Source organism: Chamaea fasciata, unplaced genomic scaffold (genome assembly GCF_029207755.1).
Source record: "Chamaea fasciata isolate MVZ Bird 193981 ecotype frontalis unplaced genomic scaffold, bChaFas1.0.hap1 SCAF_27, whole genome shotgun sequence".
In the NCBI taxonomy this organism is placed as follows: domain Eukaryota; kingdom Metazoa; phylum Chordata; class Aves; order Passeriformes; family Sylviidae; genus Chamaea; species Chamaea fasciata.
This window is the reverse complement of record NW_027094112.1, coordinates 3,671,127-3,726,604: the sequence shown is the minus strand read 5'-3', so window position 1 is coordinate 3,726,604 and position 55,478 is coordinate 3,671,127. Positions and strand designations below refer to the sequence as shown.

Genomic DNA, 55,478 nt, shown 5'->3' with positions numbered 1-55,478 from the left:
TTCCAGCTGGAGCCCCGGAGGAGGGGCAGGAGCAGGGACAGGCACCGGGCTCCGTGCGGATCTACCTGGTTGTCACTAGAGGCCACCACCGGCCTTCGGAACGGAGCTGCTTACACCCTCCCCGTGCTGAGCACCGCGGGAGAATCCGTGCGGAACTTGAACGACGGAATAAAACTTACGGCTTACATAACAAAATTTCTCATATTATCCACTTTCCTGGCCCTATATCCACAGGAAATTTAGTTGCATCGCTCTTGTGGCCAAACGTTTAGAGAAATATTTCTCTTCAGAGCCACCAGCCATAATTGAGGAGTTCAGTGCTGTGTATGGAGTGGGTTTGGAAGCAATGGCAAGAATAGGCTATCTTTCTAAATTCTGACATCTGAGTCTTTCAGGACAGGGAGTGTTAATTATCTTTTTGAATTACACCCTTTTATATGACTGATGCTTTGAGTATCTCAATTTTTAGGCAGCGATAGCTGTAGACATTAAAGAAAAGGTTTCTTTGGTTGTGTTTTTAGTTTTTGCTCTGTACAGTAGCAGAGGATACATTCTCAGAATGTCTTGAGACTGTCTCTTGTGAGATTAACGTGGAAGCAGAGCCTAGGTGCTGGAACGACTTTAAAAATTAGTCATTTTTCTCACTAATGAGACATAAGAATGTGTTTTCTTTACTGCTCAGGTAACTTTATGATCACAATTTCTGTCTGCTTGCAGCAACGTTACAGATTTTCTGCTTTGAAATTGTTCTGGCAAGAGTCACTCCCAGTTTTTTGTTTGATGCATTTGATGTTTTATTTTCTCATGTGTTGGTTCGGGGGTGCAGAGCAGCGCCAAAGCTGATAATTCTCTAAAGGCAGCTCGCCTTTAAATTCTGTTCTAAGGAAGAGCTGCACTTTGTAGCTACTTCAGCCTGTTTGTTCCTCCATTTCCCTGCCTGCTCCAGCTAATTATGCCTCTTAATTGAAACACATTTTTCCAAATTATATTCCTCATTTTTGTTGCTTTCTATAGAGCCTAATTACAACCCGTCACATCGACTCCTTTGGACTTGTCCTTAGGACATTGGAAAGCCAAAAAATTTACCCCCAAAGTCTATATAGTTATTGAAAGTGTCTTTACCACAGCCGGTGTTATGATTTTATGCCTTTAAGGTTCTGATGCATATTCAGACATTCATAAAGCAAATTAACATGTCCAGAAGAAGCAGCCCTGCACCTGTCTCACCATTAGGTCGTGTCTCGCACTGGGAGCTCCTGCCATAGGGACACTCCAAACTGTCTGACGTTGATGCTTCTGTTTCATGGAATACTTTTGCAGACAATTGGTTTGTGCCAGTCCTAGGCCAGGGACTCAAGTAGGTCATTTCACTATAGTCACACAATTAAAGATATCATAAAAGTACAGCTTGAAAAGAATCAAAAATTTTACAGAGGTAGGAATGATGAGGAAACAACACATGGTAAAACTTTAGTTGGTATTTCATCAAGCCAAATGTCCAGGTAGAGTCAATAATTAAGATGCTTTTGTGGTATAATGCAGGACATGAGGGGACAGAGGTTGCAGCCTCTCCAGCAATATTCTTCTCTTGCTTCCCTGTTTATAGATTCGTCCTTTTTCTAAATGATTCATACACAGGAACAGGCATCTCCTAGCAAAACTTTAGAAACCTTTATAGGTCAGGGTGTGGACATTGTGAAATGTTTTACCGGCTCTTCTAGCTATTCTCTCTGCTTCAATAATCCATAGAACCTGTGGATTTAGCAGTGCTATAAAGGCAAGATTTCTTTTCTTTTCTTTCTGAATTACTTTGTTAATTTTGCATCCGCATTAACCAGGAAGGCAGAAAGCAAAAATTTTCATTCTACAGATGTGGCTGTTGATAAATAAGGCTGAACCCCAGCAGTGTGGGGCCAGCTCCCCAGAAGAATGTGTGATTAATAGCACAAACCATGACTGCATTACCTCATCGCACACTTCTTCCAGGGGATCAACACTTCACTTACCAAAGCTGCCTATTGTAATACACCTTAATAAGTTTTAACATTTCTACAAGTGAAATGAGCTGTGACTCATGCCCAGGCTGGAGTGCAGTCAAGGCTCTTGGAAATCATGCTGAGGATTATTCCATGCAGGACTGCCTTAAATGGCAGGTGAAACTGCAAGGAGCCAGTTGTGAACGCTGATGGTTTCAGCCTCCTTTTATAGGCTGAGTTCCTGTATCTTGTTGGTTTGCAGAAGTATTGTTGCATCATTCACTTAGACTGAGAAATGCTGTGCTCTCCTGCTCGTGTTTCTTTGCTGTCCTTTTCCATTTATGGGAAATAGAATTTATTCACTTGGAGGGTGTTGTTTTTAATGATACTTCACATTTTTTAAATTGCACTTTCTTTGTGCCTGGGTCCATCACTTTCTTGGTGTCAAAATAGCACTTCTGTGTGTATGGAATACTGAAGGAGAACAAATACGAGCTGGCAGAGTTCAGTCAGTTTCAATACAATGAACTAACAGAGTCACTTTTCCAGCCATACATCATCACAGTCCTGAATATTTCCTTCCCTTCAAGCCACTGCTCTGCAATCAGAAGCAGCACCACCTGTGCTCTTAAAGTCTCCCAAATGCTACAAAGCTGCTGGAGCTGCCAGCACAGGGTTCTGTACATGGCTCATTTCAGTTGGGCTGTTGGCACAGGTACCTTGAAGAACATCAACAGAGTGGGTGCAGGGTCCTGACCAGTCATAAACACTTGGAATGAATCAAGGGCATTATCTCTTCCGAGCCATCAGACACTGACAGGATTGCTGTGAGTGGGGAATGGCTCTTCAGGAAGTTGTATTATCTAACAGCTGGGCTAAGTAGAAGCTGTGAAGTGATGGATTCTAATTTAGTGGCTCTCAGTGACTTTCTTTGCAGCCTTGAGCGAGTTGTGTCATCTCTTTTTCCAATTTCTCAGGCAATAAAATGGGAATGATAATATTGCCCCCATTCATTATCTCCCTGAATTCATCTCTCAGCGTGGTGTGAGAATGTGATGTTAACAGTGCATGCAAGTGGTAAGTATTAGCATCATTATTTATTATTTAGGGTGCAGACCCACCCTAAATACATTTAGGAATGCATAGCTTATCTACCAGAGCACAAATTCAGAGGTAATGAGTAACCACCAGATACAGGGCACACATGGCTGATGACACGGTGTCATGAGCTGTTCAAACACAAAGGAGATCTGCAATTGTTCAGAGCATTCTGAAGCTGTGAAAGATTCTCCAGAAATAAGCAATTTTTTCCAGAAACAAACAGAATGTGGTGTAACACCTATTAGTATGTTTAAGGACTAATTGGTTTACTCCACTTAGTAAAAGACACTTGAATGGCTCTGTTGGAGTCGTCAGTGCAAGATGGTGTCAATAACGGAGGGAGCTGTGAGGATGGTGGTGTGAGCTGTACTGTTCTGACCTGTACAGACTGCAGCAGCAGAGGTGTAAGAGAAGGTTAAAATCATCAGAGTGGTGGAGTGGAGTGGGAATTCTGCTGCCTCTTAGCAGGAGAGAACAGGAATTCTGCTGTCTCTTATCCAGCACCTTTTGGACCCCAGCTGACTGTGGCACAAGGCACGGGGAGCACATCTAACTCTGCATGAGGGGGCACCAGGGTAGAGTAAAGCCAGAGCATTGCTCAGGAACGTGAAATAAGGACAGGTGTGTTCCATAAGGCACTTCAACTATTTGCTTTTCATTCTTCTTTCTTTCTTTCTTGTAGTTCAGCACAGTAACCCAGCACAAAGCACATACTTTCCTTTGATGTAGAAATAAGGGGCCACCTAGAAGTTTTTATAATTATTTGTGTCACAGCGATGTTGCTCTGCCATGGAAATCTGATAAATGAACATATCTTTAAATAATACAGAAAATTGTTGAAGAAGACCTGGGCACATTTTGTCCAGATGCTGCAAACACCAGGTCTGCCTTGTTAAATCTGGTAAACCATAAGGAAGGACACTCTTAATTAGCCAGCAGTTACTAATCCTGTATTACAAGTTTTACCCAGTTTAAAGAAACCATTAGGTAATCCATCCAATGCTTTTGGGATCTCTTTGTGCAACAAGGGTGGAGAGTTGAAGTGCAGGGGGCAAAGGGGGATCAGGAACTGGTTGGTACATGCCAGTAGCAGAACACTGTATCACAGAAGTGGACTTTGTTCAGTTGAATCTGCATTTCCTTTGAGATTTCCCCTTTGTGAACCCCGTTTCAAAGCAAGGCAGGTAACAAGAGCCCTTTTGTGAGAGTCCATAGTGTGTGGGGATGACGGGACAGGATGACAATGTTGCTCATGAATGCGAGACTGCCCTGGACACGCAGACGCAGACGCAGACGGTGACTTTGGAATGCAAATCCCTGACACACTCATTATGTTCCATTTGGTCTCTCTTCCTTCTGCTTTACACTCTTCCTCATCTAAGCATCCTAATGGTATTTCTCTTTTCCTTGCCCAGATTTTATCTTTGCATAGCCCTATTGCTGTTGATCTGCTGCTGACTTGGGCATTGGGCTGAGCTGAGAAAGGAAGGAAGCCTGAGTTTGGCTAAGGCTGACAGCTCTCCCTGATGTTAGCATGCACTGTAAACACCAGTCTGGCCTGACTGCAGAACCCTTCAACAGAGACAGTAAACATTAATTTGAGACAAAGTAACTGAGATGGTTTTTTGAATTACCTGGGTCATCAAGAAAAAATGAGTGTCTGGAAAAGTACTTACAGGCTCTGAGGTAAAGTGTGTAAAGACAGTGCTAGAAAATATCTCTCAAACTGAAAAATAAAGAAATGTTTCCGGGGGACTATTTTTAGTAAAGTGACTTTGCAACTCTAGTACTCATAATGCTGTTTTAAATGGTGACATTGATAAGTTGTATATAGGGAAGCTGAACAGTTTTGCTCACATAAATGTCACCTGTAACTTGTGTCTCCGCTTATCTTTTTTGTGTTCTTCCAGTATTGTCCCTCCTGAAACAATGAGACTTTGGCTGTCCTGGGCCATGCCAGTGACACTGGGCATATGTAAGAGAAAGCAAAATCAGATATTCCAAAGACCAGAACAAATAATGGATAAAAATTTATTGGCTGCAGTGAGGTATATGATGAGAGGCATAAGACCAGGAAAAAAGTTCAGAGATTATTCCCCTTAAATTATAGCTAATCTGCAGAGCGATAACTGAATCCCAGATGGATATTCCTGCCCTGGGGAGATGTGCACAATACATTTGTCACTAGCTCAGCCAGTCACTTTAATTCAACAGCTTTTCTTCAGCATTTTGGTGAATAAAAGCTCTTTAAACTACCAATGTCAGCTATACCCAGCTCTGTGTGGCACTTTGCAGTGTTAGGCTGCAGATCATTTGAGAAGCGCGTTGGCTGCAGGATCCCTGTTTGACACACGGGGAGCCAGCCCACGGCACTGTTCCCAGAGGGGCCGTGGGAGCTGCTGCTGGGAAAGCTGCTGGTTGGCAGAGCTTTCCTTCAGGCTTGTTGGGGGAGCTCGTTGATGGTGGAGGACACCACCTCCCCGTTCACACTGTCATGTACAATCGCTTTGAGCTTTCGGTTGCTCAGCCCAGAGTGTTCTGAAAGAAAAGAAAGTTTAATTAGCCAAGGAGCAATGCTGAGACAAGGTGATGCACGGAAAGCCTCATTTACAGTCATTTGCCTGCTGCCTCCTCAACAAAGTTTTCTCTGCATGTTTTCCTTCAAGTCAATATTTGTTACTGCTCTCTGTGAAATGTGCTGCCAGAAAGTCACCCTGGGTCTGGTCCAGGTCAGGGCAAATGAATAACACAGGGACAGCCCAGCCAATGCAAATCCAGCAGATTATCCTGGATGTCTGCAGGTCATGCCCATGCCAGAATATGAGTTTCCAGACATGCAGATTTTCGGTTTGCTCTCAAGCCCTAATGCTGTTTCAGTCACCCAGTGGAGTCCCCTTGCCTCCTTATATCCCAGGAAAGCTTTAGTCTGGAGCCTGAGCTGTGGCCATGTGTGTGACTGACAGGGCTGGGGCTCAGGCAGCCCATGGGCAGCCACAGCCCACTGGGCTCTGCAGTGAGCCCTTCACAGCAGCCAGGAACTGCTGAAATGCTTCTCAAAGGCCTGAGTGAGCCTGCCATGCACACCTTCCACAGATCACTCAGGTGAAGTTAAAATTGCCCTGAGTAAAATTTGATTGGAAATGACAGTAATTAAGAGTCACTACAAAGAACAAAGTAAGGAACTCTTACCTTTAGTTTCAGATTTTCTTGCTGTCCTGTGAAGATAATGAAATAGAGAGAAAATAATGTTACACTAATTTCAAGAAGTTATTAATCCTTTTCTTCCTGTTTCTAAGGAGACCTCATCCCACTATGAGATAAAATTTTTTAAAAAGAAGGAGAAAGAATGATGCTTTTATATCACATGAGTTTTCCCTTTGGTAGATACTGTCACTGGAAATCATCCCTGGGCACATTCACTGCTGCTTCCAGGGACAGGTGCATTGGTTCTTATGTATTTGGAGTTGCTCGGGTTGATCCCAATTTGGCTTCTGACAAATACCCTCACACTTGGGGCCACTCTGTCCTGCCTGCCTGAGAGCTGCAGTTCTAAAGGCTGCTGATCTTCCTTTTTTGACTTCATATAAATCAGATGAGAGAATAAAAATGAGGTCAGCATTCTCCTATGCTGAGATGGCCATGGTGTGGGAGTGGAGAATTTTATTCTTTTTTTAATAAAAAGTTATATTAATTTAGGTAATCCAAATTACATGGATACCAGTGTCTCTGTACTCAAAGTGGCTCCGGCTTTTTATTATGATCCGTCACATTAAAATACCAACCCTTGATGTAGTATGGGACTCACAAGCTTTGATTAAGCATAAACAAACAAACAAATAAATAATCCAAATATGAGGACTCTCATCTGTTCCAGTCAGGGCAGCTCTGCCTTACCCGTCAGCATTCCCTTCCAGCAGCAGGCGGTATGTGGAAATTTCCTTTTCCAGGCGCGTTTTGATCCCAAGGAGAACCTTATATTGGTTATTTTGCTGCTTCATGTCGTGACGAACCTGACTTAGCTCTTCCTCACACCTGGAGATGATCTGCTGCATATTTTGAAGCGCAGCAGCATAGTAATTCCGAGTGTCAGCCAAGGTGTCTTCCAGCATGTGTTTCTGATGGGGCAGATAATACCAAGACCATGATTATTATTTATGTGGTAGATACAACACAGAAACACGAGCAAATTTGGTCTCTAGCTAGAAGATTGCAAAATTAAGGCTGTGGTAATTTAAACACTTAGGCATTTGCATAACCATTCTTGTGAAGGCAGCAGAACCACAAAGCAGTGCCGTGTGTGCATGAGAGGCAGAACTGAGTCATTTAATCCTGCCATATCCGTTCTGCTCAAAGCCCTGCTCCTGAAACTGATGGCTGTCCTGTCCATTCCACATGAACTGTCCAGAATTGCTCCAAAGTCTCCAGGTCTTTGGGATGTGAGCTTTAACCTGTGTAAGAGCTATGTAATATCTGTGAAAGTTCCCCACCAATATTTTTCACAGTCCATGTATTGCATGCCCGATAACAGGGCTTGTAAATATGAACTTGGCATTCTTTGTGTTACTGGTTGTCTTCTGGACACATTTTCTTTCTAGACCTGGAGTCAGCTATCCTTTCTCTCCTTCTTCTCATATTTTGTCATGAGACATAAATTTTTCACTTCCTGGTGATGGTTGCTGAATCTATTTTGCATATTTTGGCAAAGTCAAGCATGATCTGAATCCCACTTTCCCTCATACTTTAGCAACTGCAATAAAGTTATGCTAGGCTGTGGATTTAAATGGAGAATTGGTCCATGACAACTTCTGAGAATATATGGAGTGAGCGAGCAGCCCAAGATGTCTGCAGCAGATACCTTACTAATCTGTGCTTGCAGCTCAATGTCCAGGGACTGTAAAGTTCTCCTTAGCTCCTTGATCTCATTCTCGTTGTGCTGGATTTGCTCGGGATTAGGGGTTGCTGCCAGGGACATTGCTGCACTCTGTGGAACAGAAGCAAGAGAAAAGCTCACAGACTCTGATCAGACAGGTACAGCCACAGGGGGCTCAGAAAGGAGCAGGGAATTGCTGTTACCTGTTCTTTGTACCAGTTGTCCAGACTTTGACGATTCTTTTCAATTATGGCCTCATAATCTTCTCTTATTTCTGCCAGAATCTTGCCTAAGTCTGCAGGAGGGGCTGCGTTTACTTTTACATTGACTTTGAAGTCTTGTGAGGAGCGATTGGCTTCCATATCCTGTCCATGTGTTAGCAGAGGGAACAAGCAAACTTGTTAATGAATGTAGAAAGTTTTCAGAGAGCCACAGAATCTCAGAGAGGTTTGGGGGGGTAATTTTTATATACACATTAGGTTACCATTATTTGAAAAGTTTATATATAAATAATACTTTGATGTGACTTAAACCAGTGACATAGTTGCTTCTGTGGCACAACTCAATAAAAACCATGCGAGAAGACCTTTTCATAGAATGTTTCTGGAAGAAATGGACTCAATGAAGAAGCGCTGTCATTTTTTATTTATTTATCTATTAGAAACCCAAAACCTTGATGAAAATCTAACAGTAATTTAATCTTTCTTACCCTTTATGTTAATATTTATGGAACTATAACTAAGTTTACAGGAGAGTAATGTAAAAGTTCTATGTAATTGTTAAAGGAATAATTGGATTAAAGCATATAATTACTGTGTAAACAACATAATTACAGGACCAGTCAGGCAGGTAGGGTAACATTCCTTTCAGTGTAGCACAACCTTCAGTGCCTGGTACCATTTTCAAAGCGCTCAGGCAAAGGAGCCTTTTGGGGTATGACATCATGGAATGCAGATCATCTGGACACAGGGATGGCTCTGCTGGTCCCCTGTGTTCAAGAACTCTCCTGGGCTGGAAGGAGGTCAGCCAAAGGCAGCTGCACCTACCACTGTGCAACCCCTGTGTTTTATTCTCTGCTTTAATAACCCACAGACACCGAGCAGGACGTTTGGTCTGGTGTTAGGTAATAACTGCAAACAACACCAGATCAAGCGAAACCAGCATGTTTCAAGCAGTGGAATTATAAATGTGGGAATAACAGAGCACTGAATATAGCTCTGATGATTTCAGAGTAGTGTGGCTTTTGAGAATTATCTAATTACTGTGCTTAGGATTTTGCAATAACGAATAATTTTGCCTGATTTCACCAACCGTTCTTTTTAATTTTGGTCCTTCAAGAATTTGCAATCTGTTTTGCTCAGGTCAGCCTGTTCTGGGTGACCCTGCTTGAGTTTTGGGGGGGTGGACAAGGGGGCCTAAAGAGATCCTTCCCAACCCTCACCCCCTCCATGCTTCTCTGAGTATGGGAAATTATATATTCAGAACTGAGGAAAAAGTCTGTGATGACTAAAACCCGGCAGCACTCTGTGTATTTATATCTAAGTCTTTCTGAGAACATTTCTGTCCAATATGTCAGTTATTATTAGCTGTGTATGACAGATGGGTGGGAGAGACTCCAGCAATCTGTTCTCTCTGAAACCCCAGTGTAATCGGTAAAGCAGACACAGACTTTTTGCCTCACCTGACTCTCATTGGCTGCCTCAGAAACAGGATTAGGTCCTGAATCATCAATCCCACTTAGAGATTGTGGGTCTTACTCAGTTAATTACATGATAGTAAAGATTAGTGCGATAGGATTTTACCAAGTGGAACTTTTTCTACCTCCTCATGGTCTTTCCTCCTGAGGATGTGCTCTTCTCTCAAACCTTCAATTTCCATTTCCAGATCTGTGGTAATAATGGTCATCCCGTCGAGCTCCTTCCGCAGGTTCTCCACATCCAGCTGCACTCCCTGCCTGCGACACTTCTCGGCTTCATATCTTTATGAGGAAAGAGGAGACACAATGTGCGTGTTGAGAACTGCCCGATTCAGGCTCTTGTATAAGGAGAAGCAGACTTGCTTAGTCTATGTAGGGAACTAGAGAGAGCAAACAACCAAAGAAACCAATTCTGTTTCTAACATAGGTTATTTAAATATTTTTGAATAGTCTTAACAATAAAATGAGTTCTATTAGTTTTATATTTCACTTTCTCCCAATATGGTAGGAAATGAAATTTTTTTTTCATTTCCTTTTATGCATGTTAACATTCACCAGGCTGTGAAAGCTTTGAGAATACAGTTCTCTGAAAACAGTATCAGCAAGCACTGATTGCTGTAGTTTTTCCAAAATGGTCACTTTTGAGTCCTTCAGAAAAACAAGAAAAAATGTGATGGAAGCCAGTTACTAATATTCCTCTCTAACCTCTTGCAGTGTCTGTAGTGAGCCAAAGGCATGGAGATGCTGCTGGGATTCCCTTGGGCATGGGAAGCACTTTTGCTCCTCAGCATCTTTCCCTTTACTCTGTGTTTTGTGAGCTCTATTGGTGCTTCTCCATTCATCCAATGAAGTCAGTCTGAGTCCCATCCCTCAAAATAGTTCCAGTGGTTCCTTTTGTGACACTATTGACTGATAATGAAAGGCTGGCAGTGCTCAGGGTTTCCAAGCTTGTCACAATATTACCAAAAGCTGAGATATTTTTTTATACCTGATCACCAACTGCTAGAAATAAGACAAATCTTCCTGATTCTTAAGAAGTCTTACTTACAGAAGTGTCAAATCCTTTCCTTTGGAAAGACCTGCCTGGAAGTGTTCTGTACAAACATTTTGTCTTTTTAGTTGATCTGAGAACTCTCTTTCAATGTACTGAAAATCAGACTGTGCTGGGAGCCAGTGATGCACCGGCTCAGTTACTGTGCACGGGACTCCAAAACTGAAGCGACACAAGGACAGGTGTTCCCTGCAGAGCTGGACAGAAGAGGTGATAAGTCCAGGAAATAGATTTGGGCTGGACTAGGAAGTGCAGTGCTTAGAGGGGATAATTTGTAATCCCAGATGACAGTTTTAAGTGCCTTTTGTCACAAGTATCAAGTGTCTGCTGTCAAACCTGCTAGTCAGGACCTGCACTAAGTATCATAAACAGGGTGACTCAAGGTTCTTCAGCAATCATTTGTGGGTTTTACATCCTTTTGGGTTTTTTTCCCTTGTTCTACATTGTTTTTATTCATCCAGTATCAACAGAAAACCTCAGTAAAATCACTTCCCTATTAGATTAGCAAGAAAAAGTAATGTTTAGTTTAATCCTCTTTCAAATCTAATGAGGAAACCAAAGAATAGCTTACTTGAGCCTGAAGTCTTCAGTTGCCATGTTAGCGTTATCGATTTGTAAAAGGATGCTGGCATTGGTGATCTTGCTATCCTCAATCTGGAAAACAGAGAATCCAGCAGTAGAGTCAGTGTTGCCATGGGGGGACAGTAAATAATCTGTGCTGGTTTAGCCTCTTTGCTACTCATGGGAAGCATCTAAATAGTGGAATTCCCATGCTAAGGAGACCATAGGAATAAAAGCAGTTCAGTTTCCTGATTCACCTAGGTGTTTTGCAATTTTTGTCCATAATCTTGCTTTACTCTTTTTCTTGCTTTTTTTTGAGGATATGAACCAGAAAGCATCATCTTATTCCTGGCCATGTAGAGGATATGAATTTCATTATACAAACTTCATGGTCTATTACAAAGTAACAGTCACTGCCTTCCTCTGGTTTTGAGACCGGATTCTGATCCTGTTCAGCATTGCTGACAAAGCTGCCTTGGGCATCTTTAGGGCAAATTTCAGTAAGAACCATTAAGCTGTGTCTGAGTACAATCAAAATACTGGAGTTAATATTATGCTAAAAAGTAGCCGGTGCATGAACACTGCTGAGCTGGTGTTGTGATGCACAGCGGTGATGGTGGCAGCCACTCACTCACTGGCAGGACCCTCAACCCACCACAGGCTTCAGCCTGGAGTTACATACACAGAACCACTGGCATCTGGTTGTTGTGGTCCATTCAGTTATGCACCTATAGCTGCTCTGAATTGACCAGCAGCAGGGAGTGATTGATTCAGGTGTTTGATTTTGCTTTGGGATTTGAGAATTGCCCTAAAAGCTGCAGGAAGAAGCACAGTCCCATTCCTTTGGTACACTCAGTACACACTGGAAAGGCTCGTGTGTCTCTGATAATATGGAATAGCTTTTAACTATAGATCTGAATGCGAAAATTTCAGTATTCTGTGCCAAATCTTTGAAAGAACTCCAGCAGGAACTCATACATAATTATCAGGAAATCATAAATGCAGGGCGTCGTGTCCTTTTCTAACACAGAGGAAAGAGAAGTGTGGTCACCATCCCACCAGCTACCTTCCCTTAGCATCCACAGAGCAAACCAAGGGGCACTGCAGCTGTACTCAAGTCATTTACAGAGCTCACAACACCTTGGAGTAAATTTCCCACACCTCAATGAATCACAAAGAAACAAGGAAATGACAAAATTCTCCTGAAGTGTCAAAGGTTCACCTCTGTAGTAAAGAAGGTGCTGTGGAATGCTTAACTAATCTGCTAACAGACTGTGCATTCCTGGGCAATTAGCAGTGCACCTCGGATACTGCCCTGGGACACAATCAAGGCCAGCTCAAGAACTATAACAATACCCTGAATGCATGGCTGCCTGGAATTTGGTGACAGAGAAGAGGCAATGCTTGAATCCAGCCTTGAAGAATGTACAAGGCAACGAGAAAACAACTTGAGTTCTTCAGCTTTGTGCAGTGTACAGAATTGCTGTGTGACACTCTGTGAGATCCGAGCACTGGTCAGTGCTTTGCCCCAGTGTGGCCCCAGTCACTGCAGCCAGCAGGGGATCTCACATGTGCCAGTTAGCTCTTAACAGTCATATGGAATTCCTTACTGCATTCATCATGAACGTGGCTGCATCTCTAGTACCACTCTGCAAACTGTCAGCTTCATTAAGAACTCACACATTATTGTATAGGAAATAGACTCCAATTCCTTCTCAAAACAGGGATTTTCCAAGAAGTCTTCCTGCACTGGCTTTACCTCTCATGTCTCATATCCTTTGTCCCATCTCCTGGAATGCTCTGTAGATCACTTTGCTTTAGTGGCACAAAGTGTTTGAACGAGACAGTTACCTGAAGAACAGGTGGTATTTCATTGTGTATCTAGGTTAGGATGGAGTCAGGCTGGAGCAAGGCTTTTCCCAAAACTTGGTGCTTCATTAGGCATTCATCCTGAATTCAGGTATCCAGGAGAGTGTGGTTAAAAATGCAGGACCCAAATGATTATATGCCTCCAAGTTCAGACAGGCAGCATATCAGAGACATTCTGGATTATTGGATATAGGTCCCGAAATTTAGTCTAAATTTTATTTTAGGTGCTAAATTAGTTTCACCTTTTAAATTAACATTTAATTAATATAATTATGGATAATAATTACATGCTATATTTTCACTTATTTTACTGGCAGACATGCTGCTAATTGCAATATTTTATAGAGAAAGTAAAAATTCTGGGTTCAATCACTGAATTGTCACCTGTAAATGATCCTTTCCTGGCCTTTCCTTCCACATCCAGGACAGCCACCAGCCTGCAGGTGTCTGTGGCCAGGGACAGCTGTTTAAGGAGTGAGTGTTAAAAATAAGTGGTTTGGGCACAACCTATTCAAAAGCGAAGGCTTTACCCCAGTCAGCATCATGGTTTTATGCTTACTCTCTTCCTGAATCTGTCTGATTTACTAATTCCAAATCAACCTGAACACATATATGTTATCAATGAACAAGTTTTTATTTCTCTTTCTGTTAAAAAGGAAAGTGCCCGAGTGCCAGATCTGGGGATAGTGACCTTTCTTTATCCTTAAAACAGAAATGGGTGATGACAGTTCTGGCTCTGTGGTCCGAGCACTTCACCTACTGCCTGGAGGCAACACTTTTAGCTGTGAGCATGGAGTTTGATTAAGTCCTTGGCCCCAGTCAGCAAAGATGTGAATTAATACCATTTCCAAGCCTTTTTTGAAAGAATTTCTCAGGATCTTGAGAATGCCAAGTAATTGTATTTTAAAAAGCAGAGGGCAAATGACAGCATTGCTTTTGGAAGAGCTTTGGGTTTTGCCCCATATGGGTATGTAAAGTTAATTACACTGATTAGTCACACAGATGGTTACAGTGCTAAGGATGTTCATTATGAATACAGATTAATATTATGCTTAAATTTGAAGACACGTGAGTTTGGGAGATTGAAAGAGTTACTGTTGAACATTAATATTAACTACTGGCAGGAACCAGAAATTCTCCTTTTAATTATAGTGAAAACATCCACAAGGAATTTGTCATTGCTATTTTCTTAATTACAATGAAGTATTTTTCCATCTGATTACATAAGCTCATTGGTCCCAAAACTCCTGTAGTTTCATTGTCTGCTACCGCAGGAATCAAAGAGCTGGAATGCCCCAGTCTGTCTGGAGACAGCGGCAGGAGAGGGGCAGGCTCTGCACTCCTCCTGCTTTGTAATTTGCTCAAGACCTGTGCAGTCAAAAAGACCAAGTTCTCCCAGCCGCAGTTACTCAAACCCCAGTTTCAGTACAGAAAGGAACACTTGGCAGCACATGAATCCCTTTATTCTGCCAGTCTCTGCAGAATCCCACTTGCCCCCTTCCAGCCTTTCTTGTGCCCAGTCTCCTCCTTGTGAGCACAAAGAATGTTTATGCCCAGGTCCTGGAACTACCTTCCTGAGGATTTCTAACATTTCAAAGGTTTTATTTAACTTCTTTAAAGGAAAGCCATCAGCATGAAGGAGAACCCCAAATCCTTAGAAGAGCACAGAATGACACAGTCCCAGCTCTGACTTACCTGTCTTTGCATGTCAGTGACGTTTTGCTCGTACTGGTTGAAGTCATGCCTCTTTCCATGAGACTTTGTCCTGTGCCACTCTAGGATGCAGCTCTCCAGCTGAGCGTTGGCTGCTTCTAAGGCACGGACCTTGTCCAGGTAGGCAGCCAAGCGCTCATTCAGGTTCTGCATAGTCTGTTTCTCATTCCCACCCAGGAAGATGCTTTCCCCATAGTGCTCGCCGAAGTCTCCCCAGGGTGCCCCTCCTGCAGCCAGCCAGAAGGGTCTGGCAGAGGAGAAGGAGACATGTGTGCTGCTGGCACAACCATCTGCACTTGACGCTCTGTAAGAAGTTTCTTGCTGGGCCAAACCACACCCTGAACTACCCCTGAGGGACCCAGAAAAAAACTGGAAAGGGCCTTGGCTGGTGCTCATGCTTAGCTCTGTGTGAATCGAACCCCAGGTTTGGCTGCCTAGCACTGAGCAGCCTCTTCGCCTTCCCTGAGCAGCTTTATGCCTTTTCCTGTGGGAGTTTCCCTCCGATGAATGACTACAGCAACAAGATTGTGTCATCACGAAACGTGCTTCCTCTTGGTCAATTCTGAAGCATTTATGAGCCTGCACGCTGTTGTTGTTTGGAATCAGCTACATACGGGGCTGCTTTCCTTTCGCTTGTTTGGGTTTTTTTTTTTTCCTTTTTCTTTTCATATGATAATAGTGAGGTGTGGCCAAAATCCGTAGGTGTGGAACAGGACCAGCTCTGCCTCAGACTTCTCTCTAACCCTGTAGTTAGTATGTTATGTTTTCCTGCTCATGAAGGGAATAAATGGGAAGCCGGGGCAGGGATGCAGGTACTTTCAGTGGTAATTCTCAGGCTGTAGAATTACAGCAGCCCATGGATCCTCAAACCTGTGGATTCTCAAATGCAGAGTGTCCTATCAGCTGTCAAACAGCTTAGCTACCAAATAGCTTCAGCCTGCGGGAGACGTGAGGCTTTCATGAAGTCATCCAGCTTCTAAACTAAAAAAACTCCAGTCCAGAGTCAGTAATGCCCAGCTGTTCCCTTCAGCTGCCCATGTCCAGGGAAAATACATGAGAATTAGATACTTTTATACTGATTTTCTCATGATTTGAGGTGCAGTCCTGTTTCAGTGGTCTTGTCTCAATAGGCAGCAATGCAAAGATTTCTTGCTGTTCCCAGCATTAATACTATTAAGATATATCTTAGCTATAGAAAATATTTACACTATGAGTTTGTAACAGCACTTAAAAGATTCAAGTGATTATATAAAGCTACCAGCCCTAAAAATTGACCTGGTAATCATGCAGGAATAGTCTTTCTCAAAAATTTCAGTAACTTTCTGTTAAGCTGTATCCATCCAACAGGGAAAGGCACAGTGTTGCTGTCGCAGGTTGTCCTATTCCTCATGTTGGTAAAGGGCATAGATTGGAGAGTGATCCCGTGGCTACTGCTAGGTTTAGTGAGTTTGCCTTGTTCTGTTCTAGTCCATGGCTGAGGGATGAGACAGAAGAGGAAGATTTGGGAAGAGGCAGGAAGCTGAGTGGGCACAGGCTCTCCCCAGAAATGCTGCAGCTAGTTTCCTTAGCAAGGTGAAGGCTAAACCCCTTCCCCAGGCTCTGCCCTGACTGGTGAGGGAGATCACATGGAGCAGAATTACACTGTCCTGGGAGAAACAGGAAGGGATCTGTTTTCTCCTCTTGGTTTCATTTGGAATACTACAGCAATAAGGGATTGTTGCACCCGAGCTTCCCCGGTACCTCCCGGCCTCATTCCTGACGGAGCAGGATTCGGGCTCCTCCTTGCGGCTGAGGCTCGGCTCTGCTCAGCACCTGCTCCTTTCTTGTTCCCCGGCTCCCTTTACGCTAAACTCATGCTCCTCTTCCTACCTCAGACACCTCCTTCTGCAGAAATCCTGTCATTTCTAACTATTTGGGGAAAGAAATCACTGAAAATAGGGTTTTCCAGTAATTACAAGGTTTGGAGCCCCCCAAATATTCTGGTTACAGCCACTACCCATAGCTGCAGTCTGGGGTCAGCCCTGCTGCTGAGGGGGGGATGAGCTAGAAGCATCAGACAAAAACTGAGGCCCTAACTTGAAAAAACCTCCAAATTATAATAGAACTGATGACATCCTGCAGATCTCACCAGAGATCAATTTCAGATTGAATTTTCAGTTTAGCAGGCTGGTGTCTACAAACTGTTACACCAAGATGGAATTACACACGGATGTACAAAATAGAATGTGAAATAAAATGAATCCTCTCTTTTGCCTGAAATTACTCCATGGCATTCCCACCCTACCTGGCAATGAGGCTGGCAATGTGAGAGACCACAGAGCCTCAGTCCTGAGAATATAATGAAATTACCACATCATGAAAACCAGAATTGTGTTTTCTCTTGCAATTAATCCAAAGTACAGGTGATCTGAGACATGGTAAGTGCTCGCCCTGAAGCTCAGCCTTTCCAAACTGGAAAAGATGCCACGCAGTTTTGATCCACACATGTTGAGGATCAATGAAAAAGACCAAACAATTTACTTCAAAATCGGACACAATTCTTTATGAGGCTGCAATGTTGAATTTGGGTTTAGTCACCTCTTTAATCCAGAACAGAGAATGGAAGTGACACTTGGAGTAAGGAAATAAACTGTTGTCAGCAGATGGCACCCTTGGATGGGGACTGCTCTGCTCCCTGGGAGCTCCTCAGTCCCAGCTTGCTTCATCTGGGAATCACGCTTGTTTTACTGAATTGGAACATGGGAAGCAAACTGAGCTGAATTTCTACCTGCAGTTCAAATACAGGCAGAATATTTTGACAACTACATTGTACAGGTCAATGTCCTGCAACAATCACTGATTGATTCAACTCCTCATTCGGCAATACAAATGGATGGACAGCTGCCTGTGGCTGTAGGAATTCCCTCTCTTGCTAAGCAAGAGTCACCTAGGTTTTGAATCAGGAAAAAATATTACTTATACCATTCAGTTTTCCTCTCTAGTAGATTGTGATGTTGCTTTGCTGGAGTTTGCCAAACCTCTTCCAAACTCCTTCCAGTCAGCAGGATGTGCATTTCTTACCAGCAGCACCAATGATCTCGTGGCCAAACTGGTGATGCCAGCAGTGTATATTTCTTTTTCTTAATGTCAGAAAATAGAAGACGCAAAAATAGCATCTCTAAGGAGCTAGGAAGGAAAGTAAAATATGTAATTCTAGAAATGAAATCATTTTTGCAGATACTATAATGTGGATTGCATGTCCAGTGATGGGGCTAAGGATACCTTTTCCAAACACGTTATATGAGCAAAGTACAGTGCTTAGGTAACTGCTTCGTGTGCCTTAAACCTTTGTGTGCCTCACCAGACTCTTAAAGGTTTATCAGCATCTCTTCAGTTCCACTGGTGGGGGATTTGTAGCTGGGACAAGGTGGTGTGGCTAAAATAGCAGGCCTAGCAGTGACATGGGCTGAGGATGTTCTTCCTGATGGATGAAAACCAAACCAGTTGCAGCAAACTCTGAGCAATTCCTTTCACCTGGACTGTGCCTGCTGCCTCCTTAGGAGCTGAGGGAATTTGTGTTGGTGCTGCAGGCAGTGCAGGAACACAAATATATGCATTTTTTTCAGAGATGCATTTTATTTGTGCATCAATTGCAGCCCCGTTGTGCTCTTGGAATTGAGAACAAAGATCTTACAGAATTTTTTATGTTGTCTTCTCTGTTTTTAACTGATACTATCTCCAGATGGCTGGCAGAATCTTATGGCACTTTATCCGTCCATTCATCACCATCTTTATTAGTATTTTTAAAGTTATGATTGTTATTGCTGTTGTTATTTCCAGAGTATCCCCTGGTTGGGTTTCAGCAGCCCATGCTGGGAGGGCCTGTGGGCTGTGTGTGGCAGTGTGCCACAATGGCTCAAAAAACCACCATTAGACTGGATTTATTTGCAGAAGCAGAACAGAAACTTTATTGTTGAGACACAATAGAGCACCAGCAGAAAACAGGCTTGGCATCTACGACCCAGCGAGCCAATGCTCATGTACAAGGGCAGAGCAAATCTAAGGAAAGACATTCTTGGATACATTCTGGTGATTTGGGGAAGTGAAGGGTTCCTTCTCTCAGCATTAGCCAGTGTGGAGGCTGCACTGGGTCTCTGGGGGGAAATTCAGTATTTCTTTATTAGAATCTCCTGTCACGGGTAGAACCAGATTTTCCATCCTCTTCAATGGCAGAACGAACTCTTCCACCGCTCCCGTATACTGTTGTAGGGAGAATAAAAAAATTAAATAGGTAACAAAAAACCAATAAGGCCCTGCCAAGACTCTGAGGAGCTGAATGATGAGGTTGTGTGTGTTTGTTTTCTCACAAGATCTTTCACATATCAAAGGCAGAACTGCCTTTACATCTTATCTACTTTCCCTCCTTGGTCCTCATCCAGAAAACCTTAGGATATGGATTTGGAAGTATCGTGTATGTTATGTGAATCAGCAGAGGAATTTAGGAGTCTTTGGGAGATTTGGTTATTTTAGAATCCCATAAGCAGTTCATGCAATCATTTTGGAAATCTACTAGTTTTAAAAATGCACATAAAGTATTATATTTTTGTCTCTACATGATACAGAACATGCTCATTGTGAGGCGAATGGAATCTCTGGTAGTAAGAGGAAATACAAGGCTAAAAGGTTTATTTAATGCTATTTTCCCTGTTCATTTCAGCCCCTCATTAAATAAAAAAGTTTCTTACCATCCTTGGGGTTCAGTCCTGTCAACCTGTAGAAAAGAAATATTTGATTAATGACCATTCCTGTCCCTGTCCCTTGAAACCATTGAACCATTTAGGAATTTGTGTGGACAGCCAGGATTTCACATGGCTGCTCTAAGTGGCTGGTTCTGAGGTGTGTTTTTACTAGAGGTGGTGTTAAAGTGCTTTCAGCTTTGAAATCCACCCCTATGTGCTTGAGAGGGAATGGGAACAGTGGTCAAACCAGTTCCATGCCTAAGGTGTCTCCTTATAGTGCTCCTCTCGTCAGAATGTCCCATCTAGAAACTATGTAAGGAGCTGATTCCTCCTCAGAAATCAAAAGTAATTCCATGTATAGATCAGATATGAGAAATGGGCATGAGATTGTAGATTTTACTGAAGTAAGCTGGAGTCTGTTCCAGGCTCTTTCCTAGCTGGGGATACTGTGTGTGTGAATGAGTATTTTCACCTCTATGCACAAATAGAGAAAACCAGGAGCTAAAGGTTTTTATAGGTTGTCTCAGGCTGAAGGCTCCAATTCCAGTGCGACCAGAGGATTAAGTGAGACATATATACAGGTCCTGGTGCCTTTTGTAATTCATCATGGTCAAAATGGTGGCATTTACATTGTCAAATCCGCCACATCCCTGATGTGCAGATTTAGCCTGAGTTATGGCAGTGCCGGGGCCTTTGCTGGGCACCTGCTTTGCCGGTGCTCCAAAGGCTGCATGTGCAGGTTGTGACTGAGCACTCTGGGGTCACCCTGGCAGCCACAGCTCCCGCTCCAGAGCGTGTTGTTACCCTTATCTACCCATCAGGACTGGGGCAGAGTGACATACTGTGAGTCCTGGCCCTCCAGCAGCTGGCGATACGTGGCGATCTCCTGCTCCAGGCGACTCTTGATGTCCATGAGCATTTTGTACTCCTGGTTCTGGCGCTCCATGTCACAGCGGAGCTCACTCAGCTGCTCCTCCACGCTGGTGATGAGGGCCTGGATCTGAGCCAGCTGCGCGCAGTATCGGCCCTCTGTGTCCCGCAGGTTGGCCTCCAGCCCAGCTTTCTAAAGAGCAACAATGTCAGAACAGGTTAGAGTGAAGTTTGTCCCATGGAGGGGGAGTGGAGGAGAGGTGAGACAGCAAGGGAGGAAGGGGGCAGTGTGAGGCAGTGCCCTGTGGTGTGCTCGGGGCAGCTCCGTACCATGCTGAGCTGCGACTGGAGATCGATCTCCAGGCCCTGGAGGGTGCGGCGCAGTTCCGTGATCTCTGACTTGCTGCTCTGTATCTGCTGGGTGTGGGTGGCGACTTCACGGTTCAGCTCATCAGTCTGAAAGGAAAAACAACAGCAAAATCACGCACAAATGTATAAAAAAATCAATCGTTTTCAGAAGGGGAGGTAGGGACCTGCCAGGGCAGTGATGCTGAGGCAATGCATTGGTGTGCTGTTCATTGGTGTGACCGTACCTGAGTGAAGAACCACGCCTCAGCATCCTTACGGTTCTTCTCAGCCAGAGCTTCATACTGTTCCCTCATCTCAGCAAGAACTCTGGTCAGGTCGATGCCAGGAGCCGCATCCATTTCCACGTTGACTGTTCCACTCAGCTGGTTCGAGTATTCTTTCATTTCCTGCATGGGTAGAAGGCAGAGGACACAGAAAGATCAGATTCTCTCCTCTCACACTGCTCCTGCCCCCAGCAATCCCTGCTGTGGTACTGTGTACTTGTGCTATCAAGTATCACAGATGGAACACACATAAAACATTTATCACATCTTCTCTCTTGTTGTACCAGCTTCCCTACTCTCCGTGTACTCACACAAAAAACACGTCTTTACATGTATGTTTCATTTACAAGAGAGAAATTCCAAAGGAGAGTTATCTCCTCCCTGCACTGTCAGGACTCACCTCTTCATGGTTCTTCTTCATGTAAGCCAGCTCCTCTTTCAGCGTCTCAATCTGCATCTCCAGGTCGGCTCTGGACAGGGTCAGCTCATCCAGCACCCGGCGCAGGCCGTTGATGTCGGACTCCACGCTCTGGCGCAGGTACAGCTCATTCTCATACCTGCAGTTCAAAAAAGAAACAAGCACTGGAACATGTCCGAGTTTGTATTGGGTAGAGCTATAAAATGACCGCATATAGGAGGAACAGTGGACTGTAGATGAAAACACACAGATTTAGAAGTCTAAAAGCAATAAAGCTGTTTTTTTCCAATGTCCAGCTACAGCATAAGGAAGCAGAGACAATGCTGTATGATTTTGTTCCTGAGGAGGACATGACATTTCACCTTGCAGAACCTAATAACGACTATCTGCATCAATAGAAACATTGTCACGCAGGACAGGAGTTTTGCAGGGTCTGCCCAGATTTGGTCTGTAGGAAAGCACAGGTGGCACAGGTGGGCCAGGGCTGCCTGGGACACAGGAGGAAAACAGAAACCTGCAGGTGCATTGCTGCAGGGAAGGCAGCTGTACATGGACCTTTATCATCTGATGTACTGCTGAGTCTGGGAGCCCGAAAAGCCCCACCTTACTCTAAATTTCAGACTCCACCAGAGAACTGCTGCAGCCCCAAAGCAATCTCTTCCTGTCACTCAGTTAATTCTAAGTGAAAATCCCTTCTATTCCTGCCTCCTCTCCTCTGTGATTCAGGCTAGTAAAAATATTTGAGTATCACAAAAAAATGAAGACATGGGCTATAACTGATCATGCAAACAGCTCAGTAATGTGAATGCTGTGTTCTGTCAGGTTTGTACTCTGAATTGGTCCTTCATCAATGGATTCTGCTTGCCAGGGTGTTTTGCATCTGAAGTTACTGAAGAAAAAACTGTTTTGAGAGAGCGAAGACAAGCAGAGTGGAGACAAATGTGCTCCAGGTGAACTTACTTCAGTCTGAAGTCGTCGGCAGCCAGCCTGGCATTGTCAATCTCCAAAATGACCCGGGAATTGTCAATGGTAGCAGCAAGGATCTGGCAATTAAGAAACACAGAGAAAGGTTCCCATGAATAATGGTAAAATCTCTGATCCATATTCCATGAGCAAACCAGAGGACTGTGATACTCTGTGCAACATGGATTAGAACCATAGCAGGGAAATATGTTGGTACAACACCTGATCTTATCCGTAGCCAGGAGAATTATCTTTCCAGCCTTTAAGGCCTACCTGTCACATTCTTTACTAATTGATTCCTGAATAAATGTATTGATAATTCCAAACACATTTTGCTAACTTCTACTGCAATAATTTTAATGTCAACAAACATCACATGGTCAGCATAAGATATTTGGTTTAAATTGCGAAGAGGCTACTCTTTTCTGCTGGAATGCTCAGGACCTCAATGTATTTGGGATGAGGAATTCACTGCTTCTTTTGTAATTATTCAGTCTTATTTTAAAGACATGGAACATGCAGTTCCATAATCATCTTGCCTTCTTATAACTCCTCTACATTATGAATGTCATACCTTGTCTCGGAGATCTTCAATTATCTTGTAATAATTGCTGTAGTCACGGGCGGGGCTGGTGGGAGCTTGTTTCTGGTACCAGTCTCGGATTTTCACTTCTAAATCTGAATTGGCCTCTTCCAGGGCTCGCACCTTGTCCAGGTACGAAGCCAGCCGGTCATTCAGGTTCTGCATGGTTATCTTCTCATTGCCAGAGAGGAGGCCATCGCCGCCACCAAAGCCACCACCAAGGTCAAATCCTCCACCGAAGCCAGCACCGCCTCCAAAGCCGGAGCCCCCTCCAAAGCCGGAGCCCCCTCCAAAGCCGCAGGCTGCCCCCCCTCCAAAGCCTCCTCCATAGCCTCCCCCAAAGCCGTAGCCTCCTCCTGAAGAGGAGACGTACCTGGCCGAGGAGATGGAGACGCCCCGGCCGCCGGAGCCGCCGTGGATGCTCGGGGCCCGGTAGCTGCCCCCGGCGCGCACCGAGGACAGGCGGCAGCTGCCGCCCCCAGCACCCCCAAAGCCACCCCCGCAGGTGGAGGAAGAGCTCATGAAGGAAGTGGCCATGGCTGAAGCACAAGAAGGAGTAAAGGTCAGTTACGCAGCCTGGCAAGAGAAGACAGCTTGTGCCTTCACTGCCCTGGTGCCTCTTTTATATCCTCATGATTGGGTGTTGGGAGACAAACCCCACTGCTGCCCTCCCTCCAAAATTCCTCCTCCCTAGAGGTGAGGCCAACTATGATGACATTCCTGACAAGTAGTGCTGGCAGCACATCGCAGGGGCTTGGGGTTTCTTTTTTAATTAAACAAAAGGCATGAATCAGATGATTTTTTTTCTTCAGGCTATAGTTCTGAAACTTGGAGTTTACTTCTCTGACATTTAAGAATGGAAAAACAAAGTAAGTCCAGCCCCACCCACCTGGCTATTTACAATGCTCACCATGGCTACCTTCAGAAAATCAACTTTTTCTAAAAATGAGGCTTAAGTAAAATTCTCCTTTCGTTGAAAAATGTACAATCATCTTTTCATCTCACCGTTATTCCTTCTTTTCTATCTGCATTTTTTTTCCCTTTTAAAATTTTGGAATTGAATTAGAAATGTTCTTATTCTTGATTTTTTTTCTTGGAACTAATATTTAAATGTTGGAGTCTGAATTATTAGTACAAAAAGCATCCATTCATTGCATTGTGTGAGGAACAATCCATCAGTGTGCAAGGGAGAGTGAGAACAGTAAGTTTATTAATTGTATAAAATAGTCCAGAAAGGTAACGCAGATTGAAACAACTCAGTTAAAAGAGTAAATGTGGGAGGACTAAGATCCTGTTACTTTGAAAAATGTAAAGAGAGTGGGTTTAAGATAACACTGTTCTGATAGCAATACATGTGTTTAACGCCAGTGTGCACTAGGAACTAGAGTAGTATTTGAAAATAAGGCTTGAGAAATACTCAGAGGAGTCACCTTAATCCTCCATTTAAAGGAGAAGCCTGAAACACAAATACATTACAGAGCTAACAAACTGCCTGCGAAATTCAGGAATTCAGCATCCAGCCCTGCTCCCCCGCACAGCCCCGAGAAGGCAGATGTGGGAGGTGTGAGGAAGCACGAGCTGCCCGTGTGCCCTGCTGGGGAATGGGGTGTGTGGGGAGTGTGGAGTTTGCAGGGTGCCCTATTCTCTGCACAACACAGGGACCTCAAATAAAGCTTAAAGAAGAAAACTGATATGTTTGCTAAAAACATCATAAGAGCATTGTTTTTAGCGCAGTCTTTGACAGTACAGAAACTGATCTTAGAACTCAGAATGGGGATTTTGGCTAGCCCAAGGCTCACGGGAGTTGTTGGAATAAACCAAGGGGGTTTCTGACATTTCCAGCTGAGATGTTAATGCAGGTACAGGGAATGCACGTTGGAGATGTGCACTTGGGAGGGAAGAAATGGCAAAGTCCATCTGTGCTGTGCCCTCACAGGCTGGCTCTGGGCACGGCCACTCAGTCCAGGCTGAGCAGAGCACAACGGGTGGGTGTTCACCGCTCTGGAAACATGTTTCAAACTGAACCTGGCCCTTTGCCACAGCCCTTCAGTTTTGCTGCTGGGCAGATTATAATGGTCTGTGTGCCTTGCCAGATCACTGTGTCTCCAAGGGTTGGTGGCTCAGGAAACGAGTTCAGACAAGCCCTCCTGAAGATAAAACATTGTCTTAAAGACCCCTTAATGTCAGTGCCCTGAAGTGTGTGCACTGCCCGGGGCTGTTGAACCAAGAGAGCCCACAATAAGCAAATCATATTCCATTTTAAAAACCCAAGCAACAAAACACCACAAAATTTAGTAGGAAACTTTGGGGAGTTTTCATCGAGTCTTCTTTCACTCAGGTGTGATAACACCTTTGGAAGGTCAATGGTGAAACACACTTTGCTGCTTTCTAACATGCCCCAGGCGTCACACTGGATCGGTATCAGATGAACACTTACAAAAAGGTAGCAAATAAAAGCTGTTTATTTCTCTTGAATATTTACCATTGGGAAACAAAATAAATCAAGCATCCAATACAGATCATGCCCCATAACATAATTTAGACAATGGTTTCTACAGCATTTTGTCCTCACAGGCTGTACAAGGAAATAGAAGCCAATCACTTGTTGAAGTAAAATAAAAGGGAAAAAAAGGGCTCTTTCAAGCTTATGCTTTTATTCTGGTCTGACTACCTTTGCTCAGAGATTCCTTATCCAATGTCTTGACACACAGACTCATCCTTTGCACAGTCTCAGCATTGTCCCTGTGGTACCTGAGCTCCTTGGTTTGTCATCTGTGGAATAGTCATCTTCCACAGTGCTTTTCTGGAAGACATTCCCTGACATGTCTGTGCTGCACAAACCCTTTTGTTACCTCTGCAGTGGGATTAACGGAGTTGACATACTCCAGCCCCTCCTCTCAGGACAGCAAGTTCCAGTCAAGCAGCAGCTTGTTTGTCATCTCAGTGATCACTCTATGAGTGATAAAACCATCACTCAGAGGACACATGGCATACCTTTAGAAAACACTTTTTTCCCTGAACCAGACTCTAAAATTATAGTGTCTGAGTGATTTATATCCCACATTTCACCAGAAATCCTTCATTGCCTTACAGATACAGGACAAAATCAATAAAATTATAAAATAAAATTTTAAATAAAATTAAAACTAAGCTATAAAAACAAGAATTCAAGATTTTTATGGCATGCATTTTTGGAGCATGAGAATTTATTGTCAGACATGTACATTTGCAGCTGGACAATACCAGAAATCTGCAACAGTAAGCTCCCACCCTGACTGGTTATGTCACAAGAAATTTCACTCAGGGAATGGGATTTGTTAAGATTAGTAAACAACCTGGAGCTGTTTGTTCTTTCATGCATGGAGGTTTCCAGGTCTGGGTGTTGTAGAGTAAGTTTGGTCCAAAGCATGTGTTAATGTGTCTACACTCAGCAACTGCCTGTACTTAATGCACAAGATCTCCTTCCCCTGGCTCTTCCAGAAGTGAATCCCACAGAAATGGGTGAGCTCCTGAAGGATCCCCTGCACCCCGTGTGCCTCTCGGGCCACTGTTCCCTTTGATTCTGCCCATCTTTCCCCCTGTTCTCCCCAGCTTGTCCCTTTCTCTGTGTCTTACTTTTTTTGACTGTTCTTCTCTCCTGTCACAGTTTTCCCCTGTCAAAGTGAAGCCACTGCTTAACGCCACCACGTGTCATTCCAGAGGCTGAGCAGGGATTGTTGGTGTCAGTAGTGACAGCTGATGTTTAGAGGTCATCTGAGTCACTGCTGAACCAAACCCAAGCACCAGCACCTTCGGATTGAAGAGGATTGCCCCACCTTGAGAGAGGAGGTCCAGAGCCTTGGGGTGCTCCGAGCCATGCGAACACTCCATTAATATGTTGTGAACATCTAGTTGTGAACAAGGGATCATGAACATTCCCCAGGGCCAAGGAGAGACGTGCTGAAGGATTTTATGATGTCTCCCTGAAACACAGACTGCAAACTGATCCACTCTGGGAGAGTGCAGTGTTGGGATACTCTCAGGGCATATCCCTGTTTTCATTCCCCCCCAGCTGTGGAGCAAACTGTGCCTCTGGTAACAGCAGCAGTTGGGAAGGGCTGGTTAGGCTGGAGCCATGGTTTGCTTTTAGCACAATCCTGAAAAGTTTCCTTGGCTGTCAGTTTGGGGAGAGATGACAGGAAATAAAATCAGTGATTTCTGGGTGTTGGAACTAAAAGTGATTCCACTTGGAATTTCAGCTAGAATAATGTCCTTGCAATTGCATGAGAAGTAAGGGAGCTGAAATTGGTGCCAAAGGTTTGTACGCTTTGTGCAAAAGGGGAATGGAAGTGAAGAATTCTCCCAACTGTGGCTCACTCCTGTGTGCTCCCGCAGGAATTATCTATGAGCCAGTACTTTACTTTGTATTTTACCCTATGAAACATCTCCCAGATCCTGCTGCTCTCCAGAATCACTTCCCATCCCACTGCCCCTGCTCTGCAGAGTGCATAGCATCGTAGTGACAAACCCAGGACACTCCTGTGTCCCCCACCAAGGGGCTGGGGATGCTGCTGCCTCTGTATTCCAAGCTCCTGCCAGCAAGAGGAGCCAGCAAGAATCAGGATGGAGCCCAAGCTCCCCTTACTGTGAGCACTCTCAGGGAGGCTGGGTGCCTGAGTACAGCCAAACTTCAGTGAAATATCACAATAACTCCAAAGAAGTAAAGATTGCAAGAATATCATCTTTATTTGAGTAGATGCAGCAATTCAGGACATGCAAAACCTAGAAATAATTGCAAAGCTGACACAATTTGCACCTTAATCATCACTAAGTGAATGAATCTGCCTAAGCCAAGAACCTTCTGTGCTTCAACAGTCATCTGCAGCAGTTCAGAGTGATTTCTCCCTCTCAATCCGCATGTGTTGTCTGCTTTTTCTCAGTTTGCAGATGACTTTTGAAGGCCCTTCAGTGCTTGTCTCTTTTGTCTGCAGTAACATGGGGAGAAAGAACAGCAATTATTTAAGCCCAGCTCACACAGATCACTGTGATGGGCGCTGAGCTTGGCTTGGGCCTCATCTCTCATTCCCTTCTCTCAGAACTTTTCCTCTCCATCACCTGGATTTGACTCATCCCTTTTATGACACCGCTGACCTTTAACAGCTCAAGGCAGGTTTTACTGGCATGTTCCTGCAATTCCCCCGAGCTGGCTTCGATTCCCGTGTCCTTTCATGTGGGGAAATGATTAAGTGTTTTGTGCTTTACCTAGCCTTTACTGCAGCAGACTCTGAGATGTTCTTCTGATATCTGACATCTCTTAAATTTGTTCCATTCTAACCAGACACATCATTTGTTACTTACTATTTTTTTCTGGGATAAATTATGCAGACCCCAGTCTCTAGAACAGACACAACTACCAGTTACGTGTATTTTAAAAAATAAAACTTTTCCTCAAAGAGAAAGGATTCTTACCAGTAGTTCCCGAAAGTGAGCCAAACATCCTGTGGAACAAAGAGAACAATTGAAAGGAGAGTTAATACATGAAATGCTGCATGAGATGAGGATGGATGAAAGCAAATTGTCTATCAATCAGGTTCACTGGGAAGAGGTGCCCATCTTCCTTCACTCCTTCTCAGCAAAGGACAGGGAGTTGTTGTAGGAAATATATTTTTAAACTGCATTGGGAAAAGACATTATGGAAAAGAAGTAACAGAAGAAATTAAAACCTTTCAACCCCTGTCTCATTTTTTTCCTCCTTGAGGCTGTGTGAGATGAGATTGAGTTGTGCTCCCACGTGGGAGTCACTCAGTGACTGCCTTCACTTCGCTTCCCAGTATTTCCTCCCACACTGATTCCTGTTGGGTAAAAGTCTCTGCCTGGTAACAGGGAGTTTATGGGAATTTAGTAATAATTTTCATATTCTGTAAAACACTATTAACTGCACTTTTCCTGACTGTGATGCAGCTGATCACTTCAACTGTCAATTGCAATTAATCTACTGTGCTGCTTGTCAGTTCCCCTTCCTGTTTAGAAACTCTTTGAGGTCTCACTTCATGTGAATGGCAACTGTAACATTTCTAGCTCCACCACAGTCCAGAAAAATTAGTTTGTTAAAATTGTAGAACTCCAGGAGTATTTAACTGTGTTTACCAAGGTGCTGTGGTAAATGAGCACCATGACATGGTCAGACTTATGAGGCCAAGCAAAAGGTTCTTACTGGGACTCTTGGCCTTCCAGGAGCTGTCGGTACGTAGCAATCTCTTGCTCCAGCCGAGTCTTGATATCCATGAGGATCTTGTATTCGGTGTTCTGACGCTCCATGTCAGCTCGGAGCTCAGACAGCTGTGCCTCAATGCTGCCAACCAGCCCCTGGATCTGCGCCAGCTGCGCCCCGTAACGCGCTTCCGTGTCGGCCAAGGTGCCTTCCAGCGCCGCTTTCTGTCAGGGAAACCACAGACAGGAGAGATTGCTGCCAGTGCAGGACTCTGTGTAGGGAGGGAAATATGGGCCCTTTTCAGTGGGGGGTTGTCAGGCACTGCAAATTCTGACGTACCATGCTGAGCTGGGACTGCAGCTCGATCTCCAGCCCTTGCAGGGTGCGTCTCAGGTCGGTGACCTCGGACTTGCTGCTCTGCAGTTGTTCGGTGTTAACTGCGACCTCACGGTTCAGCTCTTCAGTCTGAGACAGGGAAAACACTACGTGAGAAACGTGGGGGACATAAGGCTGTCACAGCATTTTCTGTGTGTTTTGATAGTTGTTTCTTTCATGGATTTTCTGGTTAGTGTTTATACAATATAGAGGGGTTTTACCTTGCTGTGGAACCAGGCCTCAGCATCCTTCCTGTTCTTCTCAGCCATGTGTTCATACTGGTCCCTCATATCTGCCAGGATCTTGGACAGGTCAATGCCCGGAGCAGAGTCCAGTTCAACACTGACTTGACCGGCTACTTGTCCTCTCAGGGCACTCAGCTCCTGTGGGGAATGGCAGAAGAGACAAAAGAGGAAACTGAAACATTAAAAATGTAAACTGAAAACATTATGAACCTCCTTTCCTTTCTTCAAGGGCTAAGGCTGACTGAGTCCCCTGAGATACTGGCAGGAGGGATCCCAGTCTACACAGAAATCTTTTCCTCACTGTTGGAGAGCCTAGGGCAATCCTGGGGGACTCCACATCTCCACAGGCTGTTTTTCTAGTGCCACTTTCAAACATGTTTCTTGGGGTTTACCTCCTCATGGTTTTTCTTTAGGTAGGCCAGTTCCTCCTTTAATCCTTCAATCTGCAGCTCCAGGTCAGCTCTGGACAGGGTCAGCTCATCCAGGACACGGCGCAGGCCATTGATGTCGGCCTCAACACTCATGCGCAGACCTTGCTCAGTCTCAAACCTTAAAAAAGCGAAACAAACCCATTCAGGTTCACTGATTAACCAGTCCACAAGAAACAAAGTATGAATGTATCTGGGTTTGTAGGATTTGTAGTTGAGCAAATGTCATCAAGCATTAAACCTTTCTCCACATATTCTACATCATGCAAAATTTTCAGTGGTGCAGATGGTACTCGTAGCAAAGACATGAAGGGTTGAACTGCATGTACATCATCAAACTAATATTCATACAGGGGTTTTAGGGGCATTCCATTCCTGTTTTACTGCCCTTTGGCTCAAAAAGGATTTTTGCCTACTCATGAGATCTTTTACCTCTAAGAAATTACTCACTTAGTTTTGAAGTCGTCAGCAGCCAGCCTGGCATTGTCAATCTGCAGCACGATCCTGGCATTATCAATGGTGGCATCAAGGATCTGCAAACAATGAGAGCTCATTACTGAGGCTGAAACAACTGTTATCAGCTTCCTTGCTGTGCAGATAAGAGTGAAGAGTCTATTTCACCTGTAGCTACAGCAAATAGAGGTGTAGGGAAGGATCTACAGCAAATTTATCACATACTTCTGCCAGGATTCTGTTTTGGACACATCCTCGTGTCTGGTGTATGGAGAGGCTTTAGATAGAAGTTCCACAGTGAGACAAAAGTACATGCTGGCTGAGAGGGAGAGGACTTTAGGAGATCACCTCTGATCACATTTTTATTTCCTAGAATACTCAGGATAGTGTTTCTTGATTCCTTTAATGCATCATGAGAGCCTCTGAAGAAAATTTTATTAGAAGGAATCTCTGTTCAGTTTTACCTGGACAGCATGTCTTCTATGCCTGCCACTTCTAAAACTCAAAAGGTCATCCACAAACCAGCTATATGATTTCCCACTCCTAACTAAGGGGAGCAAAAGAAAGGAGGGGAAAGAATACTAGCAGGAGAAACATTGCCAGTTCTGCCATCAGCAGTGCTCAGATTTTAAATCAGGAGCGAATGGGGATGGGTTGCAGCAGGGAGAACAACCTGCGTGGGAGCGGTCATGAACTCCAGGCTGAACTCAGAAAACTAAACCTCAAGTTTTCTTTCATTTATTTACATAGTTAATCAGCTACTCCCTGTGTTTATGCAGGGTGTGTATCACCTCAGCAATCTGTTATCAGGTACCCATGGGCTCTTGGGGAAAATCCTGCATTTATATATGGGATTGATTACTTCATGTCTGCTGTTTCCTTTTTCCTTATGCCAAATGTTTCAGTTCACTTCATTCCAAGGTTAAGCATGGGAAATGTGAAAAAGAAATTACTCTAAACCCATTTTTATTTTCATTGTTAAAGCAGTGTGTCTGGGCCTCTGAGGGTTTTCAAGCTCTATGGCAGGTGAGAGGTTGCAGAGACAGGCAAGTTGCTATCACTGCTTGGTTTTCATTATTTATCAGTTTATATATGGTCATACATACGTTAACTGGTCATATGTGTGTACGTGACCAGCATGTGTCGATGTATGTCTATAAACATATGCTTTGTTAAAGGGAAACATTATCAGACTTCAGTACTCGGGCATCCCCCACTGACTGGTTTGTACCTCCTCTTGGCTAGCATTTAAAAAAGTAGGTAATTCCATATTGATTTTGACTTTAGCCCCCTGCCACCTCATCTCCCTCTCCTTCCCAGGACCTGCAATGCTTTCTAGGGGCTCCCTGAGGAACTTTGTGGGTTTTCATGCTTCCTTTGTAAGTGGAAATCTGAGATGATTTTTGATAAATATTAACACCTACCTTGTCTCGAAGGTCCTCAATAGTCTTGAAATAAGGACTGTAGTCCCGAGCTGGGCTTGGTCCTTGCTTTTGGTACCAGTTTCGGATTTTGGTTTCAAGGTCAGTGTTTGCCTCTTCCAGTGCACGCACTTTCTCCAGGTAGGAGGCCAGGCGATCGTTCAGGCTTTGCATGGTTGCCTTTTCATTTCCCGAGAGGAGGCCATCGCCGCCCAGGCCACCCCCGTAGCTAAAGCTGCTGCTGAAGCTGCCTCCACCATAGCCCCCTCCCAGGCCGCTTCCCAGGCCAGAGGAGACAAACCTGGCAGAGGACACGGACACACCTCTGCCACCAGATCCCCCGTGGATGCTGGGGGCCCTGAAGCTGCCACCGAACCGCAGGGAGGAGGCGCCGGGACCCCCCGCCACGGAGGAGCTGGTTTGCCTGAAGCTGTAACTGGCCATGGGAAGGAAGAGCAAGGACCCAACCTAAGCTGCACCACCGCGGTTCGTGATCCCGAGGCAGGAGAGTGCCCTGCTCCCCCACCGCACCGCTTTTATGCCGGTGACAATGGGAGTTGTCTCCAGAATGTGTTATCTGAGACCCACGGAATTTATCAGCCCTAAGCCTTCTGCCAACACGGCGGTTCCCCTTATTGGTCAGTGGCTGTAGAGTGGGCTGTTTCCTTCCCCAGTACCTCCACATCCCCTCCCCCGGACCGCTGCCGCTTGAAGCAAAAGGTGGGATTCGGAGGAGGCGTGTCCCTACCGAGGGGAGCGTTCCTAAACCTGGTTAGAGTTTACCTTCCTGGAAACAAAGGGATTAGGAGCGCACCCACTGCGGCCAACGCCGCGGCCAGAGCGGAGTCACACAAAGCCTTGTTTTAAGAGTGATTCAGCCTGATAACAGCTTGTAAGGAGCCCAAAAGGTGAACAATGTGTGTGGACCTTCATGTTCCCACCCTCTGTTTCCCTCATTCCCCTTAAGTTCTTCTTTCAGAAAGGAAGTTTTCACTCTTTCTGTCTTTACTCTTGGTTCCGTTTGGACTAACAGAGAACGTGCTGTGTCTGAGAGTCTGGTTTTCTACAGACACAAGAATCCTTCTGAAGCAGCTGTGGCTGTGCCTGTAGCAGAGGGAAGCAGTGACATCCCTGAGTACCTGGGGAATGAGGAGAAACAAGTGTCTGATTACACATTGAGTCTCCTTTGATTGCTCCTGAAAGAGACAAGCAAAAAGAAGAAACAGAATCACTTAGTTGTACGGTCTTTGAGAGTCATGAAAAGGTTATTTCTAAAATTTTCAGGTCCTCTGTTATCCAAGATGGATTTTCAAAAGCTTTTGTTACTGTGAGCTCCTCCCTGAGCATCCCTAACACACAAAGGGATACTCAGAGTTTTCCTTCCATTCTCTTTCTTTCTCATTCCCTCCAAATTCTGCGGAACTTCTCAGAAGTGTTTTGGAGAAGCAGGAAGTTCTGACCTGGCAGCACTTACAGCTTCTGGGAGCAGCCAGGACTTTCTATACCCATGAAAAATGCTCCAGGTGTTTCAGGCTACGGAATAGAGCTGCCCTCCCTGTGTACAGAAGTGTCAAACTGCAGGGCAAATTCAGGGAGGGAAAGAGCAAACAGCAAATGGGAGGCCAGCCAAGGCACCTGTATCACCAGGTAACGAGGAGGCCGCATCAGGAGGAATTCTGCAGTGACTCAGGTGCAGGATATATCACTGGATACACACAGGATATGTACCACGCTTCAGCCCCAGGACACCACAGCAGAGCTTTTTCCCCTCTGTACTGATTTCTGCCTTCCACAGCTCTCCATCCTGCACTGTAACTCTGTGCAGCCTTTCCTCACAGGCCCAGGGACGCTCCTGCTGCCGGAGACATGCCAGTTCCTTCTGGAGACCTGAATGTCCTGTTCAGCTCTGGGTGGGACGAACCTGCCCAGCCAGTAACTGCTCCAAGGGCTGTGAACAGGTGAAATAGTGCTGTCAGGAGGTGCTGAGAGAAAGCAACTGGAGAACAGTTATTTTTTTGTTAAATATTAAAGTCCATAGTTAGAGTGTAAAGAGCATCAGTGCATGTGCTTTTCTTCACTGAACAGAAAAGCAAGAAGCTGAAAGGAGAATAAATACCAGTGTGTTCTTTTTGAGATCTGTCTCCTGGTGCAAGGAGAGATGAACATCTGTCCCTCCTGGTACTCCTTCAGCATGCCCTGGATTCACATATCAGGACCTCAAAGCAGTGTATTTTTGGTTTTTGCAAAAGCTTCTGTGATGCTGCATAATATTTTATGATCCAGCTCATGAAAATTTGGATCTGGAACGCTTCTGCATGCAGTATCTTGAGTAAAAGCAGCAATCACCATATATTGCACTGTCAGAATATTGATCAGGTACTGCAGGCAGGTTGGGTTTGCATGAGCTTACAGGGAAGAATCTCCCAAAGAATGAACTGCAATTTTTAGTGGCACTTTGGAAGTACAGCTGGAAGTGTCAGGTGAAGAAAGGCTTGAGACACACAGTCAAGTGGATTAATTTGATTTATAACACCAAATACAGCATAAGCCTCTGGTACCCAATCAATCCCTCACACAGCATTTTTGCTAAAACTTAATTCTAAATCATTTAACTTTCCATTTCTGTCTTACCTTAATGATTGCATGTGCTTGTTTTTGTAGGGACTCCTTTAAGGTGAGAATGTGTACTTAAATGCTTGGAAAAGCCTTCAGTGTTGCAAGCTGAAGAAGGTGCTGTTAGTATTCAGTGTAGCTGGAATTCTCTTTTTCTTCCAGTACTATAAACCTAATTTATGGTAGGGTCAGCTTTTTCCCAATAAGGAATGGTCAGCACAGGGAATCTCCCTTATCTGCACCTTATCAGAGAGGAAGGGAGACACATTTTTTCAGGCAGAGTCATCCAGTCACACCCAAGCTCCTGGCTGAGACCTGGTTCTGCTTTACCTCTATTTTTTCTGCCTTGCCAGTCACTGCTGCTTTATAAAATAATTCATTTGTTTCAGGGTAGCTTTATTAATTGTCCTGTAAACCCTTTTTTTCTTGCCTTTGAGGACACTGTAAGATCCTTCCCTCTTTTCACATCCTGCTGAATTTGCTTCCAGGGATAGCTAATGCAATTACACTTTAATGAACTTGCTGAACATTTTAATCAACTTTTTTGGTGCCTGCAGTTCCATGGATGCATCTATGGATGAATGAGCAAAGTCAGCTTATTATTCTGGATTTGCCTTTTCAGTTTTTAAGTGTTTGTCCCTTCTGGTAACTCTTCCTTTCTGTCTTTGCTTCCATCAATGAAATTGTGCTGCTTTTTCACGTGCATATTTTTAGTCTCCATCTCTTCTTTTGCTCATATGAACTTTGTCCACCCTCCCAACTATTCATGTCACAGGCCTTCTTAAGATCACAGCTTGGAATGTTTTTCTCCCCTTTTGAAGATCAGAGGCAGCTTTTTAATTCAAGCACAAATTTTTCTATTTTTACTTTTAAACTTCCTTCTGGGAAGAGCCAGAACAAGCTCTGATCTGCAGCTGGTAGCAAGGTAACTGCAGTGGTTTGCCCAAGATACAATTCTCAGCTGTCTGGCTTTAACAGCCCATCATAAATCTTTTTTCTTTTTTTTTTTTTTTTTTTTAATCCTCACAAACTTGGCAATGCCATATATTCCCTGAATGTGCCAACAGATTGTGAGACAAGAATGTTGCTGTGCTGAAGAGGCAGGTCCCAGCACATGCACACACAGCTGTTAGTGGCTGGAGAAGAGGGCTGGGAAGAGCAGAGCAACACAGGGAATTTGCTCAAAATTACTATTTTTTGCAAAGTAGAGGGATTGTGGTGAAGAGAATGCATAGTTTCTGCACTGAAATAAGGTTGTGTAAGGCTTCTGTGTTAACAGAAATTGTGAGAGTAAGAGACAGGAGAAAACATTTCTGTCCAGGGCTCTGGTTTGTTCATGGCAGGACAGAAATGACGGATCAATGATTTGAGCTGAACTGGAATGATTCCTGTCCAAGCTGCTGCAGTGCTATTGGGGCACAGAATTTAATTTCTCAATCATTGCCATTTATAGAACATTTGAGCAGATTGGTATGAGGAAAATACATAAAAGATCCTCCTGAAGAGCTCAAGCACTTAAATAACTGGGAGCAGTGCAAATACTTTGCGAATCCTTGAAACTGGCTGTGGTGTGGAAATGCTTCATTATTGTCCCTGTTTCCCTAGAAACATAACTAACTTTAAACTCCTGACTCCTCCGTCATGCCAGAACTCTAATGATAAAGCAACTTGGGGAGTAAAGTACCTGAGACAGGAAAATAAACCAGATTTTATTATTGTGTGATTAAAGATTGTGTGGGAAGGAAGGCTCAGTTGGGGCACCAAGCCCTAGGGAGCGCAAGTCAACTCATTGGACGTACTTTCACACTTCCTTTAACCTGTTATCTGGCTGGTAAATCTCATCAAGGTATGATTGGGCTGGAAACTATTATTTGAGAGCCAAACATCCAACTGCCAGGAGGATGTGTTCCAAAAGTCAGGTTTCTGCAGGCAGCAGCAGAAGCAGTGCAGGGGCCTCTGCCAAAGCCCAAGGGACTGAACCTGTCCTGGGCTCGGGGGAGCGGTGGCTTTTGGACACTTGCCATGGCCTCTGCACGCTGCTGGGATCCTTGCTGAGGGAGGAGGCCCGGGTCTATCCACAGGGATCTTCCCATACACCACATGGAAAATTCCTGCTCAAAAATCAATCCTAGGCTTGGGAGGGACGCAGAGTAGATGGGGCTCATAGCACAGAGCTGAACTGTTTTACTCTGTTCTCATCCGTAGAACATTTGAATGTCTATTATTTATATCTATGTGCTTATATATTTACATGCACATACTTGTATTTTTAGACTTATAGATTATTATTTCTCTTGCTAATTTTGTAAGAATATGTTCTGATCATAGAGGTAAGCCACAGCTTCCAGTAAGGACAGAGATTTGACTGTGCAAGCCTTAAACATTAGTTTAAACATTAGTTCTGGATCTAATTAGAAAACAAGGAGCTTTCTTAGTACCCTCCTGGTGGATCATTGTTTTTGGCTTTCCTGATCCTACCGGTGGTTTCATACTCAGTTTTTCTTGACAAGAATTCTCACAGTCTGAAGATCTCTGGTTGAGCTCAGTGAGAAAATTCAACTGTTGCTCTATGAGGACAAGCCCTGCAGCCTCTGGTTTGTGGAGCTGGTGCCAGGGAGGCATTTTTAACACTTGGTTCTCATGGCAACTCTCAGCCCATGGAAACCCCTTTGGAGCCCTGGTTCTGGCTTCCCTAGCTGGTCACACAACTTTAAGGGAACTAAAGGGGATTTCTGACTGCTTCTGACAGTTTGTGCCACTTTCAAAAAGGACTGTGTTACCCATGTCTGTGTGTACCAGGCAAGTCCCTTCCCAGGCAGTCCTGGCTGTTACCTTAATTAAGAGCTGTGGTTTTCCACCAGACTGACACCCATATTCAGCTTTAAATCTTCTTTTTATTAAAAACTGAGGTTTGTGCCAACTGTCTGTGTTTTGGGCAGCCCACTGCCAGCAAAGCAAATGACTGAAGTGCTTTCTGAGTGCCTTTTCATGCTTTCCTAATGGATTCAGCTTGAAGAACTGATAAAATCTGGTGACATGATTTCTAACAGCATTTAAGACAGAAAGGAGTTGTTGGAATTTGTTTAAAACCTTTTCGTGTGTGTGAGCGCTGTGAACTTTTGGGTACGGCTGTGATTTTCGATAGTCTGACATCAGGTTGTGGGAAAGAACTGAACTAAGAGTGGGAATGTTGTCAGAAAACGTTGATTACTGAGGCTGTGGGTGCCTTTGATCCCAGCCCTGCGCGGGTTGGCAGGGCTGGGAGCACAGGTGAGTGCCAGGGAAAGGTGTTCCCTGGAGCCAGGCTTGGCGGAGCAGCGGGAGCGTGGGCTCCCAAACTGCACTATTAGGAGTAATTGCAGCGTGCAGAAACCTCTCTTTAGGCAGTACTAAAACAGCTCTGAGAGTCAGCTCCAATGCGCCTGAGACTACGTGTTCACTGTCACTTGTCCTTTATCTCGGAATCATGGAATGCTTTGGGTGGGAGGGGCCCTCAGGGCTCATCCAGTTCCACCCTTTGCCGCAGTCAGGGACACCTTCCACTAGAACAGGTTTGATCCAAGCCCCTCCAGCTAGGCCATGAACACTTCCAGGCATATGGCAGCCACAGTGTGGAAACACTTAAAGAAATTCCGAGGTTTGTTTGGATTAGCACTCCAAAGTGTTATATTTGATGTGAAATCCAACAGAAATTGTTGCAGATATGAAGGATTTTCCTGCATGGATTGTCATACTTCATTACTTGGCTGCTGCTATTTTTCGTGGTTATGGTGGGCTAGGAAATGTCAGAAATATCACAGAAGCAGCTTCCTTTCCTCTACCTTTTTGTCACAGGCACAATGAGTCAGAGTTTCTTTTCTCCTTCCTTGAGTCAGTGGTGGGCTGAGAGAGAAATCTGCCTTGTCACTTCTGTGGTTCCATTTCCTTGTAGCCAGGAGTGCCAGAGCCTGGCAGGACTGCGCACAAAGGCACTAGGGGTAGCACTAGGCTTCTGTACCTGTCCATACCTGACAGCTGCCCTTGCAAGTGGAAGCATTGCTGTGGGTCTAAATCCTGCAGGTGTGTCAGAATCCTGATCCATACTGAAGCCCCTTGGAAAACCCAGTCCACTGAATTCTGGTTCTTATCTTGAATGTCTCCTTATACAGACATTTCACCCTCTTATCTTCATCAAACCTCCCGATAATGCTGTATTATTCATCTGGAGATGATTAATTTCCAGAATTGAGCCTCAAACCACGGGATTTGGGGCCTTGGGGAGCGGGAGCAGCACAGAGCGCCCCCTGCAGGCCTGGCCGTTAAGCACAGCCATCGAATCCAAGGCATGAAACAAGAATAAAAACGTGCCGATTTTGGTATTAATGAATCTGTTCTTTCCTTGTACGAACCGTGTCCCAGGCCTGAGGCTTTAATTTAATTTTGAGAGTGTTTTTAGCAGTTTCTGTCAGAAATCCTACTTGTTATTTCCTTAATTGCCATCAGAGGATGCCGGGGAGCCGACCCGAGTGGACAGACACACTGCCACCCACAGACAAATCCTGTCCCTGGTACGGAGCTTTGGGACACACCACTGAAGCAGGATGAGGCTCAACCACACCATTCCCTCATGCTGGCACTGCAAACGTGTCCCACCTAAAAGAGAGCAGAAGGGAAGCAGGAGATTCGGAATTGTTCCCAGCAGTCAGCCTAGAGCACAAATGGCTCCTTTCTGGGATTACAGACATTCTTCCTAGTTAAACTGTGTCTAAAGAAGGTATTTGATCCCAAAGGCCATTATAGCTGGCTAGTGCTGAGGGATTTTGGGAAAGTCAGCAATGCAAAGAAAACTATCTGGTTGATAAGAGAGAGACAGAAGAGTCTCTGTTACTTGCACAGAGCAGAAGAGTCCTGTTGTGACTCCAAGGAGAGGCAGATCTGCTTTGACTTTACAAACTTTTGTTTCCCATGGAAATAGTTTCTCTGACTCATCCCTTTCCTGCTGCGCTGAGAATTCATCTTGGATTGTAACATGGAATAGTTTGATGTATTTTAAAATAATACCTTGTTATCCAAAACGATTATGTTTTACCTGTCCCGACTCTCTTTGCAAACCAAACTGTAAGTGTTAAGCTGCGTGACAGGATAAGAAATGTCTGTGATTTAGGAGGTGTTCAGGAAACAATGAAGCCTCTGAGACCCACCCAGGGTCTGGGACAGGGCGGCAGTGGAGTCACTCCCCTGCTATGTGGCTGACCCTGTTCAGCAGCTTCCTCAGCCCTACAAACCAAACACTGAAATGCAGATTTCTAAGTTTGAAATGACTGAGTTATTTCACCCGTTTTCTTTCTCTGTTGAACCCAAATATGCTGAATGTGGCACACCAAGTGGGGCAGGTTTAGTAACAAAGCTTGAACCTTGCCTGCACTGTGACATTCTCCACTCAGAGTTCCACACAGGATGGAGCTGGAAATGACCCTATGGAATAAGGGAACACACTCCTCGGAGTGGAACTTTCAGATAAAAGGCCTGAGCACAGATTTTCCAACATGGCAGGAGGAACAATCCCAGCAACTGAGTGTTGAGTTAGTAGAACTTTCTTAATCCTCACTCATTTCCTGATCTAACCCTTTGCTTTAATTGGGCAAGATTAGACAGAGCTCTCACTCAGAAGCTGGGAAAGGGTTGCCTATGTAGGATTGATTTATTGTTCAGCGACTCTAAGGAAAGTGGTTTTGATTTGACAAAATTTTCATGAAGTTTTGGGATTAATTAATCCTGATTTTTCACTTCAGCTGCTGAATTGGCAAATCAACTACTTGCACTCCTCTTGCAACATACGCTGTGAAAAAAGGGTTCTCCCACCCCTTTCTCTTCCCCATAGGTGTCACCCTTGAGTTTAGTGTGGATGTGTTTATTCATCTCCAGGATTTCATCCAGTCATCATATAATTTAGGATTCACATATTTCTTTGGAGCCATATTACATAATTCAGGCAACCTTAATTTCTTTGTGTATCTGACTTGTCACAGCTAAGTGTAAACAGTATATTAATATACCAAATAGACTGCAGGACACAGAGTTTTCTTTGCATTGCAGAAAGGTAAAGCTTTATTCGAGGGATTGTTGTTCCGTGGAGAGCCAAGTGCACTGCACAGACCTGTGTGTAAGCACAGTGATCACAGTGGTGCACGGTATGAAAAGAGAGGCGTAGATAGTTTTAGGAAAAGCCTAGTAATTATTAATTATGATTTCATGACTAGCATTTGAAGACCAATCTGTGCGTGGGGTAGGTCACAGTATGTGTGAGCTCTGGGCCGCGCTGCTCCCACGGCACTGACTGGATCAGGGAAGCCCAACACGTCAGTGGTATCTTAACACACTCTTGACTGCCCTGTGGAAAGAAAAAAAAATCATTGCTCTGATAGGGAAAACAAGAGTCTCTTTGCAGCACTGACATTTCAGACTCACCCACTATTTAAATATCCATTTGTTACCAAAAGCATGGGAAAGGAGCTTAACCTGTCTCTGGAACTGGAGCCAAACCACTTTGAAATTAAGAGCTTTGATTTTGAATGGTTTAATCCCTCCTGCAATTGCAGATGTGGAAGTCATAGCACAAGGTTGGTATTAACAGGAAAAGGGATGAAACACAAAATGTGAAAGCCTTAAGTTTGGATGTTCTTTGGAAGATGTTTCTTATCTGCCTTGTCACTAGATTGACCATGACAATAGGAACTAGAAGAGTGAGAGGACATACCTCCTCCTTGGAGAGCTCCTTGACACGATCTGTAAAACAAAAGGAGTTTTAATGAAGGGAACAATAAATACATACCGGCATCATGTGCAGTGGATGTAACAACTCAGCTTTTCCTGAATCTTGCAAATATATTTTTATATATTTTTTTTCACTTCATTCCCTTCAGCTGTATTTTCCTCAAAAATTGTAAAAGTAGAGACAACAAGAGATTGTTGCAGTATAATTCTTGTAGTCTCACAGTCCAGCTGTGCTTGTTTGTCTGCTGACAGAAGGAATTTCATTACAGTTTGGTTTGGCACGGTGATTCCTCTCATGGAATTCACTCCACACAAACAGGTCAAGAGGAACTGATTAACTCAAAACCTGTCAGTAACAATCTGCTCTGTGTTTCCCTTGGTGTTTGATGTGCTTATGAAATTTTTGATAGACACATTTCAATGCAGATGCTGTGAAAAAAAGTTGCTGAACTTAGATTTGAGCTACAGACAAGTAAAATATTCTGCTTTGTCTTCTCTGACTGGCAAGAGAGAAGAGCTTGTGATAAAATTTGTGCCCTTATTTGCAAAGAGAGAACTTACATGAGATCCTGATTTCCCTCCTGCAGCAGTGACCGGTACTGCTGGATCTCCTGCTCCAGGCGCATCTTGATGCCTAGGAGCATCTTGTACTCCTGGCTCTGACCCTCCATTTCACAGCGGATGCTGCCCAGCTCCTCCTCGACGCAGTTGATCTGTGCCTGGATTTGTTGCAGCATGCGGCCATAACGAGACTCGGTTTCAGCCAGGGAGTTTTCCAGAGAGCTTTTCTGGAAAGGCAAACAAAAGAGTTGAGGAGCAGAGTTCTGTGGCTCCCTGCCCATGCCAAGGAGGGAAGGGCCCGCAGATCCTGCCCACGTACCGTGCTGAGCTGTGCCTGCAGTTCGATCTCCAGGTTCTGCATCTCGCGCCTCAGCTCGGTGAGCTGGTGGGTGCTTGTCTGGATGTCCTGGCTGCTGGAAGTGACCTGCTGATTGACTTCTTGGATCTGCAAAGTCAAACCCCAGAGACACTTTCTGAGCCACAAGGGAGCAGATTTGATGAGTGAGTAATCACATTTCCAGGGAGCGTCTCCCTTTCAGCCAGTCCTGGAACCAGGATGTCTGGGCTATTGCACCAAGGAGACCCCACTCTGGGCATTGCTACGTACCTTGACCTCATACCACTGCTCCACCTCCTTGCGGTTCTTTGCAATGATCTGTTCATATTCATCTCTCAGGTCATTGAGGATCTTTGTCAAGTCTTCTCCAGGGGCAGCATTGACCTCCACGCTCACATCACCACCAGTCTGGGACTGGAGCTGCCTCATTTCCTGCAGGGAGTGCAGAGAGAGATACAAGAGCACACACAGGTCATTTGTTGTGCTGGGGCAAAGCAGTACCAAGGCACAAAGGTATGACAGTTGCATGGCAAAAGGTGAAATGGACTTGATATGTGATGGTGGGAGCTGTGAAGAATCAATGGGTTATGTCTTTGGCTGTGCTATGCTTATGTTGGATCGTACCTCCTCATGGTTTCTCTTCAGAGAAATCAGCTCTTCCCTCAAGGACTCCAGCTCGGATTCCAGTGAAGACCGAGTGGAAGTGAGACCATCCAGGAGGTTTCTCAGGCCATTGATGTCAGCCTCCACGGTCTGACGGATGACCAGCTCATTCTCATACCTTTACCAAAGGAAAGCAAAACATTGCTCATTCATTTCGTTACAATGTGTAGGGTTGATCATACCACTTTAGACAGGGCTTCATTCACTTGCATTCATGAATCTCATAAAATTCGTGACACAAAAGAGGCAAGGTTCACAGGGAGGTACTCACTTCATTCGGAAGTCATCAGCAGTCATCTTGCTGTTATCAATGTCCAGAAGCATTCTGTTGTTGTCCACAGTGGCAGAAATAATCTGCAAAAGGGGAAGGTGAACAGGTGTATTTCTGTGTTCTAGATTTCCAGGACAAGCAGAAAGAAGACACAAAGCTTTGGTAGGGTGTTGCTGCTGGTCTTGGATTTGTTTCTTGCAGTAGTGCAGGGGCCACAGAAAGTTCCTGATCTGCTATGCACAGGGACTGGTGTGTGCAAGATTTTGGCTTTCCAAAGATTTTCATGAAAGAGTATATTGATGCGGGGAAAAAACAGAAGAACATTTTTGTTGGGAAATGGCCAAGCCCCATGGGGTTCTGCAGTCTGGGTGTAGGAGGCAGTGTGGGTTTTGCCCCTGGTGCTGTAAGTCATCCCATTACAAAAAAAAGTTGATTGTAATGGGTGACCTCAGTCCTTCCAGCTGGTGTCTGAAGGAGTGTGCAGGGACAAAGGGAGCTCAGATCCTGCCATCCAGGTGCTTTGGCTTTGCCCTCCATCCAGCTGATCTGGTGGGAGCAGGGAGAAGCGCTGCAAAGCACACACGACTGGTTTGGAGCCACCTGCACAACGTGGGATGTACATTGCATGAGCCAGCGTGTCTGTGGCTGGTGGAGCTCCTGGTGCCTCGGGCTGTGCCCTGTTGCCTGTGGGCTGCTGTGAGGGTTTGCTCACCCAGGGGATGGGAGGTGCAGCTCAGCAGGTTTGTGCCTGTGGTACCACCGGCACGGCTGTCCCGCAGGCGGTAGAGCCCAGTGCTGGGGATGGAGGAGGAGGAAGGAGCAAAGAGGAAGGAGGAAGGTCCTTACAGGAGAGAGGAGCATGTGGGAGATGGAGGCACATGTGCCAGGATGATCCTACCTGACTTTGGAGCTGTTCAATGGCCTGGTAGTAGGAGCTGTAGTCCTTGGAAACGCTGGGAGCTTGTTTCCTGTACCACTCGCGGATGTTGTGCTCAAGTTGAGCGTTCTCTTCCTCCAGCCTTCGCACCTTCTCCAGGTAAGAGGCCAGGCGGTCGTTGAGGTTCTGCATGGTGACCTTCTCATTGCTGTTGAGCAGCAGGTCCCCGCCAGGGCCGCAGCTCCCCGCAAAGCCGCCGCCAAAGCCGCCGCCGAGGCCGCCCATGCTCAGGCCGCCCCCGTAGCCCCCGCAGGCTGCCCCGCCGTAGCTGCCCCCGCCGATCATGGAGGAGGCGTAGCGCCGGCAGGACACGGAGGAGCTGCGGCCGCTGCTGCCGCCACAGGCGCCTCCACCGCCTCCTCCTCCGCTCCTGTACGAGGTGCTGGATGTTCTCTTGACGCTGCAGCTCATGGTGAAGGGATCAGATGCTCAGCCCCGGATGCAAAGCTCTGCACAGCGAGATACAGGAGATCAGAGTGCAGTGGGTCGTCCTTGCTGGTGGCTATTTATACCTGCCCGGTGGGTGTCACCTGCCAGGCAGTCCAGCTTCCCATGGGGCTTGCCAGCTGTAGTACTCATGCCGAAAGTGATGTGCTAAGGGGAATTTCTTTTGGGGCTTGGGACAGCCCTCTCCCCAGGTACTGGGTTTGCATGCTGATTCACACCAAGCCTGCACTGCAATTTCAGGTGGGTGGCTGTGAGTTAGATTTTGTTGGAGATAGTTTGTTGCTGGCTACTTAGTGAGTGAGACTCATTTTAATGAGTGTTCTTTGTTCTTTAGAGTGATTTTTTTTTGTCCTGAAAACAGGTGGTGAAAGCACCACCTAATCTCTCTGCTTTAATTTCAGAGTTGGAGAAGTATGAACTCAGACACCCTTTGCATCAGGCAGGTTCGAATTAGCCTGTGGAACTTCTGGAAACAGATTCTCTAAGAATTTAGGCACTTCTCTAGAAAATAAAGGTCAGTGTGGGCACTGTCTCTCAGAGTACTTAGTGGTACTAAGTGGTACTAATCACAGTGGAGTGAATTTAACAGCAGCAATGATATGTTTGTTCTCACCAAACTCTGGTGGTATCACTTCCAGGAAATTCTCCTGTCTCATTGGCATGCAGTGATGCCATTTTAAAATTGTAAGTTTTTTAACATTTTTGCTCAAATTACCAATCATTCAGAGGTTATCTTAAACTGAAATATATACGTGAAATCTATATGGTTTCATTGGCTGAATCCTGGGAGAGGAAAGAAAGGATTTGGCTTGGCCAGATGGAAGCTGAGATTGTTATCAGCTGGATGTTGAGGAAGGAGGTACCAGGGCTGTTTGAAATACAGAACAATCCTGTGTCCATGTAGGAAAGGGCACAGTTTGGACTGGAGCGTGTTTGGGCTGGAAACTAAGCGGAAATTTTTAACTATGGGAAGCAGAAGGGTCTTGAAGAATTTCCATTGCAGAAGCTGTGGATGGAAGAGAGAGTTTCAAGTCTGATCTCTGTCAACTGACATTGGGGATTTTATTCTTGTATAACAGAGGTAGCTGTGATGACCCTCTAGATCCCCCTTACCTTTGGTCTTTTGTCCCTAGGTGCTGAAGGACTGCACCATTTCTGTAAGGGGGCAGATTGTGATAAGCCCTTCTTCACAAAGGAAATTTTGCCTTTAAATAACTTTTGGAAAATATGAATTTTAAGCCTGAAAGACAAGAAGCCTCATTATGTGAGAGGTGAACTTTGATGGGAATCCATCTCTACTTGGAAGTTGTAATTTGCCCATTCGTTTTGTTGTTGGTTTCTCCATTTATGCTGTTACTTACACACACCCTGCAGTTGTGGCTCAAGCAGGATTTTTTTTTCTTAGCCGCAATGATTATGAGATCCATAAAAGTTACTAATGTGTGTTATGGCTGACTGAGGAATCATGGAAAACCATTCACCCTCTTTCTTGACACACCACCACCCCCGTATCATAGATAATGTAATCCTTTGATCTGCATAATTAAGCAGCATGATTGTTGTTTTATTGGTAGCTCTCTAATTCTCCGCACGTCAGAACCAGGTGCTTTGCATATGTTATTGGGACTGAGTCATCATTATTAAAAAATAAAAATTATTTTCTCACAGGGTGTGATTCCTTAGTCATATTTTCCTCATTCGGTTGTTGAAATGCGCTTTTATTCTCCCCTATGAGGTGTTTATTGCTGATTTGTGTTAGTGCCAGAGGTGTTGATTTTATATCTCCTTCTCGGCATTGTTGCATCACAACACCCGACCCAACAATTTCTGACATTTCCCAATGCTGTAATTTCATACTGTCACCTGGTGCCTTTTCTCCGTCTCTCTGTTCCTCTGTTCATTTTTTGAAGAGGTGATCTAACCATCCTCACTGCCATAACTGCATCCCAAACATTTAATCTCTAGACTTTCAGTTCTGTGACTTGGGGGTATTTCCTTGTCTCCATGTGCATTTCTGGTCGCTGTCCTGTGTACATGGCTCTTGGCCTTAGTTGGCTGTTGTGAGTGTGATTTACTTCACAAGCCAGAAGAACCAGGACTGTTCAGGAGCCATTACCTTTCTTAGTCCTTGTGATGACAGAAGGAGGTCAGACATGTTCTGCTGTAGAAGATGTTGAGCTCCTCAACCATTCAAAGGTGCTCTAAGAGCTTTGAAATCACGTCTTCCCCTTTTGCTCTGCAAGTCAGAAGTTTGTTTGAAGTACAGGTGCTGTGAATCCTTTCTCAGTGCAGTTTACTCACTGGTGAAGTTGCATGCTGTGCCACAAACAGATACTCCAAATTGGCAGAAGAACCAAAAGCAGCCTGTGGTTTCCACAGAGGAGGCTGTGATGCCATTGCTGGATGTATGTCTTCAGTCATACGAGAGGGAGAAGACTATCCTAAATACAATTACTGGTAATTAATTGTTCTACTGTAAATGAGTCAAATGTGTTCTTGGTAAGAAGAGTGCTACTCCCAAGGGTTTCGTCAGGAGCTCAATTTGTGCATTCCTCATCCGTCATCCATTGTCCTGCAGCATCGCTCAACCTGTGCATTTGTTCAGTTCGTTCAGAGCTGTAGGATTTCCACAACCCTCCATTCTGGGCTCATCTTTCTCTTATGTCACTCCATGGGGTGGGCTCATAAACTTGCATATGTATAGACCTACAGAAAATCCTATTAAATGTGAGCTATTTTAATTCTGTAGTTGATCTAAATCATTACTCATAGTACTTCCTACCACTGAAGAAGGACGAATTTAGAGATACTTCCCAAGGGAAATTAAGCTCTTCCAGCAGAGAGATTATTTCCTGTTCTCTTTTTGTCTACCTGCTTCCATGTGCTCCTGTTATCGATGATGGTGACTAATTGAATTCTAAATTCCTCCCTGCCAAAGCCTTTTTTTCCTATCCTGTACATCTCTTCAGAACACTAAGCAAGCGTATGGCTTTTTCTAAGAGCATGGATGAGTGAAGTGAGCACCAGGAGCAGGCAGTGGTGTCAGGATGCCTGGTCACAGAAACAGCACAAAGTTTCTGGAGCACCTGCCAGCCTTAGATGGCAGCTGTGGGTGGGTCTTGCTGTGCCTTGGGACACCTGTTGTGTGTGTTGTCCCTAGGACAGGGATTGGCCCATCCCTAGGTGGGAGTTAGTGCCCCGTGGATCAGCAGGAATGCATGGAAGGCATTGTGCTGTCAGCAGCAGGACTCCACAGGGAGCTGATCCTGCTGTAGAGACTCCTGAGGACTCTCCACAGTACCACCCACTGCACCAAGACCTCACACTCCCAAATCGGCTCAGAACTGGGGACAGACACTGCAGCTCTGGAGTTCCCGGGCGTTCTCTGGGTGAAGGCCTGTATTTTTGATCATTCTGATGCTTCTCTGTGCTTCTGGAACATTAAATGGAAGTAACCTTTCAGTTCTTTAGCTATATATATTAACTGTAATTTAAAGTTCCATCATTTGGCCTCAAAAGAGATGTCTCCTTCAGCTGCTTTGGCTACAGTAAATACAGCTGAGACCTGAGTGAGTTCTGGCAGCCTCTGGAGACAAAAGTCATATTTGCATTTGCTTTACATCAGTTTCTATACTGTTAAAACCTGAAATGAGCTTTTTATTCATTGTAGACAGGCTTTTATTCACACGAATTCCTGATACTGGACTGATAAAAGTCGGTTTTTCAACAGGAGTAGAAAGTGTATTCTTTGTGGACACTAACTGCAGGCTGCGGTCAGGGTGCTGTGCTGGCAGAGCCAAGGCATATGGTTACTTGGGAGAAGACCTAAACAAAATCAAACTCTTGTAAGTTGGTTGTGATGAGAAAGTGTTTAATTTCATTACCCTAGCAGATCAATCCTTCAGTCTGAAATGAAATGGGAAATACTAGAAACCAGGTTAAATCAGTGGGAAAGGGACAAACCTGTAAGTGATACAGGGCTGATTTTGTGTATCTAGTGCACAACACTCAGAGACTGAAAAGGGGCTTCACTGTGATATTCAGAAAGCAAAATACATCTGAAGGAGCTGCCCTAATTTAGTATTGCTCTCTTATCTCTAATTTTGTTGCATATTTTATGTTCTTAAGCAGTAAAATATAGAAGATACCTTCAGTGGAAGGTATGTGTCTCTCATTTCTCTTAAGGCAGAGTATCATCAGCCAGCTGCATATACTAACAGAAGTTAGGTTCTTGGTATTATATATATTATAGTGTATATTATAGTGTTTAAATTGAAATTTCTGTCATAAAGCATTGGAATGTTTTTAGTGCACGACACTGAAGGAAATAGACCCATTGTTTTGCTGTCTGTTTTTCCTAAGCCAGCAATATGCAATTCTCTGTGCAACAAAAGGTGTAGAAATACTTGTGAGGAAGCCCCTTATGCTGGAACTACCTCTCCTGAGTCACACACTTTCCCACAGGGCTCCAGCTATGATGAGATTAATGGACTCAGATAAGTCACAGTAGTACCACTGGGCACAGTTTAGTCAGTTAACAGTTGATCTCTTAAGAGTTATCCATTGTTTGTATTTTCTTTCCCTTTCACTCACATATTTCGTTCTCTTTAATACAAGCGGCAAGGGACCAGAAAGCAATCCCTTAGTGACCATTAAAAAACAAAGTGGTAAATGTTTTTAACATCTCAGGAAGAAGAAAAAAAATGTGTCAAGAGCTGACAACAAGATTTCTATTTTGAACCTTATACTTCTTGCTTGTGAAGAGAGAGTTCTGCCAGTCTCACCCAGCAGGTCCCCTAAGCAGAGGCTGGCTGTTGTCTCACCTCACACAGCCATGGTCACACTTCCTGATATTTCCTTTCACTCAGTGGTTCTATCCCAGCACTGTGTTCACTTTCCTGGTGCAAACTGGACTGTCCTGAGACCATGTACCCTGTACAACCGCACACCCCATGTTTGGTGGATGATCTGGGTAAGTGCCCGCACGAGGTTGGTTAAATTAATTTTCTCAGACATGTTGTGATTTGCATTGCATATGTAAAGGTTTATTAGAGCAGAGTTACCAGCAGAGTGTGAGCTCTATAACAAAGAATGAGTTGCCAAAGACAAGTTGAGTAAGCCAAGCATTGCAGGGCGGAGGAAGGGGTGCTGGGGCAGATGGCCAGGCTCATCTTCCAAACCCTTCCCGCCGCCTCGGCTGTGCTGCAGGAACTCTCAGATGCCTCTCGCTGCCCATGGTCGGTTCATCTCAGCTGGATGGTGCCAGGGTCGCTGCTGCTGCTCTAGCACAGTCTTGACTGCCCTGTGTGAACACAGAGCAAATCACTGCCTTGAGGGGAAGTCTAAGCATTCCTGCTGAGTGCAATTCTTACACCTGACAGTGTCAGCAGCGGAGGCGCAGAGGCTCCCATGCCCAGCAGCACCTTGGGCATTTTCTCAGAACTGTATGTTTTTATTATTCCAGTAAGCAAAAAGTGTTTCCCATCCAATAAAGTTTATAAACTGTATTTTACATTTAAGCAGAGGGAAGAGCAACACTTGCTGTATTTTAACCCCTGATTCTGCTGCAACAGAGTAATGAGGTTTCTCACTCCTGGGCTAATGGACCTCGGAATCTTTCCCAGCCTAAACTACAAAACGATTTTCCTACCTAATATATTGCAGCCATTGGGGTAGATGTAACCCACTAATAATCACATGCTTACAAAGTGTTGACTTACCTGACATCTCCCCACACTGAGAATGAGAGTAGGAAGCAGAATATGACTGGGAGGATTTTCCACCACCTTGGAAATTTCCTTGGGAGGAACTGTAAAAAAAAAAAAAGAGAACTCATCAAAACGTACTAACATTGGATATTCAGTTGAAAGATATGTTGGTGTAGTTTCAGGGACAGAAAGTCTTTTTTAGTAAATAAGTACATGAGGATTTCTTTGTGCTTCCTTGCTATAGTAAGAAATACATACACAAAATCCTGCGTCCCCTCCTGCAGCAGTGACCGGTACTGCTGGATCTCCTGCTCCAGGCGGGTTTTTATACCCAGGAGCATCTTGTACTCCTGGCTCTGACCCTCCATTTCACAGCGGATGCTGCCCAGCTCCTCCTCGACGGAGTTGACCTGCGCCTGGATTTGTTGCAGCAGGAAGCTGTAGCGCGACTCGGTTTCAGCCAGGGAGTTTTCCAGAGAGCTTTTCTGGAAAGGCAAACAAAAGAGTTGAGGAGCAGAGTTCTGTGGCTCCCTGCCCATGCCAAGGAGGGAAGGGCCCGCAGATCCTGCCCACGTACCGTGCTGAGCTGTGCCTGCAGTTCGATCTCCAGGTTCTGCATCTCGCGCCTCAGCTCGGTGAGCTGGTGGGTGCTTGTCTGGATGTCCTGGCTGCTGGAAGTGACCTGCTGATTGACTTCTTGGATCTGCAGAGTCAAACCCCAGAGACACTTTCTGAGCCACAAGGGAGCAGATTTGATGAGTGAGTAATCACATTTCCAGGGAGCGTCTCCCTTTCAGCCAGTCCTGGAACCAGGATGTCTGGGCTATTGCACCAAGGAGACCCCACTCTGGGCATTGCTACGTACCTTGACCTCATACCACTGCTCCACCTCCCTACGGTTCTTCTCAATGATCTGCTCGTATTCACTTCTCAGGTCATTGAGGATCTTTGTCAAGTCTTCTCCAGGGGCAGCATTGACCTCCACGCTCACATCACCACCAGTCTGGGACTGGAGCTGCCTCATTTCCTGCAGGGAGTGCAGAGAGAGATACAAGAGCACCCACAGGTCATTTGTTGTGCTGGTGACTGTGGACAAAGCAGTACCAAGGTACAACGGAATGACAGTTGCATGGCATAGGGTGAAATGGACTTGATATGTGGTGGTGGGAGCTGTGAAGAATCCATGGGTTATGTCTTTGGCTGTGCTATCTATCATTGGATCGTACCTCCTCATGGTTTCTCTTCAGAGCAATCAGCTCATCCTTCAATGACTCCAGCTCAGATTCCAGTGAAGATCTAACCAGAGTCAGGTCATCCATGAGATTTCTCAGGCCATTGATGTCAGCCTCCACGGTCTGACGAATGACCAGCTCATTCTCATACCTGTGTCACACACACAGAGACAGAGAAATGGGGAAATGAGATGCTGACAGTCAGTAGTACACATCCTTCTAAGATCAGTATTCCAGTAACACAGTTTGACTCATTAATACCACCCAAGGTAGTCCTCCCTTGTCTTCTGAGACGATGAGAGGGATTTGATAAACATGCAAGGTTCACAGAGAGGTACTCACTTCATTCGGAAGTCATCAGCAGTCATCTTGCTGTTATCAATGTCCAGAAGCATTCTGTTGTTGTCCACAGTGGCAGAAATAATCTGCAAAAGGGGAAGGTGAAGAGGTGTATTTCTGTGTTCTAGATTTCCAGGACAAGCAGAAAGAAGACACAAAGCTTAGGTAGGGTGTTATTGAGGGTCTTAGTATTGTTTCTTGCAGTAGTGCAGGGGCTATATGGAAGGGTAATGATCCAGATTTACTTTTCAGGGAAGCTTGTGCTGTCACAGACCATCCTGCCAAATGCATATTCTTCATTTTCTCAAGTCAGGAGCAGCCCCCCTGTATCCCAAAGAGTGCAGCCCTTTCCATATAACATACTTCTTCATGGTATCTGTTTTTTGGTACTGTGCGACCTGATTGTAATGGACGACCTCAGTCCTTCCAGCTGGTGTCTGAAGGAGTGTGCAGGGACAAAGGGAGCTCAGATCCTGCCATCCAGGTGCTTTGGCTTTGCCCTCCATCCAGCTGATCTGGTGGGAGCAGGGGGAAGCGCTGCAAAGCACACACGACTGGTTTGGAGCCACCTGCACAACGTGGGATGTACATTGCATGAGCCAGCGTGTCTGTGGCTGGTGGAGCTCCTGGTGCCTCGGGCTGTGCCCTGTTGCCTGTGGGCTGCTGTGAGGGTTTGCTCACCCAGGGGATGGGAGGTGCAGCTCAGCAGGTTTGTGCCTGCGGTACTACCGGCACGGCTGTCCCGCAGGCGGTAGAGCCCAGTGCTGGGGATGGAGGAGGAGGAAGGAGCAAAGAGGAAGGAGGAAGGTCCTTACAGGAGAGAGGAGCATGTGGGAGATGGAGGCACATGTGCCAGGATGATCCTACCTGATTTTGGAGTTGTTCAATGGCCTGGTAGTAGGAGCTGTAGTCCTTGGAAACGCTGGGAGCTTGTTTCCTGTACCACTCACGGATGTTGTGCTCAAGTTGAGCGTTCTCTTCCTCCAGCCTTCGCACCTTCTCCAGGTAAGAGGCCAGGCGGTCGTTGAGGTTCTGCATGGTGACCTTCTCATTGCTGTTGAGCAGCAGGTCCCCGCCAGGGCCGCAGCTCCCCGCAAAGCCGCTGCCAAAGCCGCCGCCGAGGCCGCCCATGCTCAGGCCGCCCCCGTAGCCCCCGCAGGCTGCCCCGCCGTAGCTGCCCCCGCCGATCACGGAGGAGGCGTAGCGCCGGCAGGACACGGAGGAGCTGCGGCCGCTGCTGCCGCCACAGGCGCCTCCACCGCCTCCTCCTCCGCTCCTGTACGAGGTGCTGGATGTTCTCTTGATGCTGCAGCTCATGGTGAAGGGATCAGATGCTCAGCCCCGGATGCAAAGCTCTGCACAGCGAGATACAGGAGATCAGAGTGCAGTGGGTCGTCCTTGCTGGTGGCTCTTTATACCTGCCCGGTGGGTGTCACCTGCCAGGCAGTCCAGCTTCCCATGGGGTTTGCCAGCTATAGTGCTCATGCCAAAAATGATGTGCTAAGAGGAATTTTGTCTGAGGTAAGTAAAATGCATTACCATTCAGTGCAAATATGTCTTAGTTGATTCACACCAAGCCTGCGCTATAATTTTATGTGGGTGGCTCCTTGTTGGATATTTTGTTGAACAATGTAGTATCTCTCAGTTTCTGTTAGTCTGGCAGTCTCTCACTGGTAACGGGAGCCAATGAAGTCTCTGCTTCATTGTCTGTGTCCCTCATTTTTTTATGTTTTGGAACTCAGTAGTTTAGCTTTGGTCTTCCACCTGAGATCACAGACATGATTCAGAACACCAGCAGCTTCCAAGGGACTCTTCATTCATTGATTTATTTCGAATTTACATCAGCTTTATAGAAATCTAATGCACCGAAATAAAAATTTTTGCGACTGCGTTCCCATGTCTGTTACAGAAGTAAGCTTGACTCTGAATTTTTCACTCTGTATTGAATAATGTCCTGCTGGCATTCTCTGAACATACAGCATGTGGATCATGGTCTTTTTTCTTTTTGAAGAAAACTCTGTGTAACAGCCACAAAAATTACATTTTGCCAGGGAAAATATATTAAATCTTTTCCTATCAAAAACCTCCTAATTTTATTTTAATGGTTTTAAATGGACTCAGAGGAAATTGAGAGGAGAAATATTTTACTTTGCATATTTTCATAGCTGTATTTAAATAGCAATTTCTCAGAATACATCCTTGAATTATATAATACAATGCAAAAATAAGTTTGATTAAAAGAGCCAAAGATTAGATCTGAAAAAATAGCATCATTACCTGAGCTCATTGCAGTGAAGGGTGTTTTGTAACCATGACAGAATACCTTGCACCACCCAACAGAGAGTCAGAAATACTTGTGTGCTTTTTTCCACTGCCCATGCAATAGGGAACGGCAGTGAGCTGCTTTTTCCACCTTTACTAATCAAGCTCTGTGAAACTGAGAAAAGCCTTGAGCAAAAACGAATTTTCAGATTTCCAACTGCATTAAATATCAGAACTGCAGCTCCTATGGAAGGATCACTGGGCCGTGCAAAGGAAGCACAAGGAGCTGGTGGGACTTGCTGTGAATTGCCATCTCAAAATCAGCTTATCCACAGAGAGTGGGGATGGATTCAACCTAGAGGTGTTTAAGGATGCGGTTCCATATTACAGAAGAGGAAATAAGCCCTCTCCTCTCTCTGGCTGCAGTTGTGCAGATTTGTTGACCCTTGGTAACTCTGTTACCCCCGAGGTGCTGCCACCATCGCTGAGGGGCTCTGCCCTGGCTGGCAGTGGGGTTGTCCTGGGCTCGCACCAGATCCATTGGACACTGGCAGCTTCTCACAGAAATCCCCCTGAATCCCCTGCTACCCAAACCTTGCCTCACAAACCCAATACTGTGCCTTATAGATGTGAAATGATCTTGGAAATCCTTCCTTTCCTCCACCTGGGTCTGTCAGTAGCTGCTGTCTTCATACTGTTTTAACCCCTTCTGGACTTCACTGTGTGGTGTGTAGCACTTAATGCCTGTTGGGCAGCAAATAATTAGGAGTCAGGGAAATAAATACTCTTCCAAGGTTAGTTTAAAGCATGGAGTGACATCAATGAAGGTCCCCATCCCTGTCCCTGTCCCTGTCCCTGCACCTGTAGGAGGTGACAATTCAATTCCCTCCCTTAGAGAGCTCTGGAATATGCACAATTCTTAATCCTCAGACCATTTATCATGAACACCATAGCTCTTTCTGGATGGTGTGTGTAGTTCAAGTTTCTAAGCCAAAGGAGGAATTAGCGTTACTAGAATCTCACTGTTCCTGCTCCATGTCCTTGGCAGCACTTGTGCAGCACAAACTCTGTTTAACAAGCCTACAAAGGCTCATTCATGCCAGCATAATGCCAGCACACTTCGGCTTGGTGTAAGTCAAGTGTTTCTGTTTCCCTGAGTAGTTTCCAAGTATTGAGAAAGTTTGCATGGCAATGTGACATGTATTTCTGAAAATCAATTTTG

At 45.0% G+C, this 55,478-nt stretch overlaps 5 protein-coding genes across 5 annotated transcripts; all 5 read right to left on the bottom strand.

The window, feature by feature from the left end:
* Nucleotides 1-4,881: 4,881 nt before the first annotated feature.
* Nucleotides 4,882-15,449, bottom strand: LOC136301961 (keratin, type I cytoskeletal 23-like). Its single transcript, XM_066205222.1, is given in 8 exon segments — nt 4,882-5,615; nt 6,267-6,292; nt 6,972-7,192; nt 7,933-8,058; nt 8,151-8,312; nt 9,769-9,925; nt 11,266-11,348; nt 14,820-15,449. Coding segments are annotated over 8 exon segments (1,509 nt in total). The 3' UTR covers nt 4,882-5,511.
* Nucleotides 15,450-18,756: 3,307 nt separating this feature from the next.
* Nucleotides 18,757-23,603, bottom strand: LOC136301963 (keratin, type I cytoskeletal 15-like). Its single transcript, XM_066205223.1, has 8 exons — nt 23,013-23,603; nt 22,436-22,518; nt 21,458-21,614; nt 21,019-21,180; nt 20,756-20,881; nt 20,398-20,618; nt 19,562-19,587; nt 18,757-19,076 (listed from the first exon to the last, which is right to left on the bottom strand). Exons 1-8 carry the CDS (start codon nt 23,556-23,558, stop codon nt 18,997-18,999), a joined length of 1,401 nt encoding a protein of 466 aa, XP_066061320.1. The 5' UTR covers nt 23,559-23,603; the 3' UTR covers nt 18,757-18,996.
* A 4,124-nt stretch (nt 23,604-27,727) lies between these two features.
* LOC136301964 (keratin, type I cytoskeletal 19) lies at nt 27,728-32,690 on the bottom strand. The gene is made up of 8 exons (XM_066205224.1): nt 32,137-32,690; nt 30,710-30,792; nt 30,224-30,380; nt 29,808-29,969; nt 29,551-29,676; nt 29,215-29,435; nt 28,470-28,498; nt 27,728-27,985 (listed from the first exon to the last, which is right to left on the bottom strand). Exons 1-8 carry the CDS (start codon nt 32,575-32,577, stop codon nt 27,966-27,968), a joined length of 1,239 nt encoding a protein of 412 aa, XP_066061321.1. The 5' UTR covers nt 32,578-32,690; the 3' UTR covers nt 27,728-27,965.
* Nucleotides 32,691-40,825: 8,135 nt separating this feature from the next.
* LOC136301611 (keratin, type I cytoskeletal 15-like) lies at nt 40,826-46,652 on the bottom strand. Its single transcript, XM_066204739.1, has 9 exons — nt 46,638-46,652; nt 44,230-44,661; nt 43,332-43,414; nt 43,022-43,178; nt 42,668-42,829; nt 42,380-42,505; nt 42,061-42,287; nt 41,483-41,511; nt 40,826-41,116 (listed from the first exon to the last, which is right to left on the bottom strand). Exons 1-9 carry the CDS (start codon nt 46,650-46,652, stop codon nt 41,097-41,099), a joined length of 1,251 nt encoding a protein of 416 aa, XP_066060836.1. The 3' UTR covers nt 40,826-41,096.
* A 3,080-nt stretch (nt 46,653-49,732) lies between these two features.
* On the bottom strand, nt 49,733-53,522 carry LOC136301837 (keratin, type I cytoskeletal 15-like). Its single transcript, XM_066205058.1, has 8 exons — nt 52,862-53,522; nt 51,998-52,080; nt 51,650-51,806; nt 51,289-51,450; nt 51,001-51,126; nt 50,682-50,908; nt 50,436-50,524; nt 49,733-50,017 (listed from the first exon to the last, which is right to left on the bottom strand). Exons 1-8 carry the CDS (start codon nt 53,309-53,311, stop codon nt 49,998-50,000), a joined length of 1,314 nt encoding a protein of 437 aa, XP_066061155.1. The 5' UTR covers nt 53,312-53,522; the 3' UTR covers nt 49,733-49,997.
* Nucleotides 53,523-55,478: the final 1,956 nt, after the last annotated feature.

Excerpts from the sequence above, each read along its gene's own strand:
- LOC136301963 (XM_066205223.1), bottom strand. The coding sequence starts at position 23,558 with ATGGCCACTTCCTTCATGAGCTCTTCCTCCACCTGCGGGGGTGGCTTT. Across the intron at positions 21,615-22,435 it reads GCCGACGACTTCAGACTGAA|GTATGAGAATGAGCTGTACC; the intron begins GTAAGTTCACCT and ends TTTGAACTGCAG. Across the intron at positions 19,588-20,397 it reads CTGGAGGGCCAGGACTCACA|GTTGACAGGACTGAACCCCA; the intron begins GTATGTCACTCT and ends TCTTTTCTACAG.
- LOC136301964 (XM_066205224.1), bottom strand. The coding sequence starts at position 32,577 with ATGGCCAGTTACAGCTTCAGGCAAACCAGCTCCTCCGTGGCGGGGGGT. Across the intron at positions 30,381-30,709 it reads GCTGACGACTTCAAAACTAA|GTTTGAGACTGAGCAAGGTC; the intron begins GTGAGTAATTTC and ends CGCTTTTTTAAG. Across the intron at positions 27,986-28,469 it reads CTCACTTTCGGGAACTACTG|ACAAAAGAGACAAGCACTGA; the intron begins GTAAGAATCCTT and ends ATGTTACTGCAG.
- LOC136301611 (XM_066204739.1), bottom strand. Across the intron at positions 42,830-43,021 it reads TGAAGAGAAACCATGAGGAG|GAAATGAGGCAGCTCCAGTC; the intron begins GTACGATCCAAC and ends CACTCCCTGCAG. Across the intron at positions 41,117-41,482 it reads AGGAGCTCTCCAAGGAGGAG|GGCAGTCAAGAGTGTGTTAA; the intron begins GTATGTCCTCTC and ends TTCTTTCCACAG.
- LOC136301837 (XM_066205058.1), bottom strand. The coding sequence starts at position 53,311 with ATGAGCTGCAGCATCAAGAGAACATCCAGCACCTCGTACAGGAGCGGA. Across the intron at positions 51,807-51,997 it reads GCTGATGACTTCCGAATGAA|GTATGAGAATGAGCTGGTCA; the intron begins GTGAGTACCTCT and ends TGTGTGACACAG. Across the intron at positions 50,525-50,681 it reads GAGGGGACGCAGGATTTTGT|TTCCTCCCAAGGAAATTTCC; the intron begins GTATGTATTTCT and ends TTTTTTTTACAG.